Raw genomic sequence first — 72,089 nt, forward strand, 5'->3', positions numbered from 1 at the left:
CTGCAATTCTATTTCCAGTAGTCACTGTTTGTATTTTCAGTACATTTCGGTGTCTGTGCTGATGCTGATGACTGCGATGATGACGATACCGTTTGTAATGAAGGGAAGTGTACGTGTGACCTAAAGCACCAGTACTCTAGCGGCAACTGTATCCAAGGTGAGTTGTGAATCATGCATTGCCTCATTTACAATGTAGTACTGAGGTAGTGTTCTGCATTGTGTTCTTGTACATAATTCCCTAGCATCGGGTTTTCCTTCATTTGAAGTGACTTTGTAGTTCTTCTGGCATAAATTACTACATAATTGTTTTTGTCATTTACACAAATCTGATGACATTTCCATGGAACACCGTACCCGAGTTTGATTCCCCTCATGAGCACAATGTGTGAGACCAATTTCTGGTGTTCCCCCGCCGTGACATTGCTGAAATATTGCCAATAATTGCGTTAACTAAACTCACTCACTCTCAACAACATCCTTTTCAATCGTCAAGGAAAGGCATTCTTCTTGGTCAATCATAATTTTCTCTGCGGGGACATTCCCTTCTCTATATATATCCTTAGAATATTCAAAATAACAGACACCTTACCCCATTCCCACCCACCTCTCTCAAACAGCTGCATCCGCAAATGTGTTCTAGAGATGAGAGTACTTTATTTGTGATGCGAGTACTGATCCTTAATAGAAGCAACTCTCTGACAGACGAAGATACCATCGTGATGCTCTTGCAACCTGCTTCACACACCCCAAATGTTGTGTGAGTCATGTGCCGTTATGAAGACCACGAGTGATGTCACAGAAAGATTACGTTCATGCAAGATAACGTCCTCTCCGTAACAGATTTGTGATAGTTCTAGTAGACATCAGTTCCAAGGTAGTGTCAGATGAGACCATCTGGAATCGACTGCGGACCGCAGGTGACCGAGATGGACACTGGCGGGACCTATCCTGACGCAATTTCATCGTGGTCTATGTGTCCCCAGGCAGGTCAGTTTCAACCAAAGAAAGTAAGACAAGGTTGTCATCAGTGACGAGTCACACTTGCTGTTAGAGTTGAGTGATATACGTTCCATGTGCAGTTCTGACGCAGAACTTCTAACGTTAATTCTAATGATCTGAACCTCATCGAATACAGTTGTGATAAACTGGGACGATACGTTAGGAAGCAGGTGAAGCATCCCCAGAGCCCCCTAGGACTTAGGCCACCACGTGTAGCCCAATGGCGGCGATCCCCGATTAGAGTGTTCAGAAGTATACTCTTGTCCATGAGAACACTTAGTGTTGCTGTTCGTTAAAGAGTTGTGGAATATTTTACACCAGTTCACGATCCACTGTTCACGGTGTGTATTATTGACTGTATGATAGAGGTACGGTACAAGTCAATACAAGTACGTAAAGCACATAATTTACTTCCATTGCGGATTATAATAAAGTTTTTACCAGAATGCCAACACCGTGGACCTGTCAATATGCCTCTAAACCTTGAACAAAACGTTTCACAAACTGCGTATTTGTGAACAAAGCATTAATCAGTGAATGCAACTCACTGTACAATATTAACCATTGAAACATTAATGACCAACACAACATAATGAGGATATTTATAGACAGCAGTAAATGAAAGCAATAACACCCATTCGATAATGAGTGTTGTTACAATGATAGGTGAATTGGTTCAAGAGGTTCCATTCCCATTTTAATAGTACAGTATCAATTGGACTGTAAATTACATTGTGAAGAAATGGAGGAAATTCGATTAATGTACAGTTCGATAGTGGACTAGACCTAAACTGACATACAAAGGAAAGCAGACATTTGGTGCAATTTTAATACACAATGGAACATTAAAAAATAATTTCAACAGTGTTTTGGTTATGACGTACATGCAACAACCATTCTCCAAGCTTTGCCAAAATACCACCGACATCATACCCAATGCCGTCGCTTCATGTTCCTTCAGTAAAGACGATTCAATGGAGTTTGACTAGTTCATGACTTTACCTATAATCGTCCGGATGAGTGAGTGAGTGAGTGGATTAAGATTGACGAGAACGGTTTAATGAGGACGTAGAAACCTGCCATAGAAGGACAGTAAAATACTACTGTATCACAGATATCAATTTAAAACTACGCAGTCGTAAACTGTTATCAGTATAGCGTACATAATAGAAAAAAACGGGCTGTAGGTCAAGAACAATTCAAGATAGATCACCGTACTATGGTCCATGGAGACTTACAGTACTTTTGCTACCTGTATGGTCACAAGCTGGATTTACACCATCACTTCAACTGCTGGCGATTGTACTTTAGTTTTAGCTGGTCTTCTAGCACTGTCAGATATCAGACCAGTCTGGTTTACGCATTTCAGAAGTCTGATTATCGTGTGCCTAATAAGCCTAACGTTTTGGCAATATGGCTGGGCCAGTTCCACCTGCCAAATTTCAGTAGCTCGTTCTCGATCCGCTTCTGATCATCATGGCATGGCATTTTGATGTGAAGCTTTAACACCGTTGCCGCAAAACAGGCACGTGGAATTCAATTTACTATACCCATGATTTCCCATTCCAACAGGTAAAAGGATATATGTGGAGTAAACAACGTAAAATGTTAATAATCGCCAGAGACTGTGGTTTTGGAAGTATATAATTGCTGACTACCCATCCAGGTGTGGTACAGTTTCGTGACATTATTTCTTTTTCGACATAGAGCCTTGGGTCACGAATGTTTAGAGAAATGTCATCAGTGTACATTGGGTGTAGCATTTACTACTCAAGCCCAGGATCTTTCAGTACATAGTCTACTTACATGTAGTGCTTGATAAAACAAAATAATAGTAGGGATCGTCTCAACACGAAAACCGAGAGATAAAAGCATATTAGATAGTGGAATTCGGCAATTGAAAAGAAACAGCTGTTGATTTCTGGACTACTTTGACCATTGCCCTTTACGCTATGGGGTTCGAAAATGAGTTGGAGGTGGCGGTATCCACGCCGTTTTATATGCTATGTCAAACTATGTCTTTATCATTCGTGAATATAGCAAATGTTCTTGCTGGCTGACATATTGTTTCAAAGTCTGAACAGACTCAGGTCATTATCATGAATAAATGACTGGCTATATTTTCAAAGCCTGTTTGGAACATTAGCAATTGTCCAGTGGAAGCAACCTCAGTATAAATGTCACGGATAATGCCAGAATTACATCAGTCTGGAACACGTGCTGCAAGAACCTGATGTGACATGAAGGTGATAATGCAGGAATCGCTGACATCTTCCAGATTTGAATCAAGATTATTTGAAGCGCAGGTTCTACCCATGGAGAAAATTCGCCTTTTCAGATGTCGTGGAGGCACAACATGGACCCTTTCTACTGCATAGGTCACTTGTGACCCTTGGCTATTGGGTTTGTCCGAGACAGGATAACATAACATTCAAATTCAAACCATGACGTAGATACCAGTCTTGTTGCATCTGTGATAGTACTGGGTCCTGATCCACAAAACTTTCGCAGCGCTGCGAAGTTCGCAAGACTATGAAAAACTACACAGTTGCGACAGATCGTAAAGTTAGGAAATTTCTGTGCATCGGGATCAAGATTCACATACGTCATCACGAGCAAACACTTTACCCTCTAAACCACCCCATCGCCCTACCAATGAATAGGAAAATCGTGAATATAGCTAAGAAGCTGAAGGTACGAAGAAGAAAGCTGAAGGTACAAAGGGGGACCTGGTATTTTGTAGTGATCTATGTTTATACTCAACATAATTGTAACGAAATATCACATATAACGTACTAGCTTTGATCAACAACAATTGCTACACATGTAGGTTGATATGCCTATGAAGAACTATGACGAACTACCCAGCTAACAATCACGTAACTGGGCCATGGCCCAGAAAAGAGGGGCAATGTATAGCTTTCTGGAAATGAGCCTGTACTATTTTGCACCTTTGCATTGAACTGATCTAGTACAGGCAAAGTAGTATGGCCCAGTACACAGCCGTAAGGGTTGCAGATTGGCCGTTTACAGTTTGGCCAGCACTGGCCTTTTGAAGTATAATACAGTTTCTATTCTTTAAAACAAGCCGATACCAAAGAAACTCTGGAAAAGAAAACCTCAAGAGAACACGTTTATCCATGAGTTTAATTCATACAACAAGACGAAGACGTGATGTGTTATTCTTTGATCCTTCCGGGTGAGCGTGTTCAACACAAGTTTCAAAATTCAATTAACCTGATACAATTGTTTAGGTTCAAACTTTCATTTACTATTCAGTCTGTTGACGTTTCGTCCAGAATGCTAGGATTATCAAATATATTGAATGTATGTTCTTGAATGAGGCATGTCAAGAGGTTTTCCATGATCTAACAAGATGACACATACTGATTGTTTTAAATGCCCTTTACCTACCGAAATTCATGCTTCATGTTATTATACAAATGCAGTCTTTACGAGTGTTTGTCAAGAAATACCATTACGTTTTCGGTCACATTAAAGGTCAAATGCCACATAAAACACAACTTTGCAGATTCTGATACATTTCGGTATGCACTTACCGAAACAAATCTTCAAAAATACCAATTCAACCAATAAAGTTGAGAAAAACGCAATGCAAAATAACCCGCGAAATCGGTGTTCAAACTGTATGAATCCGCGTAGCGGATTCTTACTAAAGTTGGCACATTGGGTTTTAGTTTCATGCCACAATGCAACGAAAGAAATACACTGTCAATCCTTATAATTAAATTCAACAACAAATACTATAGGCTTTCAAAAATATTTTATTTTCACACAATCAAATTCATCGATACAGATATCTTTGTTACCACCGATTAACATTTTCGGTGTAAGAATTCGGTAATGGCGTGACATGACTCAGGTGACTCATTTACATAAAATGACACGCCTACCAAACCATTAGCCAATCAGCATAAAGCACCCCCAAGCAGCTCTCACTCAACCAAGGTAACATCGGGTGACGAATCAGAGCGGAACAACACAACGTGGCACGTTCCGGTAACGGCAAAGTTTGATGTTCAAACATTTGAATTATTACTAGCGAACTGAAAGACACAGTTTGAAAAGTGAGAATTGGAAATGATGGCCACTCATAAACATTATGTGACGAAGTTCAAAGCCAGCGTCACTCATGGCTTGGACTGCTGTGGCGCTAAGGCAATGAGCAGTGCATGGGCATAGCGACATATGTCAGACATGAAGCGAGTGACCTGGTATTTTTTGACTGGGCTTGATGCATACCAAATGTGTGTGTCTAGGGAACAAAGTACATCTTTATTACAGTGCGAAAAAAGTGATCCGGCATTTGGGTCACTTCAAGGAGCTGGCGAAGTGCATGGACGGGACATTTGTTTATATCATTCGTCGCGTACATTCGTTTGCCGCTTTGCGCTTCATGTTCATCGCTGCTGATACCACCCTGGATGTTCTTTTGTTTCGTTTCGTGGGACCGTCTGACATATTCAACATGGCTATCATCTACCGCAAATTCAAATGATGTGGGCGTAAGCTGCTGGTGAAATTCAAGACCACGACTTACGATGGCCAAGTCGTACCATACTTTGTACCGGAGGATAACAGGATTGGATGCCGAATGCAGATAAGTGCTAATTTTCATCAGATCACTTGTTTGAATGATTGATATATGTTGTGTGGGACGTGACAAGCCACGCTGTACATTGTATTTTAATTTAGCATCAAGCATATCATTTGCAGACTTAAACTGCTTATATCTTACAATGTCAATATCTCTCCCGATGTCATTTAAGTGTCTTTTCAGGGCAGAACGAACATTTTTAAAGTGTTCTTGTGATACTCGGCAGCATGTGCAGCCGGCATATTTTAACATCTTGTTTCCTGGATTTTGGGCTGTGCCTCAGTGTAGACAAATCTCAACTTTGTGTTAAGTTCCTCTGGTGTAATTGTTGAAAAGTCCACAGTCCTCCCCTCTCTGTCGAAGGGCCAATCTAAATATACAATACGAAAACAATATCTAGAAACCTGACTATGACAGACCCATCTATGTAAACTTTGAAATGGGTAACTTTATAACAAATAACCTTTCTCGGTTAGATCTACATAACTTTATCTCATTCTGATAATTGTTCCATTTTTAAAAATTCAACTTTGTGCTGATGAACTGTTTCGTTTTGGGAAAATATACGTAGGATGGAATTTGAAAATAGTATTCATATATATTGTATATATCTACCTTGGAATAGTTTAACACCCCATTCTGTGTTTCTCTGAGAGGATATTGATTGTCTGTAGTCGTCCATTAAAAGTAAATCATTGTTTGATAAACTTTTGAAACGATGTGTTTGGGATGGCGTATCATCGACTTGCATTGCACTCGTCATCTCGTGATTTGCCGATGTGTTTGTAGATCTGGTTGATGCTGTTATCTCTAACAAACTTTCATTTTCTTCCAGGTCTAAATCATCCGGAAAATCAATGTTATCCGTGCTAAGAGTTGCAACGTTTTCGGTATATTGATCTTCGAAAATCGACTCAAAATTCCCCAGATCAAAACTTCGGAACTTGGAATCGGCCATCTTGTTGGAATGTAAACAAGACAAGTTGCAGACGACGGTTCGCTGACTGCACGTCGTAACCACAGTAACCAGTCAAATAATGTATTATGACAAACTCTTTTTTTTATTAAATAAACACTTTATTATCGTTCACGAAAAATTTTGAGTTGTTGGTTTATGTTAACCACGATGTATCACTTCAATGTTTATCCAAAGTTCACTAAGGTAACCGAGTGCAAGGGAATTCCCTCGCTGTGTAATGGTATTCCCCGACATTCCTCAGGTCGAAAGTAGTCCGATTCGGTGGGCCTGGCTTATTTATTTAGATTCATTGGGAAATGAAATCAAAAGAAATGTTCCCAGTTAACCAGTCAGATTGCCAGAATTATAATGACCACAATAAAGATTTAATTATTTTCTAGTAAGTATGTGCGACTTTTTTGGTTGCATGTGACCTTTAAGTAAATTTACATTCAAAAATGAAGAAACTGTCACACTCTACCTTTTGGCGATTTATCCGGAGCAGACGACGCTCTTAGTGATAATACCCCACATTTTACCAGACAAGAAGTGAACTGTTTATACTGAGCCAGTACTGGTCGGTACACTATTGCGCTGCAACAAATAAGGTAACCGCCCATAGATGACCCAATACAGGTTTGCCTGTAACGGGCCACGGAAAAGAGACATTCTGGGTACAGGCCAGAATGATGCCAGTACCGGTCCAGTAATGTGATGTTATCAGGGTGTGCTTGTGAAGCTGAAGGTATAAAGGGAGACCTGGTATTTTTCATTTGTAGTGATCTACCTTTATAACCAACATGCCTCAAATGAATATCACATATGACGTACTGACTTTGGTCAAGAACACATGTCATTGATATATGCGTATGACGAACTGTGGTCATTACGACCCAAACTGCTTGGTAGCTCTCAGTTCGTTATTACCGTAGTTAACGGTAGCAGGTCCATGGTTGGTTTAATTCGACCCTCCATACTGGCAAACACATATAAGATGATCCATGACCTGACAAATGACCCCAATTTGCATACTTGGGAAGGCCCCACAGAACAATCCACTTGAAACAAGAGGGAGACAGGTTGTCTGATAAATATCGAGAAGTTCATTTTCCCCGTGCGTTTCACGCATGAATTGTTATAGCACACTCGATTTGGGAACAGGTACAATGAATTGAATCAACACAATATACTGAGCAAATATGCTTATGACCACCAATCCATTTTACGAAGCAAATGACATTTTCCTGGGGTTTTTTGTAACAAAATTGTTGAATATCTAAAATGCTTGTCAATGTGCCAATCATCTATTTGTCTTCGTCTTAACTAAAGGTTAGCGTGGAATATCAGTATCTTATGTCTGAAATTGCAGTCTTATCATTCGAAGGAATATGCGCTGTTGATTTCATATCACAGTTAGCATGTATTGCACGTGCATAATCGTCAAGCTACATGTAGCAGCCAAGTGTACTCGCCCAATTCGTTGTACCGCTTCTCTTGTCACAAATGCGTTTAGTGCGCAGGATCATCTAATATGTGTCTAGCAGTAGCTGCTTCTCACTTACAGCATCGTACACCTGTAGATGGGAGCGGTGAAGAATTCTAGCAGCATATATGATCTCCTCAGTAAACGTCAGATACGATTTCCTGGGATTTTTTACCAATTGTCCTGAATGTCTTAAGACGTAACTGCAGTTATGAATATCAAAGAATCCTGTGAATTACGGGTACTAATTGAGAAGCAATATTTTCTTTCAGGGTGTTCGACATTTGGACCGGATTTCACTCTGTTCAAAAATGTAGTCTTGAATGGGTACAACAACAGAATCATCAGTAAGGTAAATACGATAGAGGCATGTATGTCGTTATGTTTTACTGAAGAAGATTTCCTGTGCATTACAGCCGATTATTATCCTGCAACAACTACCTGCTACCTGAGTAAATCAGCTCTATATGCGGTTCCGGCAAACGTCGTTGTGAACTCTACAACATACCATCAAATTGTCCGTAATTGTGCCTAGGGCTTTCTTGTTAAAACAAGTATTAAACATGTCTATAAGATTTTAAGTTTGAAATACGTTGGGTTACTTAAAATATCAGGAATGTAAGTTTCATCTTGTTTATAGATCTTGTTTATAGATCTTGTTTATAGATCTTGTTTATAGATCTTGTTTATATCCCTCTTTCTATATTTCTTTAAGAAATGCTTAAAACAGAACCAAATATTAGCACAAATCTGGGATCGACTTGTCATCAACAACTGTCATGACTTTTCCTCATCTCTTCACTTATACCTTGTCGTTAGCTTGGAGCTGTTTATGGGTGCATGGTTTCAGTGCGGAAATCTATAACTGCATAAAAAAATATCAAATGATACTTGTGTATTACAAGACATAATTCCTAATATTTTCGATACTTGAGACCAACTGAAGTTCTTCATAATACTCAATTATTTTGATTGCAAAGTCCCCAAACAACATCCTTACAAAAATACGTCAGATACCTTTATTGAATTTGTTAGTTTACAATCTATTAGTTAGTTTGAAATTTATTTCTTGTATAGCTGTTATAGAATATTTGCTTGATAGCTTCGTCGTGTGTTTTACTTGTTAATGCTTGTCACAGATGATAAACCTTTGAGGACTCGGGTTAGAAGTGGTCCCCAGGGACCCTATTAGCGTTCTTAACACTACAACATAGATAGGCCATCGACATAGTTAGTTTCAGTCACTGGATTCATACTGCTATTAACAGGTAGATGCACATATACACATATCTGAGCCAACTGTTTTGTCACATTAAATATACAAATAAAAACAGGTCAAATATATAATTCTGTAATGACGCATTGTGATTAGTTCGTTTTTGACTGACGAGTGACGAAAATTTTGTTTGTCCAAAACATTCACTGTGTAAAGTGTCATTTTATCTACACGTGTTAATCAATTGTCAGTCACTGTTTGCGACATATACATGTTCCTTAAGGAAACTTCGACATGTATCGTTATGTAATTTTATCATGCCAAATTGTTTAAATGTGTTGCTCAATTATACTAAATTTCGTTAAATATTCCATGTCTATGTTATGTGTGAAATACGTATAGATACTCAGTATGTTTGGGTCAAAATGATACTGATGAATTACTTTAACTGTAAATCGGTTCATGAGCAAACATTCATTTGCACGCAGAATGCAAGGAACACATGACATCACCTCTGGAGAAGTTTCATAACGTTTGTCTCCTCTATAAAAAAGTTACTTAACTAAACATTTTCTGTGTGAAGTTTTACGAAGAGAAAGTAACCGAAGTGCTGTTGCAAGGGCAGCCTCCAGGTCGAGAAATCATGTGCAGTTGAGGATGTCACCCCTTAGGGCTTCTGTCAAAACAGATGTTTTAATATGTGTGGAAAAAAAACCCACTCCACTAAAGAGAACTATAACTGCCATAAAAGCATCAGATATAAATTAGACACGTGTCGAGCCAAGAAAGCACGTTGTTAAAATTAAATAACTGAAGCTATACATGTTGCAGCTAGGCCTAGCGACTGTACAGTGCTTAGGCGTCTTGTGTATGTTACAAGCCCTTCATCTGAGTCTGTTATCTGTCCATTAGTATGGGCTGATCATTTTAAGAACTTTCTAAATCCTCTACAACTTGATGATGGCGCTTTTGCAGAGGACAGTAAAGCATATCTAAACAACCATAGCTGTACTACATGTGCAAAATGTTGTTTTGAAGATGACATTCTTTCAACTGACTTGAAATTTAACAACAGGATGTTATTATGAATATAATATGAATTTAATAATGTAACAATTCTCCTTGTGATAATGGTATCCCTGCAGAATTTTCTAAAACGGCTGAAAGTGTCCTTGTGAGCCAGTTGGTGAATACCGAAGAGGCTTCAAAAAGGATGACTCTACTGGTGACAGTATTTTTGTTCCGCAGGTTATTTGTTAAAAAAAAACTCTGTAAAGGTGGTCAACCATACGTGGCTTTCACAAATGTCCTTTGATATGGGAAGCAGGTAGTTCATGCTACGTACTACTGTATGATAGCGTTCGCCAATGTCTTATTCAAAAGACATCCAGTGGGCACTATGTCTCTATTCAATGTCTCTATTCATCTTCAGATGTTAACATAATTAACAACTTTTTGAACTATTTGAAGTATATTTATTCTTCGTAACATTGTTAGCAAAATCATTGCTTCGACGTATACTATGTACTCATTTGGTAACTCAATTATACTGTGTATTATTTCATATAAACGTATGTTTACAATGTTTAGATCAGGATGTAATATACAAGGTATTCAGTTAATCATAAAAGGTTCAGATACAGTGAATGATAATGCTGCATTATGTAAGCATTGCAAACAGTTGAAGTTGAAAGTTCATGTTGTATACAACTGTGATAGTCTTTGTCAATGTCTTATTCCAAAGACATCATACCCGTGAAGGTCCGGGGTAGAATAGGCCATCAGCAACCCATGCTTGCCATAAAAGGCGACTATGCTTGTCGTAAGAGGCGACTAACGGGATCGGGTGGTCAGGCTTGCTGACTTGGTTGGCATATGTCATCGGTTCCCAATTGCGCAGATCGATGCTCATGTTGTTGATCACTGGATTGTCTGGTCCATACGCCATATAGCTGGAATATTGCTGAGTGCAGCGTAAAACTAACCTCACTCACTCACTCACCCAAAGACCTCAACTGAACACAATACCTTTAATCAAAGTCCCTGTACATCCGCGGATATTTAACATAATTAACTACATAGTGGAATATTTGAAATGTGTTTATTCTGCCAAACATTGTTAGCAGAATTGTTTCTTTGACGTACGCCATGTACACATTTGGCAACTGAACGATATTCGAACTCTCTTATATAAGCTCATGGTCATAGTGTTCAGATCCAGGTGTAATAGCGGTATTTGTGAAATATTTGAAATATGTTTTTTCTTTGAAACTTTGTTAGGAGAATCGTTTCTTCGATCCATGCTATGTGTACATTTGTATATTATGCGTTTTTCCTTTATAAATGTATTTTTATAATGTTTGCTCAGGTCATCAGAAAATGTCTGGATGTTTCATTATGTAAGCATTGTAAAACTGTCAAAGATAATCTTCATGTTATATACATCGGGTTTAATCTTTGCCAATGTTTTATTCCAAAGACATCAAGTGGGCACTATATCTCCGTTCAAGGTCCCTGCATTTGAAATATGTTTATCCTGTTAGTGTAAACATATTTTATTCACAATGAGATATTGATCTACCCGACAGATCGGTGTTGTTTTACTCCAAGTTATTACGTTACACAAAACGGGTTTTGTTGATGGAAACGGAAGTTCTTGTTTCATAGCCATGTTACAGTGTCACGTTTCATGTCGTTTTAAACTGAGTTTTAAACTCGTGTCTCATCCAAAAATACTGGTTTGAATTCTTAATGACGTCACAACTATGATGACATACCGCCAGGTGTTGGCAATCTATAGCCTGGTTTTATATGGTATTATCCAAGAATTGATATTACGTTTCCACGCTAGCTTTAATTCTAAATGTGATATTCTAGCTGTTTTACTGTCCTTCGTCGACAGGTTTATATGATATACATATATTCCATTTCAGAGTTAAATGTTCTCGTCACGATATGGCTGAAATTGGCCGATATGACATTAAATATTAATTCACTCACTCACTCCTTAAAGAGGTTTGCATTGCGTAATCAGCTTTTTTCACATAGCTCCTGCCTGTTTTCTTCGGTTATCTTTCGTAACGAAACAAAAATTTGTACAAACGTTTCGGTACCGAATATTTGGATATAGTATAGTAAATTACGAGTAAATTTACCAGACCTGGACATTTCACCTTCACCTTTAAAAAATTAGAAACTTTGCAAACACTGGACTTGATGAATTTTGCTGTCTCATGAGGTGAATTTCACTGTCCCATGTACCATGTCAATAAATCGATTGTGCGTGCTTTCTGACCTTGAGGCTGTTCCTGAAACAGTACTACTGGTACCTTTACCTTCGTAAAACATCGCTATGCGTTCAGTTCCAAGTAACATTTAGTCACATTCAACTCATGTGAGCGTGTCTCTGCTTCGTAAAACTTCGCTACGCGTTCAGTTCCAATTGAAATTTAGGCACCTTCAAGTCATCAAAGTCTCTGATTTTCAAACACACCAGGTTGATCTCCCAAATAATGGTAGGTTGTCAAGTAGCGTTTCTATTTTCCTAGACAAACGTTATGAAACTGTTTAAGTGGTGTACCATATGCCACCTCAGCATCATACTGGCGTCATTAAACATTGTTTAAAGGGTATTGTGATGTGTTTGTAATGTTTGTGGTTCTGAGTGCTAAGGTAGGGTGGACGTAGGCACGCCAGTGTGACAACGCTGAAAGTGTATACATCGACACCTTGGATTGTATGTATGTAACAAACCAGATATTGGTATCCATAGAACTGAACTAAATTATTGGCTGAAATACTACTGTGCTGATGTGAGGTTAAATGTTACCACATTCACGCACTGTTTTGTATGTGTTTAACTTACACTTCTTATACTTATGATAAAAATCAGATTTGGCTTTAAAATGCCTTTTATTGCTTCTGTTTATGTTTTTGTTACAAACGTCGCTTTTATAGGTTGTTCAGTTCGAGCTATCCAAGTGAATACTAATGCATTGCGTGACCGTGTCACAACTGGTTGGGTTTATTATTGTAAAGGGGTGCGTCTTTGTCAGGTGATTGTTACCATGGCCGAACATCCGAGACAAGGTCGGCGTTTGACATCTCAGTGTCGAGAAATCGTCAGCAATGTCCTAACTTTCTTTAAACAAAGGCATTTCTAAGTTGGCGTAGTAATACAGGACAAATTTTATGGATAGCAACTTCTTGAATTTATTTTCACGACGTTTCGGGGCTTATCCTAGCCCCCTCTTCAGGTCGAGCTGAACTCAAAAGCTCAACCTGATGAGGGGGCTAGGATAAGTACCGAAACGTCGTGAAAGTAAACTGAAGAAGTTGCTATCCATAAAATTTGTCTTGTATTTCTATAAACAGTTAGATGCAGATGGTTAATGTTTCCTATTCGGGCATTTAATGAAATCAACTCGACCAGCCGTTTGTACCGTTTGACCTCTCGGGTCATGCATATGTAGAGTAGATCAGGTCATGCTGAACAACCTGTAGTAAATCAGATGAACATATTTTCCAAGACGTTTCTGACCGAATGGGAAGAAAAGTGCACTTTAAAGTGACATTTTCATTACAATTGATAGTTTGATGACCTACGTAATGCCAAGATTTAGTATATCTTCACATATTATCTACGAATGTTATCAATGTAATATTTCTATAGTTTTACTATTCAATGCTCTGTGCTATGTAGACTGCACAGTTATGTCATTTCATATGGTCGTTGTATGTCTTACTAATAACCAGTTAAAACAGCTCCTGCTTACATTGCTAACATGATGGTCCGGATTAGAATTGATCTTCAGTAACCCATGCTTGTCGAAAGAGGCGACTAACGGGATAGGGTGGTCAGACTCGCCGATTTGGTCGACACATGTCATCGGTATCCAATTGCGCAGATCGATGATCACGCTGTTGATAACTGAATTACCCGGTTATTCATTGACCGCCGCCATATAGCTGGAATAAAACTAAAACTAAACTCACTCACTGCTTGTATTGCTCCGATTTCATTCACGATGTGTTTGTATTAATGTTATGTATTGTTTTCTACAGAGGTCATTCTCTACATTCGATTTGTTGACAGCCTTTCGCAAACTAAATTTAGTATTATGCATACATTTTGTTTTGTGAATAAAATCATTGTGTACAGGTACATGCATCGTATGAATTTTAATAGCTTAAAGTAACGTTTAACGGTACGTTTTGTTGCCCTGCCTGGCAGTTTACGTTATGGTTCGGCGTCAGTATAATGTGTGTGCGCTGTCACTGCTTACACGAGACATGGTACCTCAGCTGCAGTGGGCACGCAATATGAAATCTGGATATTAATGAGTTAGTTCAAGAAGTCACACACGCTCACACACGTGTGACATCAGGATGAAGAGGTGGAGGTTTGGACACATGACTACATCTTGCATGAACAATTGTGTTCTTTGCAGTACCACGATGTACCTTTACGATTCGCTGGCTAGAGTTGCCTTTTGTGAATCAGAATTCTGTGATCATGTGTTTGTAACTGATCAGTGCTCACCATCGAGGTAAACGTCTACAAACTGGAACATAGGAACCAGACACCGACTGGACAATCTTTCCTGAAAGCCGACAATTCTACATTAGGCAACATGGAACCAACAATACTTTCGTAGTTAATATGACAACTGAAATACCATGTGGGATGTCTCCCATTGAAGAGTAATTCTGATGTATTGAGTAAAGCAACAGCACCAGACCAGACCAAACCAGACCAGATCAGAGTTTCTTGTACTTTAGGACGCCGACCCTTATACAAGAGAGTTACATACAGCGTTGTGATACATGTTGTCGGAATATACATTAGGACATGATTAATTGTAAGTGCTCGACGAATAAATGCATACTTAACATATAGAGCTAGGTTACGTGTATTCATTGTTAGTTGTTAATATACCAGTAAAAGCTATAGATGATGGTTTCAATAGATAATATTTTGGGATATACTCGTAACGCAAATCTTCATAACAACAGACAGTAAAGGGTAAGATGTACTTCTCCTTCAATTGAAAAATTGCATAAAGGACAAGATCTTTCGGATTTGGGGACGGACAGTTTTCTGCATCTATTTACCATTAAATCCAAAAAACCCCATCCTGTATTTGGCATGTGTGTTTCTGGTTACAATTAAAAGTACGTTTAGATAGATAAATACAATTCAGGTTGTATTAGAGTTTTACATGTTGTGGATAATTCATAACTAGAGCCACTCCTAGAGTGAAATGCAATTCCTGATAGAACATATTTCCGCTTGATCACGAAATTCCTTTTAAAACACAAAGACATCGCCAACACTCATATTATACGATATTTTTGGAAGGCGGCCTTCGTGCATGACAAAACGTAGGAACTGACCAGGTATGCTACTCCTCTAAAGGTTCTCAAAGAATATAACAATACCAGGTTAAAACATACCGATGACACAAACGTATCCTCCTAAACAGCGTCACGCCAAACTCGAATAGACATTGGGCACCTTCTTAAAAGGCCTAGGAAGGAAAACAAACAACAATGGAAAATTACATCCGAACATACACAGAATCCTATCAAAGTATGATGATACGCATAAACTGAATAAGTTGACCAATCAGTTCACTAAACTGCACTTTACGGTAAACATGTTTTGATGAAATACATTTCGTAGTTTCATGTGCCAAGTGATTTGTTCGATCACTCGGGCAGGTGTGACTGCAGTATAAGCATACGTCTGTCTGTTGTTTTACGCCGTACTCACCAATATCCCAGATATATGGCGGCACTTTGTAAAAAAAATGTGTCTGCACCATACAATGCGACGATCCACAGCGTGAATAAGGACTTGCGCAACTGGGATACATGTCACATGTCAGCAAGGTCAACGGGCGTAACCATCCGATCTATTTACTCGCCTCTTAAAACAAACATGGATGGCTAAAAACCAGTTCTAAACTGGATCTTCTACGTGTCGTAAACGCCAATTGAACAGCCTAGAAAAGTAACACAGTTACCAGAAACTCAAAAGCGACCGACCATGATAACCGTGAACACTATTGCCCGCCATTCAAGAAAGGATTTGCTATTTTTGCTGATTGTTGCAAAATACCACAACCAACCACTAACCTAAATCCTTCCATCTTGATTACTTATCACAATTACGTACCGGAACTCTTACTCAGACAATTACATTATCCATGTCTTTAATGTATTCCTGCATTTTCTCATCTTCTCATTCATATCCTAAGGGATGCATATGTAAATCAACACACCACTCTAATCGAAGCGTACAACCAGAAAGGAATATCGAGGGCTTGCCCCTTTCTGCTTGGGGCCTTTATGATCGATGTCCATGCATTTTCAGCATCGTTCAAATCACATGGAAGCCGACAACGAAAGAAACAACACGCAGGCAGTTCTTCGAATAAATATCCGTGAAGATCAGGGTTAGAATTGGTCTTCAGCAACCCATGCTTGTTGCAAGAGGTGACTAACGGGATAGGGTGGTAAGATTCAGTGACTTGGTTGACACATGTCATCGTATCTCTGTTGCGTAGGTCGATGCTTATGCTATTGATGACTGGATTGGTGCGGACACGATTATTTATTCACCGTTGCCATATACCTGGTATATTGCTGCGCATGGCATTACACAACAACCAAGAAACCAGTTTTCATGTTATTCCGTGAAGATCTTCTTGGAGATGGATGTTCTTGGATGGGTGAAAGGAAGGATTTTTAAGAAGCTTCTTTCAGTACCTCTGATGGTTCAAGTTAAGCACAAGGCAGTAAAAGTACCCATGTTGGTCTGTGGCACTGTTGTGTCCGTTGTGTATTGGTACATGGATTACGTTTACTGGGAAAGAAAATCGAGTAAAAATACTAAAGGCACGAACTATTGATGTTTATCAATACCAAACTGCAAAATGCAAGGAATCGGTTTGTCAGATCGTAGTTTAACGTTGCATTCAGCAATGCGCCAGCTACAGACACGTGCAATAAGCATTCGAACATTTAACGTAATGTTCTTAGACTTGCATGTTAGTTTTGTGTTCGATTTTTTCCTATTTGTGTGGAATCATCTTACCTACAATCACATAATTTATGTTTAATTTTCCGTTCCTTATTTAAATATGCCAACAACTTAACCAACATGTGTATAGTTCCGCGAGTTCCTTTACAATGCGACCTATGGGATTGTGCATTGTGGAACCATTTGAAGTTAATAAATGTTATGTCTTTAGTTCCAAAACTGAAGTTATGTGAGCAGAGGAGAGATGATTTTACATTTTGATCCATGCAAAACTCACTTAATAAAAATTGTTCATGCTTCACTGAAATAATATGTAAGTCTTTGGAAATTACGTCCAATGTCCGAATACGCTTTGCAATGGTCTGTATATGGCGGTGATCTGTAAATAATCGACAGTCTGGGCCAGACAATCCGGTGATCAACTTAATGAGCACCGATCTACACAAATAGGATACGGTGACATGTATCAACCAATCAGAGAGCCTGACAAACCGAACTCGTTAGTCACCTCTGCAAGTAAAGGGAATACATTAGAGGATGCTCATACTGAGCTCAGACTTTACCCATTTGTGTGCCACGGGGACATATTTATTGAACCCTCTCTGTAAAGCCCAACAATATTCTAAATAAATGACGTACGCAAATATACGTTACCAACCCCATCCTCTCTCCACACACACACTTCCTTCCTTACTTTGGCCAGACGTCTCCCCACCCAACGTGGGAACATGGAACATTCCTCCAAAAGTATTAACCTCCAGCTCCAAAAAGCGAACAGCAACTGCGGCCTTCACGTGTCGACCGCTAGCTGGAAGCTGGTAATGGAGAATAGGGATCGGAGATAACACTTGAATATCTTTCAGAAGTTACCTTTGCTAATAAAATTACTCAAAATGCATCTGCACAAATAGGGGAATATGGGAAATTAACATCCAAATCGCTTTCTCGTGTAGTACATTGTCATCTTTTCTTACAAATTGTGAAACTAATAAAATGTATCCTGTCACACTGCGAACCTTGACTTATAGTTTGGTTCACGGTGTACAGAACAACGGGAATGTACCGTCTGTATCCACAACACATTCTCTCCTTGTGGGCTGAGTTACATTCTAGTGTTAAGCAAAGCGGAGTTATGAATCCTTATTTCTATACGTGTGTGACCTCTCTGTCGGCGTTTGACTTCATAGAAGAAAATCCATTATTGTGAGTTATTTTAAAAGTAAGCGTATAGCGTTATGTGAAAGCACATAAACCCATTTCATAATATTGGGCAGTATTTGTCAGTTGTTACTTCTCAAAGCCGACGAGATTGTTGCACGTATATCCATACCAATTTAATAATATACATTTCTATATAATTTTGTAGTTGTGCACAGAGCCAGGACCACTCAAGTGCTAATCTCGCACAACCTTCACTTTTCAATAATAAAATTAAAAAAAAAAATACAAAAATAAAAAGGCATCCAGGGCTACGCCTCGTTTGTGTCTATTGGCGTAGAGCGCTACGCCTGGTGTAACTGGAACTACGTCTTATATGCGCATACCGGTTTAATGCTACGTCCGGGCGTACGTTTTATTTACGCCCGGACTAGAATTTACGCCAGACGGAATTACGCCAGTATGCATACGGCCACTGACCTGTGTCATATCTGAGATGCCTTCATTGTAATTTCATTACAGTAATTTGGACCGGCTTGTAAGCAAATAGTTACATGAAACTGGTTTCTGTGTTATTTATTAGCTTTAGTTAGCACAGAAAGGCTGGAAGCATTCAGGCATCAGGTGTTACTGAGGGGTCTTATCACATACAGGACATATTTTACTTATAGCCAGATCGTCAACTCTATTCAGAGCGGGGTAGATGACAGTTGAACGGGTACGACAAAGGACTGTGTTCGATTTATGTACATAAACGCATTATATCACTTAGGTGTATTCGTCTTGGAAAGAATGGCAATTAGCGCTCTGACTGGTGTTATAGAGTCAGTGTGTTGTGGTGCGTGTCGTTTGTGTTTACGGTACAGTAATCAAGAAGTTCTAATTAGCAGTACACAAGCCTGATTTTTTTCTCGGAATTGGAAAATCCGTATTTTTCAGCTTCCGAAGACTCTTCCGCCAAAGTATGATCTGTGTGTGATTTTGTAGGTAAATCTATTGGCTTGAGTGAGTGAGTTTATATCTGCTGCATTCAGCCGGATGGTGTCTAAAAGTACTTGCAAAGTTACAATAAATACAATAAAACTATACAAACCTGGTGTCGGAGGATAGAAAAAGCAGACAGACTATCACCGAAAGCAGAATTAATACTAAAAATCGCTAGAAATGGAACAATACAATCTAAAAACGAACTGAGTATCACCAGCAAACGCCAGAGTGAGTGAGTGAGTTTAGTTTTAAGCCGCACTTAGAAATATTACAGCTATATGGCGGCGCTCTGTGAATAATCGAGTCTGGACCAGACAATCCAGTGATCAACAACATGAGCATCGATCTGCGCAATTGGGAACCGGTGACATGTGTCAACCAAGTCAGCAAGCCTGACCACCCGATCCCGTTAGTCGCCTCTTACGACAAGCATAGTCGCCTTTTATGGCAACACTCAAGCGTCGCATAGTTTGGAAATGAAGGCCTCTTCTTGTAGGCGCAAGTCTCACTACATATGTCAGCATATACAGACGATTGTAAGTGACTAGCCATTGCATGTGTTCGTGATGACACGGTCGGGATACGGTCACCTTTGTCGAACACCCGGTTTCATCCCTGAGTGGTGTTTACAATAGCGGTTCTGGACCACCCCATTACGATAGCACGTTATTATTTGTTCACTGGGTGCGAGGGGTGCATAGGCTGATGTACGCATGGGCACCGAGGGACCGAACTCTTCATTGTTAATTTTGAACTGTTTGAAGCATGGGTATCCAATCGTACACTTTGGCAAACCTGTGTGAATCAAACGATTCGAAACATGGATCTTGCTGTTTTTCCAGCAGGCATTGTCTTAGTAATGTCGCTTGGCTGCAATTCCCTTGTTAATATTCTCAGGGAGTGCACTTGAACGTTTTGTTAAAATGTATTTATTGGAATACGAGGCAAATCTTTTCGCAGCCATCGCTTGATTTTACAGACTAACTAAAGAAAATCAGACCTAGAGTTATCCCCCTTCCATCAATATGCATTCGACAAAACATCGGTTATTTCCCTGCATCACATCGGTAATTTCCGTGCATCAGGCGTGATTCAATTTTATTCGAGATGACGACGGCTTCACTGTGGGCGTGGTTCACCGTTATCATTTCCATAACATTTGCATCACGTTTCACTTAGCCTTCTATTTTAGACAAAAGCGTTGTTTGTCCTGTACCGACATTGTTTTATATTTCACCTACGTGTGTCCACCAATCAGTCGCGATCTACAATTTCTTGGTTAGTATTACCTTGTTAATAATTCACATTCAAAACGATTCCATTTCAGAGAAGCATGGGCGCCAAGGGACTTACACTTAAAAATATTGTTCAGCTTCATAAAGAAACCGTAAGCGTGAACTAATGCTTCTATCTTGTAATGACGTATATGTGGTCCCTGCAGGGAGCTACATCGACATGCCAACTTCGACTGATCAACTGGGTACTCTCTGATGCATGATAGTCTCCATGGAAGTAGAGAATATAACACACACTGTTTGTGGCTGATTAAAGATACATGTACATTGTTCTAATCTTACAGTCCCCGGCATCCGATATCGACAGACTAAGTTAGTCACATAATGTTTGTTGTCGTTTCGACCTCAGTTTTACACATATTGGTTTTACTAAAATGGAAGTGAGTGAGGTTTTACGCCGCTGTTAGCACTATTATACACCGTCACAGCGGGTAAGTAGGGTGGTGGGGATAGCCTAGTTGTTAAAGTGCTCGCTCGTTACACCGAAGACCCGAGTTCGATTCGCTATATGTGTACTGTCTGTGAATCCCATGTCTGGTGTCCCCCCGTGATATTCCTGGAATCTTGCTAAACGTACCGCAAAACTAAACTTAATCACAAAACTGGGATTTTGATGAAGGTTGGTTAGTCAGCAAAGTTTATCAGTGAAATATAAACATGCTGTAATACTTAGCCCCGTCGCACCAAAAGTACGTTTCGGGCTAATATTCGAGTAATAAATGTAAAAAGCAAGTAGTCGATAACATGAGCAACGACCCGACTGGTAGTGGTGCTCTGGATACCCTTACCATCCCAGTTTTAGTCTGCCTTGTAAACTATTGAATACTGCGAGTATGTGGGTACTATTCCAGAAAAACTATCACGGCAGAGGATACCAGACTTCACACAGTGCAACCACGTGGGGAATCGAACCTGGGTTTCGGTACGAAGATGGATCGCCTTAGTCACCCAGCCCTTTGGGAATTATTCTAGGTAACGCCTGATGTCATTCAACTAAACAATGTATAAAATACTGAGTGAACATAGCTATACGTGGTACTATAATTTAGTTTTGAAGACAGTTGTAATTGTATCAGATGCTGTTAAGATTAAGTGGAAGTCAATCAAACTGTGATTTGTTTATTAGGAGTGTATTTAACAACAACCAAACACATACAAGTGAGCGAGTTTAGGTTTACGCAGTGCTCAGCTATACGGTGGCGGTCTGTATATAAAGTCTGGACCGGATGGTCCAGTGATCATCTATTTACGCAACTGGGATACGATGACATATCTTAGCCAGGCCAGCAAAAATGACTACCCGATACCGTTAGTCGCCTCTCACGACAAGTTTGCGTTACTGAAGATCAGTTCTAGCGGGGATTTTCACGGGATAAGGACAAACAGCTGTAAACTAGCCCAGAATGTTATTGGACTTTCCACGGACGATTTAGACTAAATGAGTGATCGGGCCATACCGCAGTCAACTTACAGTAAAGTTAATCAAATCGGTCGTTTTGTCAAGATGATGTTTACTCTTAGATACCCAGACAAACCATTACGTTTGTCCTTGTGTTTCACCAGCTTCTAAAGGTGCCCCTCAAGAAACCAATGCAGGCCTATTTTATAAGTTTTATCACTATAGCTAGTAGGTGAATATTTTTATCTCGTACCTAATCGCAGTTACCACTGCTTTTGTGTTTTGACTCGGGAAGGCCCGGGTTAGACCAGTAATCCATGCTTGTCCTAAGATGCGATTAAGGGGATCGGGGTTCTCTCTCGCTTACTCGGTTGACATGTCTCATCGCTTCGGCATTGCGCTGATCGATGCTGTTGATCACTGGGTTGCCTGGGTCAGACTGCATTATTCATAAACCGCCGCCATATAGTTGGAATATTCCTGAGTGCGGCGTAAAACTACCCTCACTCACTTTTGTAATTTATACCACTAATGTAATTGTATTGAGGTTGTTATACATTGCAGTCATTTGAAACAGGTTGTATACTTAGGTGGGGCCATCACATTGTTTTCTTTGTTATTTGTTAGTATTGCTCTGTATCACAGAAACTGGCATCAAGGTATATATAGTCAATGACGGGGCCTTTCGGGACATATTTTATTTATAGCCATTCAGACCGCCGACTAGTTTCAGAGCGGGGTTGGTGATGGTCAAGGCGGTCAATGGCGGACGGGCACGACAAAGGAGTGTCTTCAAGTTATGTACGTAAACGCATAATGTGAGTTAGGTGTATGCGACTCGGAAAAAACGGCGATTTGTGTCGTTTGTGTTTACGATGCAATAAACAAGAAGTTCTACACAGCCAAAAAAAACCCCTTGAATTTTTGTTTTCGACATTGGAAAATCCAGATTTATCTAGCTTCTGAAGAATCTTTCTGCAAAACATGATCTGTCTCTTCTTGAAGGTACATCTTTACAAGAACTGTTAGATTCTAACACAGTCCCTCGAAGTACTCCCCTCCCCTCTCTATGCATAATTTGTGACGGTCTTGGCATGTCTCTGAGTTTCGAAATCGCTATTATTGGATACGAAGTCACAAAACTTGGTCAGCTGATTAGAAGTCATCTGAGGCGTTCCATAGATTCTAAATGTGCAGGGGTTATATTTGATGTACACATATGATAATGGTGTTGCTATTACTTGTTGAACATCCCTCGTATAGCGTCCTATGAATGTTTATTTATGTACATCGGGAACACAGTTTGCATGTCTGCAGACCATGAAACTATTTAAATTTATTTTGCATATTGTGGACACAGTTCCCATGTCACCACGCCATGCATGGTAAGCTTGATTAAGCGTTAATTGCGATTCGATATTCATAATTGTCAAGGGATTAGAAACTGACGAAGTGGGAGGACACCCGAGAATAGGCGTTGTGGCGGTCAATGTACATCTACATAACACAGTACTTTCACCGGGAAAAACGTTTTCAATAAAACATATGGCAGCGTGTATGTTAATAGAAAGGGCGTACATAAACATTCTCGTTCTTTCATAGTGGTATATACAGTGAGTTAGGTTAGATTAGGCCACGGCACAAGTAGACCTAACACTGACTTCATTTAAAAAATCAGAAACTAATGAATTACAATATAAACAAGAATATAATCAATTAAAAACTAATATAGCAATTACAAACCCTTATTTACAGATGGTTCCAAAGACGGTGGTGCAGTAGCTTGTGCCACTGTCATTGGATCGAGAACAATATCCTCTAGAATTCCAGATAACAGCTCTAGTTTTACTGCAGAAGCAAAAGCCATATTAACAGCTCTTAAATATATTCAAAGACACCCTAAACGTAAACAATATATAATCTATTCTGACTCTCTTTCTTGCCTTCAGGCTATTAAAATATTTCTTGTAAACATCCACTTTTAATTTAAGTTAATGAATTGTATAATGATCTTGCTGCAGGCCAATACGACATCGTCTTTTGTTGGTTACCTAGCCACGTAGGCATTTCTGGTAACACAGTGGCCGATCTTGCTGCTAAGGCAGCACTCAACAAATCTGTGACACCACTTCTTATTCCATACACTGATTACAAAGCTAACATTAGAACTTTCATCCGTGGTCTGATGCAGAAGAAGTGAGACACCCAAGTAGGTACAAGTAAATTACATGAAAAAAAACCGTATATTGGTTACAACTACTTGGGCTGTCAGTCCAGATTTGAAGAGGTCTTTTTACGACGATGTCATATTGGCCATATTAGATATACTCATTCATACCTTTTAAAAGGTGAGGATCCTCCGTTTTGTATCCGTTGTGATGAGAGATTCACGGTCAAGCATATTGTGCTTGACTGTGTTGAATTCTCCATCACAAGGGATAAGTATTTTACAGTTAAAACAATTAACAATTTTAACACAGTTTTCTAGGATCTTTTTACTAGCGTTAGGTCCCATTTAATTATTGTTATTTTCACGAAATTGATTTTTTGGTTGAATTTTGAGTAATATGTTGTGTAAATAGATTATTTTAATTATTGGAAGTTTGGACTATTAAGTTGAATTGTTGTTGGCTGTACCCTCAAATGGGGTTGAAGTATTGTAAAATTATTGTCCTCCTGAGAGGGTACGTAAGTCCAAAAACATTCAAGGTTAATTTAAACTTTCCACTGTTCTTAGTCGCAGCATGTGTGTATTTCTACAGCTGAGAGGATGATGTAAATCCAACTAGGGTCCATGCAGGTAGCAAAGGTACTGTAAGTCCCCATGGTCCCTAGTATGGTGTTCTACCTTCAGTTGTTGGCAATCTATAGCCTGATTTAATATTGTATTGTCAGAGTAGTGATATTAGTTTTAACTTTCCACCCTAGTTTCAATCCCATTTGTGATATTCTAGTTGTTTTACTGTCCTTCGTTGACAGGTTTTTATACTATACATATATTTCATTTCAGTATCACGTTGTGGCTGAGACATTGCCGATGTGACGTTAAATATTAACTCACTCACTCACTCGCTCCATATTCCAGCCTCGATACCTCGTCATGGAAGCTAAAGGCGAAAAAAGGTCTTAATGGGAAAAATGTTAAAACACTGCGTTCTGGGGCTCTTCGTATAGATGGAATGTGCACGATAAGCACGAGCTATAAATTTGATGACATCAACAAAGTTTGCAGATATCCTCGTCACATATTCGGCACATTAAACACTTAACTTCAGCAAAGGTAACATAAGAGACCCTGACCGCAGTCTTGCTGATGAATCCATTGAGGAAATTGTGTCAGAACCCCGAGGTCAAGGTGTGATTGAAGCTACACAATTTACGTACCGCAAAGATGGTCGTGAGTCAGTCACTAAGAAGAACTGTCAGCACGACATGTGTACACTGTCAAACGGATCTCACATGGACAAATGGTGAAACACCAAAACCAGTTTCTAATCCAGAAAACACAGTGCCGGTTAAAAAATCAAGATTAGTATCTGCCTCAACATCTGAAACCTCTGCGAAAGAAAACAATATAAAAAATGAAACTTCTAAAAAGTAAAACCAAACTGATCGAGTGTCAATGGCACTCAAAAACCCCATGCAACAGTACAACAAGTATGGGTTGCTCGAGGATATGGATACAGAGGTGTCCCCCACATGTGAACATTAATGATAATGCCAGTGGTCAGTCGCCCAAAAAGAAAGGAAGAGCACTGTCACCAGTTACTGCCCCTTAAATGAATAATACAACATTAATACAGTGGGATTGCACGGGACAAATGATTCACAGCTTGTAGTAGAAGATTTTACACCATCAGCTATGTGTTTACAGGTGACTTATTTAAAAGAAACTGTTACTTTTGGCTTGCATCAGTTCCATGCATGTCACACTTTTTCACTGTTGGGTGTGAGGGCAAATGGAGGATCTTCTATCCTTGTTAAACAGAATGTTATTCACTGCCCTTCACTAATCTTCAAGCTGTTGTAGTGCGACTTACGTTGTTTTTTCACAATATCCTCTCTATATATACCACCGTCTTCAACTCTTCAACTAGCTGATCTACAAGCTCTTTACAATGAACTTCCCAAACCCCGTATTATCATAGGTGATGAAAATGCCCAAAACAACAGCAAGAAAAGAAAAATATTAATTTCAGTTCAGATAATGGGGGAGATTGCAAAGAGATATTTTCTATTGATGAGCTCTGTACTGCTCTTGACCAGGTTGACGATACTGCTACCGGGGCTGACAATATACATTATCAGCTCCTGAAGCATTATTCTGAATCATGTCTAGAGACTCTCTTACATACTTTTGATGACATTTGGACATCTGGAATATTTCCTACTTCATGGCGTGACGCTATCATTGTCCCTATTCCTAAACCTGGACGTGATCATACAGATCCTTCCAATTATCGACCTATTTCTCTTACTAGCTGTGTTTGCAAAACCATTGAAGGCATGATAAATAATCGACTTGTTTGGTACGTGGACACAAATATACTTTATAACAGATATACAATGTGTTTTTTGTAAAAAACAGAGGTAGTGTCTGTCGATCACCATGTGCGTTTGGAATCATTTTATTAAAAATGCTTTAATTAATAGACTACATGCTATGTCTATCTTTTTTGATCTTGAAAGGCATATGACACTACGTGAAAATACGGCATTTAAAAAGAGTTACATACATAGCCTCGGACTGCGAGGCCATTTACAGCCAACGGGTTCGTGTGGGATATACCCTGTTTGATCATTGCAATCGGGATCAGGCTGTTCCACAAGGTAGTATTTTGTCTGTCACTCTATTTAGTATCAAGATGAACAGTATATCAAAGGTTCTAACCGATTCAATTATTTGTGGATGAATTTAACATTTCTTGTCGTGGGAAAAAATATGCATACTATTGAACGGCAGCTACACTTTTGTTTAAACAAAATAGATAAATGGTGTCTTGAAAACGGCTTTAATTATCCAAAATCAAAAGCCAATCATATTAAATCCCTTAAAGCAAAATGCCTGAAGGCATTTGAATTATTAAAGGTTGTGTACAACTCAAAGTGGGGAGGGAATCAAGTTACCCTGTTACACCTATATAGATCACTGGTCCGTTCAATACTTGATTATTGCTCCATCGTATATGGTGGAGCCTGCAAAAGCAACCTAAAACTATTAGATTCTGTCCATCAACAAGGTAAGACTTTGGATCTTTTAGAACTTCTTCTATTAACAGTATTTGCGTATAAGGTGATGAACCTTCTGTCCCTGTTGTGGTGATATACCTTCAGTTGTTGGCAGTCTAAAGCCTTTTAGATATTGTCCTCTATTTAGATAAATGGATATATCTCATATATAGTAGTGGTTTTACTGTTCTTCGTCAACAGGGTTTTGGTTTCTTATGTTCTTGATCTAAAATGGCATTATTACTTGTACTCGTCACGATATGACTGCAATATGTGACGATAAATATTAACCCACTCACTGGTTAGCCTTCTCTTAGCCAACGCCGTATAAAAATTCCTTGGAGTATATCTTTGCAGTATACCACTAAACTATATTCTAGTCTATCGAACCTACAATAAAAAACCTTCTCTTGTTCCGCATCTTGGGCTTAGAATTAAACCATTCATTTCTGCTGCTGGCATTGAGCTGGACAATATATCTCCTTCCCGACTTCTTTCTTCTCCCCCTTGGCAATTGGTTAGGCCCCTAGTTGACTTAACACTGGTCACATTTTAAAAAATCTGAAACTAATCAATTACACCATAAACAAGAAAATAATCAATCAAAAAGTAAATGTAGCAATTACAAATCCTTATTTACAGATCGATCTACGGTGGATTGTGCCATTGTCTTTTGATCCAGAACTGTAGCCATGAGCAACTCTAATTTGACAGCTGACGCTAACGCCATATTAACAGCTCTGAGAGATATTTAAAAATATCCTAAACATAAACAATACATAAAATTTTCTGACTCTCTTTCTTGCCTTCAGGCTATTAAAAACGCATCGTGTAAACATTCACTTTTAATAGAAATTATAGAACTATATAATGATCTTGCTACTGGCAATACGACATCGTCTTTTACTGATTACCCAGCCATGTTGGCATTTCTAGGAACACAGTGGCTGGTATTGCTGCCACAGCAGCACTCAACAAATCTGTGACACCACTTCTTATCCCATACTCTGATTACAAAGCACGCATTAGAACTTACATCCGTGATCTGATGCAGAACAAGTGGGACACCCAGGTAGGTGTCAATAAATTACATGAAATAAAGACCCTACATTGGTTACACCTACCTGGGTTGTCAGTCCAGATTTGAAGAAGTCATCATGCGACGATGTCGTATTGGCCATACTAGATATACTCTCAAATACTTGTTAAAAGGTGAGGATCCTCCGTTTTGTATCCCTTGTGATGAGAGAGTTACGGTCAAGCATATCCTGCTTGACTGTGTTGAATTTCTCCATCACAAAGGATAAATATGTTACTGTTGAAACAATTAAGGATCTTTTTAACACAGTTAGTTCTCATTTAATTATTGTTTATTTTGGGAAAGGAAATTTATTTAGTTGTTGAATTTTGAGTAATATGTTGTGTAGATAAATGTATTTTAACAATTGGTAGATTGGATTAGGAACTTGAACTAATAGTGGCTCTACCATCTAAGGAGGTTGAAGCATTGTAAGTCCCAAAACGTTCAAAGTCAATGTAAACATACCATGATTTATAAACGTAGCAATCCTGTTATTTTAATTTTTGTCTAACATTTCTTACAATTGCCAACGGCTAAAGGGATGTGTAAATCCAACTAGGGTGCAGGCAGGTAGCAAAGGTACTGTAAGTCCCCATGGTCCCTAGTGTGATGATCTACCGTCAGCTGTTGGCGATCTATAGCCTATTTGTATATTCTGTTGTCCCTTATAGCCAAAATGTTTTAGATTTCATTACTAGTTTTACAGGTATATCTGTGATATTCTAGTTATTTCACTATCCTTCGTTGACAGGATTGTATAATCTGTCTCATTCGTGTTAATCTATACATTGTTTTAGTCACGATATGGCTAAAATATTGCCAAAGTGACTTTAACTTTTAACTCACTCACCCAATTAGACATGAACTCAAAATCATTTTAACTATAACCTGGAATATGACTTTGGGCTGGGTGATAGTCCAATCGGCAACATTTCAGTCATGTCGAGGACAAATCTAACATTTGCAAAGACGATATATACATGATAAAACCGGTCGGCAATGGGCAGCAAAACAACTAGAGTAAGAGGAAACCTAGCAGTTAACGTTATAGCACGAATAGCACTATTCGGGAAATACTCAGTATAAAAATAAAGATCACTGAAGGCAGATAACTTTACCAGGGACTATGGGGAATTACAGTTCAGTTTGTGGATTTAAAACTAACATTCATCGGTTGGTGAATTCGACATATTTAGCCATGAATTACAGTAACAAATAGTCTTTGATAAACAAGAGTCATCAGAAGATAACATAACCAACCCCCCCCCCCCCCCCCCCCCCCCCGGCCCCCACATATTTGAAAAGACAAATCATCTGACAGTTACTTAATGTCTTTCTAGACTAAGTTTGAATTGTTTCCATCGACTTCATGCAAAATATAAATGCATTTATATCTGTAAACAGCAAGAGGCACCACTTCAAGATCTGCCTCATATATCTGCCAAGATCTGTTGAAAGATATGAAATGCTTTTCGAGTTGTGCTCCAGAAACGAAGCCCATCCGTCGGTTTTGAGACTAAGTCCGAATTGTTTCCATGGACCAGGAAAAATAAAAATACCAAACTTTATAAATAGCAAAAGGCAACACTTTGTAGTCTGCCTCAAATATCTGGCACGTTTTGCAGAAACATATTGAACGGGTTTTGAGTTCTGCTCCGGAAACGAAACACACCTCTTACTTTTGAGAATAAGGCCAAAACGTTTCCATGGAAACCGAGAAAATATGAAATCCTAAAAACCTGTACATAGCAAAAGGCACCACTTTGGGGTATGCCACACATATCTAGCACGTTTTAATAACAGATATTAAGACTTTTTTGAGTTCTGCTCCAGAAACGAAACACACCCCTTACTTTTGAGAATAAGTCCTAAACGTTTCCTTGGAAACCGAGAAAATATATCACGAAAACCTGTAAATACCAAAAGGCACCACTTTGGGGTCTGCCACACATATCTACCAGGTTTTAATAACAGATGTTTAGAAGTTTTTGAGTTCTGCTCCGGAAACGAAACACACCTCTTACTTTTGAGAATAAGTCCGAACCGTTTCCACGCACACCGAGAAAATAAGAAATCCCCATAACCTGTACATAGCAAAAGGCACCACTTGAGGTTCTGATTGAAGTTTTGCAGAAAAATATTGAACAGCTTATGAGCTCTGCACCGGAAAGGAAGCCCACCCCATGATTAGACTAACACCAAAATATGTTCCATGGAAAAACCAAAGCAATAATATAACGAAAATGCCAAACAACTGTAAATAGCAAAAGGCACAACCATAGGTTCAGATTCTTATATCTATCAATGTTGGTCTAAATTTATTGAACGGTATTAGAAATATGCTCCGGAAACAAAATGATTACGGACGGACGGGGCGTCGACTATAGGCCCCCGCATTATCTCCCAGCACACACACACCCCCCCCCCCCCCCCCCCCCCCAACAGTGATTAAGGACACTTTGAAAGACGAGGTGTACCCCTCTGCGGGGTGCAAAAATCAAATAATACGTTACCTAATTTCAATAAACAGACACGGGACGGGAACATAACACTGAAATGGAATATAGGTGTAGTATAAAAACTTTTCAACAAAGGGCAGTGAAACAACAAGAATATCACAGAACAGAATGTGAAACTAGTGAGTGAGTGAGTGAATCAATATTTAACGTCGCATTGACAATATTTCAGCAGAATATCACAATTATCATTAAGACTAGCGTGGAAAGTTAACATTAATATCACTATCTGGACAAAACAATATAAAAACAGGCTATAGATCTCCAACAACCGAAGGCAGATCACCATATAAGGGACCATATTGGTTGGATTTACATCATCCCTTCAACTGCTGGAGACTGTATGAAATGTTAGCCAAAATTAAAATAACATGAATACTACGTTTAAAAACCTGGTAGACTTAAATTGAAAATTTGGAACGCTTTCGTATTTCCAACATGTCAGTGTGCATTATGGACCAATATCCAATAAGCCATACTACGCTCATTCTCTTCCCACAGAGGTTACTTGTCATATCTTCCTACGTAACCTCTGTTCTAACACGACCCTTTCATGGTGCGAATGTTCAGGACTCTTGATTGGAGGCAATCAGATTTAGTAGTGCCATCAGCGACCTTGTTTCAAAAGTGATCGTTCGCAAGATCTCGGTAATTTCCGGATGCATCGTGAAAACTAGAACCACTTCCCGAGCGCGATACTCAAATGTTTCTTCTAGATAGAACTCAGTCATGTCATATTTGTTTCTCCACATTGCTTGCATTTGTCAAGTTGAATCTAGGTCGATGTAACACGTATTCTGATTGGACAGAAAAAGGGAGATAAATCTGCTGCCATTTTTTGCCGCTAGGGGATTTTATGAGAACTGCGAAATATGGCCGCATTAGAACAGAGGTTTGTAGGAAGATATGACAAGTAACCTCTGTTGGGAAGAGAATGTACTATGCTGTGTCTTTTAATGTTCATGTCCGTCAATACATATATTCATAAAGAATGCAAAATTCTCAAACGTAATGTGTTAATTTGTAGGTCTAAAAATCCGATTACAGAGTCACTTCTATTCATGTGCTCATGATTCATTCAAAGGCAGACTGTTTCAAAGATTATTATATCATTTGAAATGACAGCTTAAGTAATGTAATTATTTTGATGAAAATCAAGTTACGTGTGAATATATTTCTGTGTCAATGCTGGCTCATTAGTGAGAAATGATTCCACTTTAGTGCAGCTGACATCAGACATGGCCGAAGATCAAGTTTCTGTTCCCCATTTCTGGTGATATTACTGAAAACGTCAGCGTAAAACTAAGCTGTCATATCATGCATGGCGAAAGTGACAGATGGCTGAATACAGTGTATTCATCAGAGTGTCAGTTTCTGATTCCTGAATAATTAACAAGACCATGCGAATGTGTTAAACCGCTAGATGAACTAACCGTGGGTTCACGTAACCTGGTACAAACGGTTGACAGCAATCAGTCCTCACAACCTGTGGAACATCATTGTTAAAGGCTGCACAGAGTTTTCCAGCAGTATGGCTGTCTGTTGGTAATCGAGTCTTGACCAGCCGATGAATAGTGTGAGCATCGAGTGTTGCTCGGTGTGCTTTTTGTTGACTGTTGGAAGAGTGAATCCCGTTGTCTGTTGATGGACATTCAACACACATCACAAGAGATGTATCTGAAATTTGCATGAATAATGTGATTCCTTTCCTTTAGTAAAGACATGGATCACCCAACCATCGCCCTTTAAGGTTCCTCAAAGGGAATTTGAAACAAGCGTTTCGTCAGTACTAAATGGAACATTGTGGGGGACATTTCGAGACCCGTGAAGATCCGGGTTTGAATTGATCTTCAGTAAGTCAGTTTGTCCTGAGAGGCGACTAACGGGATAGGGTGTCAGATACGCCTTTGTTGACATGTTATCGTATCTCAGGTGCTTATATCAATGCTCATGCTATTGGTTACTGGATTGTTTGGTCTTGATTTGGGACGTAGTGTTAGTCACTTTTAAAACGAACCAACAAAACAAAACAAAACAAATAAAAATAGAAACAAAAAACAAAACAAAAAACAAACCAAAACAAATAAAACACGCACCTACAGAAAACCCACCCAAAACAAAACTAAAGAAAACAAACAAACAATAAGTTCAAAAATATGAATAAATTTAAAATTAGAACAAAAAAAGCGTTACAGGGAATGTACACACTAAACTGAAAATGAAATGCGCACATACTAACTTAATGGCATTATGAAGATTTATCAATGTGCTGTGAAGAACAAGAAAGGAAGAAGGCATTGCTAGATTCCATAATATTTATATCACCTCATGTTTATACCACCCATTTTCTGACAAGACAGAACTCATTATCGTTAGTTCCAGAAAAAAATGTTCATCACGATGTCAACACCACCTCTGCACATTGGAGAATGTGTCATCAGGACATGTGTCCAAGCCAGAAACGTAGGATTCATATTTCATTGCATCGCTAGGGGCTTAACATCATACATATGCAAAAATGAAACATAGAACGTTGTGGATGACACGGTCTAATATATTGCATAGAGCGATGTAGATTCTTACATCGTTATCAAACTAAAAGTGATAACTTTTAACTTGATAACATGGTAAGTTTGATAACGAAGTAAGAATCTACGAACGTTTTCTATGTAACAAATAAGAAGCTGTCATCTATAAAGTTCTGTTTCATTTCAAAGTCACCAACTACTAGAATGCTGCCATACAAATGCAGTACGTATGTTTACTTACTACCACCTACGGAATATTAGTCAAATCATGCGTATGTAGGAACTACGGCAATGATACCAGATGTCAATCTCAGAGAACGCTGCTGTCAGCTTTTCTTTAACAACTCAATGCCCTGAAAACAAGAACAACACTATACAGTGACAGGAGTTTTGCCAAAGCAGGCCTTGCAGTCTGAATGAAATTCCACCCAACATCCGAAAATCAATGACTGTGAGATATTTCAAAGCAAGCTGAAGGCCTTCTTGTTCAAACCAGCCTATGACCTGTGTCTTTGAGCACATTTTGGATTTAGGTGCAACACAAATATGAACTTTATTATTGCCATTACTTCAGGCTGAGGAACAACGGGGCGCATCTCTCGAAGTCTCATTCTCAAATCACTGTACGTTATTCACTGGTCATGAAAAGAACATGGGTTGATTTACCATCTACCCCCTTTGGTCTCAGGGAAGATATACAAACGCCAACCTATGACCCCAGAGACCCCAGTAAACAATATATGTATTTTACTGATTAATTTCGAACGGTTTGAAGGATGGCTGTTCAATCAAAATAGATTATAGGAAACAACCCAGAAACAAATACCATGAAGTATCACACGGTTTCCCATAGCTCCGTATTTCTAACTGGTAACACAGAAAATGTTACTCCCACTGTAATCGGAGTACACTGACTGGTTCATCAGAAGTCGATATTTATATATGAAATATGTTGATGTCAAAGATTAAGGAACGAGATGGCTCTTCTTTCATTCGCGTACATCCCCTGAAGTACACGACCTATCGTTAACATGTTATATGTGTGACATTTGACTGCTAAGTCATTTGTCCGCAACCGATCTACTGGCTCTTGATACATGAAATATAGACAGAAAGATACACAAGTAGATAGCCCTGTGCGTTTGGTAGTAAACACACTGTGAATGCATTTGTAGACTTGATGATGTATGTATAATTAAAAGTATAACAACAACTGATGATCTCTAGAGAGATCGTCACTTCACGGTAGATTTAACGATTTCGTGTTCATTTATATCATGTTCAGCCGTTTCCCAGTTCAAGTCACCAGCAGTAGGCCCCAAACCACAGCCGATCATGCATAAGATTCCATCTTATTGTTTGTCTTGTCCTTTTACTGCTTTGCCTCTTGGCACTATCCAGCTTTCTGAAACAGACAGGCAATCTCTGTGGGAACCCGCCTTTATTCAGCCATTCATTTATGGACATTCATCAGATAATACTGTATATGTCTGGGGAGTCAACACACAAATCGATGAACTATCCTGAAAGTGTCACCATAATTCCACACATATTGTCTTTAGAGCAAGAGTTGGGACGCAAGGAGTTCGTTTTCAGTCATGGCTATAAGAGATGTTATACTGATTTTGATACCTTGTGGCTTGGGTCTTGTTCAAAGTTCTACCATTGTTTGTGATGTCTGTGAGGTAGATCCTTTACCAGATTTTCAGAATATAAGAATAAATGGAAGTGTTCTCTGGACCAAGACAGATATGGCTAGTCGTGCCGAATGTGCAGCTCGCTGTTCCCTCTTTAGACCGATAAAGTCCTTTGGATACAAGGACGCCAGTAGAGAATGTGTGGCTTATACCGTACCTCTCACAACACCAGCAGCAATGACGTATTCTAGTGAGTCGGGGTTCAACATGTATTCAACTTGTGCACCAGGTAACGGAATCAGCTTTAACAATATTTCCAGATTTAAATGTCATGAAAGAAGGACATGATGAGTTTCTGATCATATTTTGAAGAAATAATTACGATGAAATGTAATTTTGATTAATGCTACTATGAACTGTAGTCCTTTCATGTTCCGGCATGTCGGCTTACATGGCTCACACCATTTTAACGTAACCCATGAGTTGGGTATGATGCCAGGAAACGTTCCATGCTGCGGGAATCGACACTACGATAACATTTTGTTCTGTTGTGCCACAAAACATAGACAAGTTGGTACGTACAGGGCCCACTTTGACCTTAAACATTTGGTTTCTAATTGACGCACAAAAAAGTATGCATACGAACATTTGGTATTTCATATAGAATCCTAAAATACGTTGGTGATAACATATATGCGTGACGAACACACATACAGATATATATGTGTGTATATATATACAGAGTCATTAATGAAAGGTCAAGTTGTTTTAAAATTTTGTAAAAGTTTTAAATATATAGAACTGATTGTTGTGGATGTTTTCAAACTTTCTTAACGGTATGGAATATAACAGTAGACCATTGAAATGTCATTATTACTATTTTTACGTCCGAAATATTCTGGTACAAGTGCCACATTGTTTGCGCATTTGGAAATACATCTGCCTCTTAATGACAATGATTTGCACGTGTAACTCGCTCTATCCATAGAAAGTGGCACTGATGCCTTTTGGTTATTCACGTTCAAGTACCTGAAATCGAAGCAACAGGGCGTCTGGAATCTGGTCAAAGTCAGTGGCACGTTGGTCGACTGTGATAGAGAATTCAATCCAACGAGGTCCGTCTATGCACGTCGCCCAGGTCGCTCCAGGCTCAGAACAGTTCGAGATTACGTAACAGACTCCTTAACGCAGCATATCTTGCAGTTCGTCCACCCACTAACACCATATCATAGACAGGAACGTTCTAGATAGACAAGGCATTATGGCCGTTGGAATCAACGTCATTGGCCGTGTATGAAATGAGTCAAACACCCAGCCAGACATCAGGGCTGATAACATCAAAATGTTACCAGCCCCAAATGGATTTAACCAGACCAGACACCAAGAATTTACTCAGATGTCTTAACTTTCCATCAGGTTATCGGGATGGCAAGCTGTAAATGTAAACGCTTTGTCATTAATCTAGCTTGTATTGGGTGGTTGGACAGGCCTTATTTCGTTCACTGTCAATGGTCTCATTTGCTCTTCACCGATGAGAATAGATTCAGTTTGTCCTTTCACAGATGCAGATGTTGCCACAAATAACTTATTTGGCGGGGGTAGGTCGTGGTTAGGGCAGGGAGAACTCCTCCTGGAAGTACTCCACTGCAAGTGGTAGACGGTAATATTAGTCGGCAACGTTATCCAGTTTGTGGCTCCTTTCACAGTAGCATTCCTGCAAGCTATGCGTTGCTTGCGTAGTCGGATCTTCTTTATTGGAAGATGACAACGCTTGTCCTCATAGTTCCTGGGTTGTCGCGGACTTCGGTAGGCAGCCGCTTCACCCAGCACCACTGGATCTCCCAGGACTCCACAGAGCTCCAGTAGACGAATGGAATGCGATTCCACAAGCGTCTTTAATGAACTTGATACGGAGTACTATGAGCAAGGTGCGCATGTATCTTGGGTGCGCTAGGAGGGAACACAAGATATTGTGCTCCATGTTTGTCATTTTTAGTTTGGGAGTTTGGTCTAAAACACTACTGACATTTGCTAGTGCAGTTTGAACTTTTCAGGATGGTGGACTAGAGACGGAGGGAAGACAAGAGTCAGTGGTAGCGATGACGACAGTGCAGCCATGTTTTATTATGGTTGGGGAATAATGGTTGAAATAGTACAGGTTGATTGTAAACCTGTGACAGAACGCACCTCGGGACTGAGTGGTCATGTGTTCCCGATGTGGAGACCTGCTCTGTCACTTGCACACATTCATAACTGTACTATTGTTGTATAGTATTCCCAGAAATTATTGAGAATCATGTTGCGTCATGTAACTCATTACGTTTATTAACTTCTGGCGTTTTACTTACATAAACATGTTAAAACATCATCCTTTTACAGTGTCAGTCTTGTTTTAGTACTTTGTTAGACCTCCTCGCTCAGCAATGCATGCCTGAATACGCCTAGGCACACTACCCATCAAAGTTTGTAGGTAATCGTGTGACAGGGTATCCCAATATTGGACCACCTCGGCCTTCATATCTTCAATATTTCTCAGTCCCTTTTGGTTTATTCTGTCCTTCATGACTCCCCACACATTCTCAATTGGGTTTAGGTCTGGGCTGTAACTGGGCCAGTCTAAAACTTGAACATTTTCGCCCGACAACCACTGTTTTGTGTAGCGCGCAGTGTGTTTTGGGTCATTATCATGCTGGAAAATCCAATCATCTTCATACAATGTTTGTGCTGTCGGAAGAAGGTGACCATTTAGAATGTCAACGTATCTTTCTTTTGTCAAGTTTCCCGTGAAAACACACAATGGCGTCACTCCGTGAGCCTATATGCCACCCCACATGTGAAACTTCGGGCTATGTTTTGGTCGCTGGTAGATAGGTTTGACAGTATCTTTGGTCCAAATGTTCACACAATTAGGGAAAAGCCAAACAGAACTTTCATCCGAAAAGAAAACATTATCCCAATCTTGATTTTCATGAGCCCGACACCAGTTTAAACGTTTTTCCTTTTGTGCATCTTTCATCAACGCCGAGGGAATTCCACGTTTTTTCACCCAATTAAGTCTCTGTAATTCCTGCCTAACTGTTTCATTGCATACCTGTAGACTTCCTCTGCTAATCATTTCATTTCTGATGTTCTCAACACTTTTCAATTTGCCCCTAATCTCAATCTGCCCAAGTCTTCGGCGATCCACAACACTGAATTTCCTAGGTCGACCTGCCCCTGCTTTGTGCTCTATCCCGGTTCCTGTTTGAATATTCTTCAAAGGTCTGTATACTGTAGACAGAGGAATACCATGTCTACAAGCTAACACTTTAGCATCAGCCTCACCCCTTTCAAAATCATCTAGAATGAGCTTTCTTTTCTCTCTTGCTGTAAATTCTGCCATGTCAACACAGGAAGCCGTCTGCTCAGACAAGGGAGATAACTCTTGACGTAATGAGCTGCCTTCTAAGCTTTCAAGAGTTGTCTCCCTTATTTAGTATGCATAGTGCATAGTGAAAGCCCTTTTTCCAATCTTAGCATCATTAGAAAAAAAACAAAGATTTTCTCAATAATTTATGGGAACACTGTAAGTGGGTGGACGACCTTGGCCGACACCCGACGAAATGCACAATCTGTCCACTTTGCTTGTTTCTTAAAACTTCAAATATTCAAATGAACTCTTTGTTTCATGTGTCCAAAGTGCATCAAAATTATATCCTTTTTATCTATGTAACGTATTCAGCAAACATTCAGAGTATTCCCCGTTATCATAACCCCCCTCCGGGCAGGACCCTTAATTCTGAACGCTATCAATAGATGTCAATTAAGACATTCCTACGTTGGTAGATCTTGCGTATGTACAAGTGCATGAACCAGTGACCTTGCAATGTGGCGTAGTAGCCCTGTGTATAAAAACCTGACCGCAGAACATCTGGCAGTATTGCCTATAAACAAGGTTAAACATAACAAAACACAATACGTGTCATGATAAGAATTGTTCTGCTTTTAGTAAAAAGGTATTTATTTACATAATATAACATGCATGGTATAGTATTGTTCTTAGCAGTAACTCAGCAATTGTATAAAAATAATTATTAGAAAAGGTTATTAACCAGTGATGGGAAAACTCATTTGAAACACCGAACGCAGAATATCTGATGAAAGTTCGGGGGAAGCTTCCAAAGAGTTGTATGGACAGAGAGGGCCAAATCATGCCATATTTTGGGGACCATTATTGTATCAATGGCATTTGATTTGAAGATTAGACAGTACATGAGTGTAATCTATGATAACATGTAAGTGACACTGATAACTCAGAGCTATGGATCAGTGGATTGACAATGTTAACTACGAGTTTGAAGAGATGACATTTGCAACTATCATCCCTCTAGCACTTACGAACATAGGCGCACCTGTAGGTTTATTATCAACGCCTAACAATTTACACTGAAACCAACTGCCTTAGACTATCAAAGTCGAGGGTAACCCTATCATTAGAGATTAGAAAAAATATCTGCGAGATCTTGTGTGCTTACGACTGGGTTCAGTCTGAGTTTTGTGCACGTGGAAGTCTCTGATAAGTCCGTGTCCTATGTTATGATGTGGTACCCATGTTGATGCAGGATATCCATCCCATTTGACAAAAAATGACATATGCCATTGATGTTTTTGTACAGCTGTACAAAAGTTTTTCAACATCATAGAATTGATCTTGTTGGTGATCGCTTGTTTGCTTGTGAGTGTTGTCTGATGGCACAGTTTAATCCGCTTTCTCCAGCTTTTCACTGGAGACTGTTGAGTCGAGTGGAGATTTGCCTTGTGTGAGGGTTGTATGATGATGTGAAGTGTTTCACCTCTAAGATTTCACAGATGGCGTTTTTGATTATTGATGTGAACTGACGTCTAATTAGTGATAAGAGGTACATTGAGAAGACTTCATTAAAGAGCTTTGTCGCTACGTCCGTGGTATCTTGGGTGTGCGATGGAAATGCTCCAATCCAGTATGGGTCCACAGCTACAAGAATGTACTTAGATGCCAAAGAATATCGAAATGTAGCCTAGAAAAGGTGTCTTCAATAGGCAATGGTGCCATTGAAACTGGGTTGGAATGGACCCAAAGTTTTGCTTTTTGACATTCGCCACATGATTTGATGTATGTTTCAACATACTGATACCAGCTTGGCCAATGGACTGACGGGTAGCATCACGACCAAAATGACATCCACAACCACATCCATGATCTTACTCCTGTGAGCGACCTTGGAGGTCTTTGACATGAGAATCAGTTTAATGTGAAGGAATCTCACCATTCTCTAGATAGTCAGTCAATGATTGACTTAAGATCTGGAGAATTGTGCTGTCTCTCTGCGAGATTGTTTTCAGGGATATCAGTGTCAATGGTGTGAACTGTTGGTTCTTCATGGAATATCCCCTTGATAGCAGGATTAACACGCAGATCGAATGATGCTTTTGAAGTAGAATCCACAGCTTTCTGATCAGTTGAATTAGGGTTCATAAGGTAATCGTCATTATCTGAAAAAGTAGGCTGACTGCAGTGCTGTGATGGATTTGTTTTCTGTGTAGTGCTGCTGTAGCCACTAAAGTATATGAGCGCTGGATCGGTACAGGATTATACTGAGCATTGCCTGTAGTGTAGTTCAAACGTGGGCAAGGTGGGAGAGGGAAATCATCAGTGACAGGTTCTGTGATCTGTGCAGGACATGGAATACGAGAAAGAGCATTAGCATTTGTATTATCTTTACCTGCTCTATGTTCAATCTCGAAGTCAAATTCCTTAAGCATGAGAGACCATATGGCAAGACGACATGTTTCCTGTGTGCTGTCCTTTGGCCATTTGAGAGTATGGTGATCTGTGTACACTTTGAAATTTTGTGATATGAGGTACACCCTGAAAGTTCTATTGCTAATGCCTTCTAATATGGCCAGTCATTCCCCATTTCTTTTCAGCAGCATCGACGGCTGCTGAAACCATAACCACAGGCAAACTGTAGGGCAATGGGGTTGCGCATCGTAGAGAATATGACCTGTCTTCATATATGCGCGCGAAGCAAGCAAAGGTTGGCAACGCACTTCCCTCGTTTCGGTTCACAAAATATTTTCCATGTCAAAATAAAATATCCCCACCATCAAAGGTACACTCCCATTTCCTCACTAGATTGTGTTCTCAGATTTCCAACCTTGTATTTAATAATTACTCACATGAAATATGTTTTACTCAACATTTTAAGACCCACTCGTGGTATTCAGATCGTTCTTCGCCTCCATTACCCCTGCCATCTTCCGGTTTGCGCTTTAGCATTTAAAAATTGTAAATTCATTTAAATTGTTCACCATAGAATGGCAACTGAAATGGTCAGCTTTCTTCAGTGCCTTCCTAGCCTGTTGGCACTCATCGGTGAACCATGGTATATGTGGAAATGCAGAAGATTTGGGAATACACTCATCAGCTTTATGACTTGGGGAACCGCTACAAAAAGTTCAGGTTTAAGTCTGTTACCACACAGAGTTCGATGTAAATTCCAGTTATTTTCTTTAAATCCGTCTCGAGGATAAGGTAGTATGAGATGGGTTCACAGGTTGTAATACCGTTAGAAAATGATAACTTCCACAGAGGTCATCATGGACTAACCATTCGAATTCACTCAGTAAGTCTGAATCTGTAAGTGATGAATTTGGAGCTTAATAAGTTCCCGTACCAGGATGTATGTGTTGGAACCGTCATTGTATATGCATAAATCATTCTCTGAACAGTACTCTTCCTTCCAGTAGGTTACCTCTAGCATTAGTAGTTGTACCACCCCAGAGTGCGTTGTGACCGTTCAAATCTCCCATAATAACACACGGTTTGGGGAATTGGTCATAATGAAGAATTGAAGACTGTGAGACATACCATGAACATAATGTGAGTGTAACATGTAAAGTGAAACGTATGACAACTGCTTGAAGATAGTGCACGTGTAATTGAGCAAGCATTCTAAGATTGAAGATCCTCCAGTGGTCTTTGCACCCGGAGGTGAGAAATAATGATAAGTATTGAAATAATGAAGGTCCAAAGGATCTATCTCCTGCGGACATGATGCTGATGGCGTACGATCCTGGACTAACAACTGTAACTCGTTGTAACTATATGTCTTATGGGTGACAAACCGTATGTCCTAGACCGGACGTTTTCGGAAACGTTCATATCCTCAAGAGTTCCATAATTGTTGAACAACTGAATTTTATTTTCTGATCCTCTAGGGGCTCTACCACTGAGCTTTTTCGAGGAATCTGGCTTTTTACCATTGGTTTCAGGGATTTGTCAAGACTTCACTGTTGACTGAGAGGATGGCTCATGATCAGATGATGTCTCTGATTGGATTTGGGATGTTGTATGAAGTGGTTCTGATGTTTTAATAGTTATGGCAGGTGAGATAAGTTGCGGAGTATCTGTTGTACCATTTTAAGTTGATCAGATAACTTGAAGATAATTGACTGTAGAGGTTGCTGCTAACGTTCTGGCAATGGAAGCATAGCTTTGTGTTTGTTCTGAGCTGTATGCCAGTTTCTTTGCATCTCCAAAACTAATATTTTGTGTAAATGTATTCTCTTGATAGCCGTCTGCTCTTTCCAAACAGGACAGTCTTCAGAGAATGATGGGTGTTCCCTTTTGCAGTTAGTGCACTTTGCGACATTACTGACATTACTGTACTCACTACAGTGAAAAGACACACACAACAGACAATGTGCAAGTATTTACACCATGCCATTTGAAACACCTAGGAGGGTTATGAATGTATGTCTCCACATTGAAGTTGCAGTAACCTTCCGCCAGTGGTTTTGGTGCATTAGATGGAAAAAGGAAAACAAATACGTGTTGACTTTAATGGTTGTGTCATGTTTACGGGTTGAGACACGTTTAACATAGATCCTTCATCTCGGAGATGATAATTATTTCTGACATGCCACCAAGCAATTGCTCACAGTCTCTAACATTTCCCTTGCTCGTGTTGAGGGTCTTGTGAGCCGAGACCACAACAGAAATGCCAACAAAAGTTCTGGTGTACGGCACACTCAATCAACAGCGCACCAGAATGCAATCTTTTAATGGTCTTCACATCGCCGACAATGCCTTGGATACCCCAAATGGGTTCGGATTTAATGATGTCAAATCATTTCTCTCCATGACAACAAATTGTGGCCACTAATCAATGGCCAATAAAATAAAACTTTTCAAAACCACGGATACTCGGATGATATACTCCAGCGGAAGAAATGTAAATAATTAATCGACCAGATTGGCCACCACCTTCTGGGCAAACTACTCTAAGCAAGACCATGAAAGTGTGTATCTGAAATTCTGAAGATCTAAACATTCGCCAAGAACTTACAATTATCAAGGTACAATTTTCATAATTTTGAGCAAGATTACTTAATGTAATACTCAGCACTTGGTGGTTGAACCGGGCCCATTCAACCACCCGTCTAGGTGAATTCAGGGCCAAAGCTGTGTATTGGGCAACGGAATGCGTTTCCAGGCCCCTATTGCCCTCAACCATCAGGATCCCTTCCTCCACCTTCCTGGACCTTAATATGGCCCCGGGTCCACATGGGGATTGGGGAACTCTTAGCCTTACCCAGCACCCACCACGAGGAGGCGTCTCATCATGGGTGCCACAGACGATAGAAGTGGTGGCTAACAGGACGGGTATGCTCTGTCTCAATCTTACACTGATGCAGATATGTTTTGCCTAGTTCTGACCAGTTTTGTGCAAAAACGGATCATTGAGACAGAAGGAGGCATGCAAGCAGATGCTGTTGGGTTTCCCTGGTATCTAAAACACTCAGGTCAAGAGACAGTTTGGAGTTCAGATTTGAGGAACTGGAAGAAATTGCTGTGTTGACGGAGGATGATGACCTTTGTTTGGTTCGGATTCCAGTGTATGGATAGATGATGGGTCAGATGTGGAGGCTGTGGCTACTACCTGTTGACGATGAAGCGAAGCAGATTTATCAGCTGTTTTGAGAAACCTCATGGATGGTCTACCTTTGTCACTTTGGATGAGACATTTGGCTCCTTGAAGTTGGAGTGCCTGTAGGCCAGTAAATATTTCCAGTAGATATACTCTGTTGTTCTCTCAGCTGGAGATTTAACAGGAATATCAGAATGAGAATGCGGAAGGAGTTTCAACTGTCTTTCATGGTCTCACAAACCCTGCATTGGCATCCATCCGCCAAGCTTCGGATATTAATCCATCGTGATCATGATGCAAGGAAGTGGAGACATGGAAATCTTGTGAAAATACAGTATGGCCAATTTTAAGTTTTAGTGAGACTAAACCTAACACTGGGTGACGGTCTACACCAATGATTTATGTCAGATGACATTTCTGAAGGTGAACTCAGTGAGTCCTATTTATTTATTGAAAGTCCGGTGTCGTTTGCCAAACCTTAACCTGAATTGGTGTTTTTACATAGAGGGGCCACAACAGATACTTCATGTTGACAAGGACTGGGTGAAGATGGGATAGTACTATGATCGGCAGTAGAGTTATATGGCTTGGGCGGTTTACTTGGATGCCTAATTCTAAGTGGATCCTTTGAATCAGGCACGCGCCCCTATGCGTTATTTACGTTGGACAGAAGAACCTGATAACATACAGATGTATTATGACTCTTCCTGCAAAAATAGCAAATTGAGTGCAGGTGGGGACAGTAATTGCGCTGAGAACAAAAATAACCGAATCGTCAGCATCTTTCTCTGTTGTTTCTGATAGACAAGCAGTGATCTTCTCGTCTGAAATCACATGCCCTGTGCTGCAACTGTTGACCAAGATAAGATGACTGACGACAATACCTTGAGCTGAAGACATTTTGTCGAGGTCGTGAGTTGTACGTGACTCTTTGCTGACCGTCATCTTAGAGTGTCTCCTGCTGTGCAGACATCGCAGCTCCCTCGGGTCTCTGCTGGTTCTTCATCAGTGACATCACTAGTGCTGACAGCTTAGTGATTTACTCCTAACTTGATCTGGCTGCTGGACACAGAGATAGAACTTGGCTGCAAGTTCCACCTGCGGGCGCACTAGTTTCAAAGACTTGGACACTTTATTGTAGATCCATTGACTGACAGAAGGGTTCAGTCCATTCACTCCAACTAAGAAGTCCATTTGATTGACTTCCTAGAAGTCGCCTGTTCTAATCTAGTGATGTAATCAGACACTGACTCAGCACGTTGCTGATTTATGGCTAGCGCTGATAAATCAAATTGTCCCGAGGGTTGAAATGTAGACATGAAAGGTTGATTGCGACTGTTCCAGTGTAACTTGATATCGTCACTTAAGGCAAGATGCCACTGTTTTGCTGATCCTTCTAAGGGAAGATTTTAAAACAAACAAGCTCTGTTTTCATCTGTTCCTTGGAGTTTTATCCAAGTCACTTGATCAGACCAGCAGTTTATTGCATCTTGCATACCTGGGTATTTAGGAAGCTGAATATGTGACATATGGGAACGTTTGTAGATGGAGTAATTAATACACTTGAACTTCTTCTTCTTGGCGTTTATGGTGTTGACGTTGATATCATAGTTGATATCGATGATGATGCAGGTGGTGTTGATATTCCAGCTGTTGGCGTTGATGATGCTGTATTTGGAACTTTTGTCGATGATGTTGCCGAGTCCTTTCAGTCTTTATTCGTAGCTGAATGAAGTGTCTGCTAATGTCCTCAGTATATACAGGGAGTCATGACTTCTGTGCGATTTCCGAGGTACCTAATACAGTGGCTGTAACCGCACATCTGGTGTATCTATTGCAATTGTGTTTGTTTCGTGCAGTGCATTGACCACTTAAAATCATTCACATCACTACGCACAGCATGATATGGCCTGGGGCATAACCCTAGCAGAGAAAGCTTGACTGAGTTGCATAATTCACTTACGTGGTCCGCAAGTCAATAACCTTGATGTAAAGAATATCTGAATGCTTTCTGATTGTTGAGTAAAATATTGATGTAAATGCGGAAGTTGTTATTGACATACAATCAGCATAATTATGGATTAATAATAGCGATATTTGGACTATGACATCGGATCTTTGCTTAGACATGAACGTCTATTATTTCACCTATCACAAACTCATGGAAAGGCATATCAGATTTTAACCTGAAAAAATAACACACACAGAGGAATATCTGGTGCAAGTCTTTATGAGGAATATAATCAGACGAAGGTGTTAATGACGGATGGGCCCCGTTCCTACAATAAAAAATGTCGTCCCTTCTGTTATGCAGTCTTGTTGAGGTCTGGCCTGAAAACTTCAGTAAACTTTTGTAACTTTCCTTTTATTTTTGTTATTTTCTCCTGAGACTTTTTGAAACTATCTGTAACTATGGAAAACGTGAACTCGTGTTTCCTGTGGTACAAATATGTTAAGTAGATGGTAGTATTTATTGGTAAAGCCCATCCACAAAGGTCTTCGGCAACCCATGCTTATCATAAAAGGCAACTGACGGGGTCGGGTTGTCAGGCTCGTGGTTGACATGTCATCATATCCCAAATGCCCATCGATTGATGCTTCTGATGCCAATCACTGGATTGTCTGGGACATATTCGATTATTAGTATTCTTGAGTGCGGCGTAAAAAATACAAACTATAAAATGCATCATAAATTCACAAACAGTACCTACTTTGTGCCTGTAGAAGCTGTTAAATAGCAGGCATGCCTCCATGATAACATTAACGTTATGCCTTTGATTTGCCCTTAGTTGACGGCGGTGTCAGCGCTTGGGGCCAGTGGACAGGACCAGCCTGCTCTCAGACCTGTGGGCCCTCGCACACCATAATGAAAACCCGGACTAGAACTTGTACCAACCCGGCTCCGGATAAAGGCGGAGCTGACTGCACACAGAGTCTCTCAGAAACTGGCAACATCAACTGTGATCTACCTGAATGCCCGAGTCAGTATAAATTAGTCATTTTTTCTGTTATAGGATTTGGATATTGATATTTTGAAAGTAACCTTGTTGCTAGTATTTAATTGAGATAATGGGATAATTAATTTGGACTTTAAGTTACCCCTTAAATTACGTAACTATCACGTACGCGAAATTGTTCTGCCGCGAAATCCCATTCCTAAAAGAAAATCGTGTTCGCTTAGAACATATATCAGGAACCGACCAAACCGATGGTTTGAGCGGCCATCAGTTAATGTCATCTGTGTTTACGAAAGATTCACATTTTCTAATGCTGAAAAATAAAGTCTAACCCGGATCTAGGTCAGGCTTTAGTAGGGCAGGACACGCTTACGACTTTCGCCAAAGCCCTGTGCCATTACTGATTTTCACTGATCCGTTCATAGCAAGTTGACATATATTTTCCACTTTACTATCAGTCGAATCTCATTCTGGTGGTAGTTAACTTAGCTGTTCTTTTAAAGTGATAGTAGTATCTATGTCGTCATCATACGTATGACATTAAAGTTAGTGAAAATAGCGGGAGACGTAACACGCAGCCTTAGGTGACAGTAAGGTTACACATCAGACGTTATTATATTTTTGACGTCGTAGTTAGTAACAATAGTTGTGCGTTTCAGTTTTTGCATTACAGTTTGTATTATATCTGACGATCCGTTCAACCTCAAAAATTTTTTGATGATAAAGTTTTGGCAAGAAAAAATATTTCATCTTCATAAATAGCTATTGACAGTGTTCTGACGCCTGCAATTAGCATCAAAGCAAAACTTTCCTCCATTTGAAGGTCCCTGGGTAGAATAGGCCTTCTTCTTGTCGTAAGAGTCGACTAATGTGATCGGGTGGTCAGGCTCGCTGACTTGGTTGACACATGTCATCGGTTCCCAATTGCGCAGATCGATGCTCATGATGTTGATCACAGGATTGCCTGGTCCAGACTCGATTATTTGCAGACCGCCGCCATATAGATGGAATATTGCCGAGTGTGGCGTAAAACTAAACTCACTCACTCACTCACGAGATAGTAATCATGGAAACACAGTCCAAGATAACCAACAATGTAACCGAATGCGAAATTTATGAGGTTTTGACACATTTTTTTTTACCAAAATCAGGACGTACTTAACGTTTCACTTTTTTATCTCTGATAAAATACTAACTGTAAACCAAAAGTCATCCTGTTCTGTAATCTATTTGGTTGAATAACATGACCGAAAGGTATTCGATTCTCGGAAATTGCAAGACTGTTCTCTGCGTTTTGTCACTTAAAAACATTGCACAGAATTAATGTGTTGCGTCATCAGCAGTGGTGACATCATTTAAATCATATTCCGATGTAAAGTCGGAATGACGTCACACAGGAGCAGTTCGAGATGCTACCATGAGAATCAGCCGAAACGGCCTTGTAAATGAGTGCAGACAGCAAAACCCAGTAAAGGACTCTTCAGTTTAGTTTACGTTTGTGTTTGTAATGTTCATAATCATCACGTGTTTGCCACTTTTTGGGTGTTTGGTGCATATGAAGCAATTCATTTTGAACCGACGGCTTCAGCCAGAGGTTTCAAATTAAATATTCCCGTGCTTCAGATACTCAATAATACCCGGAAATAGGCCAACGCATTAAGTTTATCTCTTAATTTGAATGTGATTCTTGATCGATATGCCTGCTGTTGACTGAAAACCCGGATTTCATAATAATCTCTGTTAACAGTAAAGACTGGTTGATTCGTGTTTGTTTAGCAATATTCCAGCTATATGGTGGTGGTCTGCAAATAATCGAGCCCGGACCAGACAATCCAGTGATCAGCATTATGAACATCAACGTACATAACTGTACTACGATGACATGTGTCAACCAAATCAGCCCGTCTGACCACCCGATACCGTTAGTCGCATCTTGTGTCAAACATGGGTTACTGAAAACCAATTCTAACCCGGATCTGCTTGGTTCAACAACAGAGGGAATGTTCAGATGACGTCGTTAACCTGAATGTGTGTGGAAGAAAGACATAAACTAATATATATATTTCAGTTACAACAAACATCCACAAAATCTAGTTCACAACGGTTCAGGATTATTTCCCAGGTATCAAAATACTGTGGAAGCTGTCAAAGCCGGCAGGTGACCAATCCGGAAATGTTGAACACCAGCATAAAATGGCAGTCCAATCCGTGGCTTCTAATTCCACAAATCCGGTAGTTGCCAGTTACGAATCTCAGCGAGACATGAGCTGCCCGGTTATGTTTTAAAGTGACGAGGAGTGGGCCAAACGCGTATTGTCACCAATTAATCCTGCGTTGAAACTACAAAGTTGCCCACAAAGACAATTCAGTCTTAGCTATTAGAGGTATGCTTGTACATGTAATTAGGGAGTTGAGTCAAAATGTGCAGTAACTGAGCGAACTATGTCATACAACAACTTATATAAGAGTCACAAAACCGGTTTAGTTTAAGTGGCACGTAACTTTGTTGGGAGTGGAATCCGGCACGCTGTCCAAACAGGATTATTCTTCAGCACCTGATGAGTGCCGGTTTAGACAGCGTCCACGTGCACTTTAAATATTTTTTATAGTGTTTGGTTGAGAGTCACAAAAATCGTGTATGTGTTTCCGACATTTTTTTCAAAATGTAAACATAGCAAATACGAAAGCAGTACACATCTCTCAAGCTTAGGACAGCCTTAGGCATACGACTGCATCAGCAAACATCATTGTTCTGTCATGTGGTGTGTTGTCCTGCATATAGAGCAGGTCACACATTTGAAATTATGCAACTATGGTCGTAGAGGATTCTTGGTTGTGTGACCGACTTCGGCAGCTTGGGCTCCTGAGAGTTTCTACCATTTCTGTCTTGCCACACAGCGATGCACGTGTGACATATGTGGTTTCAACTTGGGTTAGTGAGTCGGTTAAAAAAATTGCCTCTTCACCCAGCATAAACGGCTACTCATTATCATAATCACTCACGGGCAGCATGGGTTATTCCGAGTAATAATGGTACGATTGTGACATAGATATATGCTCGGTACAAATATGCTGTTGTTAATATTTATACAGATGGATGGCTACAAATAGTTCGTGGGATTTTTAAGAAGAGAGCTCGACTTTGTCAGAAACTTATAGAGCATGATAGCATCTTACACCTAAATGAGTGAGTGAGCTTAGTTTGACGCCGCTTTAAGTAATATTCCAGCAACATTACGGTGGCGAATACAAGAATTGGGTGAGTGAGTGAGTGAGTGAGTGAGTTAATATTTAACGTCACATCGGCAATATCTCAGCCATATCGTGTCGAGAACATTTAACATTTCAATGGAGTGTATGCATATATTAAAAGGACATACGAAGGACAGTAAAATAACTAGAATATCACAGATATACATGTAAAACAAGTACTTATATAAAAAAAACCAAACATTTTATTTAGAAGGGACAACACAATATAAAAATAGGTTATAGATCGCCAACAGCTGAAGGTTGGTCACCACACTAGGGACCATGGGCACTTACAGTGCCTTTGCTACCTGCATGGACCCTAGCTGGATTTACACCATCCCTTCAGTCGCTGACGATTGTAGGAAATCTTAGCCAAAATTAAAATAACAAAAATACTACATTTAAAACTCCTGGTAGGCTTAAATTTACTCTGAATGTTTCTGGACTTACGTACCCTCTCAGGAGGACAGTAATATTACAATACTTCAAACCCCTTTGAGGGTACAGCCACTAACAATCTCAGTTACTCATCTAAACTACCAATCATAAAATATGTAATTATTTACAAGTCACTTAACAGATCCAATTCTTTTAAAAACGCAGTAATTAAATGATAGCTGATATTATTAAAAAGATCCTTCATAGATTGGGATTTGAAATATGTATCTATTGTGATGGAATACTCCACACAGTCAAGCAAGACATGCTGGACCGCGATTCTTTCATCACAATAGATGCAAAAAGGAAGATCCTTACCTTTAAGCAGATATTCATGTGTATATCTTGTACTTTCATGTAATTTATTGATACCTACTTGAGTGTCCCATTCTTCTGCATAGGATCACGGATATAAGCTTTAATGCAAGCTTTGTAATCTGAATATGAAATAAGAAGTGGTGTCAAAGATTTGTTGAGTGCTGCTTTTGCAGCAACATCGGCCATCATATCCAGAAATACCAACGTGGCTGGGTAACCAACAAAAGCATTGGCCAGCAAGATCATTATACAGTTCAATAATTTCAATTAAAACAAGAATTGGGCTTAATATATCGTACCCATGTGGGGAATCGAATCCGGATTTTATGCGTGACGAGCGGCGGCATTTACTCAATGGGCTACCTCACCCCCCAAGATAACAATTTCGTTTGAGTTCTGAAGATCCTGGATCAAAATTTGAGGAAAAGGTTCGTTTTACCTGGATCTGCCACACCTCTATATACATGGCATTATATGACCAAGAAATAATGAATTCCCCACGTACAATGTACGTTTCCATATAATACATGCAACCTACAGGGAATAATACCACGAAGTATGTTTGTGTAGCTACGGATGGATGAATATTGCTGACACTAACGATTCATAAATATTTCAAACCTGATGATGGCCTTTTCCTTTGAGATGTTCCTCGGACACCATTCGAGTTACTTATCGTAGATTTGGATGTAAAATTGGCTGTGGGACAACCATTATTCATTGCAAAATTGAAGAAAGCTTGTTCCCTTAAACACAGACTGGACATATCACACTGACTTATTCAACAATCATTCTCCTACATCAGGGCTTGAGGGGTGGTAAATACCCTCTCACATGGATTCAATTGTTAGATGATCAAATCATGTCGGGATTTTTCTGACAAATTCTTACAAAAAGTTCTACACTGCTCACGTGCTAAACCGGTCTGTATTAAATGGATACATTGACAACGACATTCATTTCAGTTTTAAATGTATTTCCGTAAATGTATTCTAGTCAGTAACATCAGATCGTCTTGCGACTATGCTATCATGCATATATATCGGGCCAAACACTTGAAAATGAACCTTTTGACAGTAACAAATGTGGAAAAGAAGGAGAAAATATAAATTACAAAATAATATTGGTATTTCTTCACTTTTCTTGAATACCAATACAGAAGTCATTGGCCAGTTTGGCGTAACGATTGTAGTATCCACTGACAAGCCTGTGCAAAACATGGTGTCACTAAGTGCATGACAGAGAAACCACTGATGGGAAATATACAGATAATTAGTTGATTGTATTATAGGATATTTATACAGCATACATATCCATGCAATTTATGCTTGCTCAAGGCGCTGGTATCTGTTTCCCTCTGTCATTGGATGTCAATCTCAACCACACATCGTATTATCAATCTCAACTGCCTTGAGAGCATTACACTCTTGCTGCCCCTAGGCGCACCGAGTTTATTGTGACTTTAAGATGTTGAATAACAGTGTTAAAATTCCACACTCTCAGGATCAAAACAATGAATGGTCTTTTTCACTATGTTAATTATCATTTACTATTGTGTATTTAAAGGGAAACTGAATTATTAGAAATGTGAAAAATGTGTTATGTAAATAGATAAATTGTGGTTATTTATAAATAGAAATGTAAATTAGCGAAAACGATTGTTGGTGTTGGTATCCTCAAGGGAGGTTAAAGTACCGTAAATACTCCCTAGACAGTACAAAAGACCATGTCTTCCAAAGTGTATTCACTTCTACAACATTCGTAAAATGTGACGTCATGTTATTGTTTTGCTAAATCTGAAAGGACGAAGTAGATATAACATGGGTCTGTGGAAGTAGCAACAGTACTGTAAGTCCTCATGGTTTCTTCACCTATTGCCGACCTATAGTCTGTGATTGTATTCATTTTGTCTTCAGTAGTGGAATTGTTTTAGATTTATATGTTATATTTATAAACCATCTGTGATACTCTACAATAACTTGATCAGTATATTTTTTACTTGTATGTATCTTGTGTGCTCAAGTTTTCTCGTTACTACATGGCTGAAATATTGCTGAGTTGACGTCACAACTAAACTCGATCACTTAATGTTTCACATGGGATACGCCACGAGTGCTTAGTTTAATCTAATAGGAAAATCAAACGAATTAATTCATACTACATACCTGCTAAACAAAACACGTTTCTTGGAAACAACTTTTACATTTGTACATCCGGGATATAACATACCTTCAAGTCATTATTCGTTTGGTAAACAAGTATATTAGTGAGTGAGTTTAGTTTTACGTCGCACTCAGCAACATTTCCGCTATTTGGCTGCGGTCTGCAAATGGTTGAGTCTGGACCAGACAATCCAGTGATCAACAACATGAGCATCGATCTAAGCAATTAGGAACCGATGACATGTGTCAGCCAAGTCAGCGAACCTGACCACCCGATCACGTTAGTCGCCTCTTATGACTATCTAGTCGCCGTTTATGGCAAACATGGGTTGCTGAAGGTCTATTCTATCTAACCTTCACAATTCAGTAAGGTGTACATACATTTAAATATGTTTTATGTTATATGATTTTTTTCCGTGACACTATACGTCGTCTCTGATGTTTTCCAGTTGACGGAGGCGTTACCGCTTGGGGGTCGTGGGGCACGTTAGTATGTTCACAGACATGCGGCACCTCGGCCACAGGAACCAGGACTCGAACCCGAACCTGCACCAACCCTGCCCCAGCTCACGGTGGAGCGGACTGTTCTGAGGCCCTCACTACCACCACCAGTGAGAACTGTGGTTTCTCACCGTGTCCAGGTGAGGTAGTACACAGACCTATGGTAATTATCTAATGGCATGGTCGGAATGACGCATGGTAATTTTGTTAGGGTTAATTGTCTGTGATCTACTGAAAGCCTGTTGTGAAAACATAAACATAGTATATAATAATATGATATAATGCAATACATTTAAGATATTCGTAACAGTTTTTATTGAGCACTTTTGCACATTTATATATATGCTGGTTCTCTGGTTGTACATGGCAAGACTCGAGGTGAAAGCAAGACATTCCATCACTGTTTAAAGCCTGCTTAAGCTGTTTGATTGAATCTCAAAGTTGATGTTTCCCCGTGCTCCTCTGACAGCTTTTTTTTAACTTGCATATGTTTCACTGTTGAATTGTATATACAGGTATTCCTGAACTGTTTAAAAGTATTAGTATGCGGTATGATGATGGTATGCCATTGAGATCTATTTAAGAGATGTTGCAAGGGCTTTTGTAAGATACTCTTTGCTGATTGGTCAGAGAACTTCTAACAATGACGATAAAGAGTGTCAGCATTCAGATCGATCACGGGTGACCAGTCTCGGGAGAGACACAGTTCTGCTTAAAATGCCTTTTCCATCGGCTTTTGTCCAACGGAACGGTCCCCAAACGGCCTAAATCGTATAGTACAGATAAGATAATAGATCGAGTCGATCTAACAGACATCCGTTGTTATCTCTAGAGTATAAACGGAACGGTCCCCAAACGGCCTAAATCGTATAGTACAAATAAGATAATAGATCGAGTCGATCTAACAGACATCCGTTGTTATCTCTAGAGTATAAACTCATAAAGAGTATTTTGTGTGTGTGTGTGTGTGTGTGTGTGTGTGTATCTATATGTGTTTGTGTTTGTGTGTATGGGTGGTGGCATAGCGTTTTATACTTTAAGCAAGGATTAATAGACAATGTTACAGATATTTTTTCATTGATTTACCAGTACGTTCGACAACAGTTTCTCTTAAGTATTTCATTTAGCCTAATATATGGTTTTACCTTTAGTAAACGGTGGAGTCAGCAGTTGGAGCTCTTGGAGTGGCTCCTGTGCACAAACCTGTGGCACATCTCATACTGTTTCCAAAACCCGGACTAGAACCTGCACGAATCCAGCTCCAGCTCATGGTGGATCTGACTGTACGGAGACTCTTTCAGAAACGTCGGTCTTCAACTGTGGCCTGCCTGCATGTACAGGTAGACATTTACATTCAAATTCGTTTGTACGTCATGCAAGCAAAAGCACAAATTTACTGCAACATACATTCCTTGATAGTTTACTCCGAAAAACATAATAAAACCAAACGTTCCATATAACAGCGTCTAGAAATAGTAGCATTTCGGGGTAGCCTTGTGGGTTAATCGGGTTCGTTTCCCCAAATGGATACTATTCATGAAGCCCATATCGATGTAATATCGATGCAGTGTTGCTAAAAGCGGCGTAAAACCAGCCATTCACTCATTCACATAAACATAATTTAGAAACAAGGGAACAAATAATGTTATTTCTGATATCATTTTTCTTCGTCTTATTCGATGAAAAAAGACGTTGTGGCACCGTTCGAAATTAGGTTATCCAATAGACTGATCCCGATGAAATGAATGAAATAGGCGAAATATAAAATGTCTTCGAATTTCGGTAAAACCGATTATTATCGTGTTTTATAGCAGCACCACCAAACTTTGGCACCTGCAGCTCCTCCTGTTCTGGGACTAACCTTGTCTGCAATAACGGATATTGTGTGTGTGACATCATGTACATCAAACGTGGCAGCAGTTGTGTCCAGGGTAAGTATTTGGAACAACTAACCTTAAGTGGTGTAACAAATGGTCCACCGAAGGTGCGTCAATAGAAACCATAGACGTAAGTCTGGCTATCCATATAGATCACTAAGACCGGTAATACTTACCACAATATCGATCGAATATCGATAAGTATGCGAAACGTATGACCTTTTGTATGACTTAGTAATACGCCTGTGTCCTGAACAAAAGTCAGAATCAGACCGTGGATAAAGTCGGAAATGTGCATATAGTGTGAGAAATCTATCACAAGCGTTACATACATTTTTTATATCGATACTCACTAATATCTCTGCATATTTCAGATTATTTATCATTTTAGCCAGCGCTAGGTTCAGACCAAAGCAGATGCACTTCGCATTATTGTCGCTAGAGCCCTCCTTAGTCATAAATGTCAAAGACTGTGTACAGGTGCAATCATAGAAGAAATATAGTTGTGTTCGGTCTTGATCAGATTTGTTCAGGTATGATGTAATGCTGGTTGAAAAAAATTAGATGTGCACGCAGACTGAGAACGATGTCCTTTATCAAACCTTTCTAAAGGTGTGAAGCCCGCTTTCTCGACAAGAACTGGTTAAACTTCAGTCTCATCAAATTATTTGCTTCACATTTTAGGTTGCGGTTCAGCTGGATATGGATCAGGGTTCACCCTCTTTCATGACAAAGTCCTTAATGGTGACAACGACAGGGTTGTCGACTCAATTCAAACAGCAGAGGCTTGCATGAGTCTGTGCCTGTCAGAATCAGGCTTCACTTGTGTGACTGCTGACTATCAGCATCAAACGAAAACATGCTACCTCAGTAAAACACCTTGGTATAATGCACCTTCCGGCTCCACTGTCAGTAGTACCGTCTATCACCAGATTATCCGCAACTGTGCTTAACAAACATCACATGAAAAGTCACCGCTACCTGGTGCGTAAAACTGTAACTGTGTGACTGTTTCTTATGATGAAAGAGCACCACATCAAACGTTATTATATTTTAGGTTTAATTCTTGCCGTCAGATTTCATCAGATTCCTTCTGATGATGTGTTAGTAATTATCATCTGAATGAGGCTTATGATTGTTCTTCGTGCACGGTGCTATTGTTACTGGGTTAGTCCCACCTGTCCGGTTTGTTTGATATGCCGATAGATAAGCCCGCACGGGGGATTACCGTCTTGTGTTTGATGTACCGACTATATATAGCCTGTATTGGAAAGTCGAAGACTGGACAATGGGAGCAATATAAAATTATGTCTTTTTAAGGGATAAAAGGTTAAGAGGGTAAGTTTTAAAACATTTTAATACTGCATTCATAACAAGATATATACACATATACAAAAAAAATAACATTATTTTACAAAATGGTAAGCCATATGGTTCCTGTCTGTCCCTGTGATCTTTGCTCCAGGGAATGTTTCTCATAACAGTAACTACAATCTGAGGAATAATGAAAATTATCAGACTGTATCTACTGATTATGCCAAATCGTTTTTGTCCGACACAATTTAACTGTGGCATGAACTACCTATAAATGCGAAAAATGCTTCCTCTGTTGGACAGTTTAAGAATCTGATCAAACGATAAGTTAATACCAACATAATATTCGATCTTAATTTGGGTACTTGATTCTGTCAAATAATTTACTACCGCCTACCCATAAATGTAGGTCATAGTAGTCTGACGACACCAACAAGCATGGTTGAGATATTGTATATTTTTACGTATTTTATTGCTCGTCCAAAAAGGATAGTTCATACTTGGACGCCGTTACCAACAAGGAGACACACAACTTCTTCTTTGCAACAATCATTTTACATTTCTGACATCATAGCAACCACCGAGTTTCAAAACAATAACTCTTGAGAAGTGTGTTGAAATCATCATGACAGTTTTTTATCAGAACGTTGGAACACAATACTCACGGCATTTGTTTGTGGAAACATCTAATTAGCCTCGGTATATTAAGAAGTTGTTCGAACACGTCTCTCGTGTTTAAGTTATATGTCTTTAGTGTTATCACTCTCGGTGATTTCCCTTGACAACTATGTTACCCTGTAATGTTAAGTATGAAAAAGCATATTGCTGTATGCACTGCTGTTTCGAACATTTCAGTATTGCCATGAAGCGTGTTGTAAATGTGTACCTCTATACATTGTCTCTGAATCAATCATGCAGCAGATTATACAAACTGCTTACTCGTGTATTTCCCTCTGTATTATACAATGTCATTCCTATTGACATAATGGTGTCTGCTGTCGAAACACATTGTGACTGTACACGCAAGGTAAGAATAAATGGTATTAACAGCAACGAATCATCATTTTCCCTACATTATGAATCAAGCCTAAGTAAACTGAGTGGGTTCACTGTATCTTCACCCACAAGAATCTTTCTGGCATGAAACGCACATTCTGACATGTCTGAAAAGGGTGGGCTGCATGCTTATTTCAACTCTGTTTTTCGTTTGTTTCCAAATTTACATTCCAGTGTTTAAAAAGTATTATATTTTTGTTCAAATTTACGATTCAGTTAATGATAACACCCTACAGAAGTATGAATATACTAAGTTGATAGACTTAAATGCACGAGCAATCAAATGGCTTTTTCAGCAATAAAGTCTCATTCAAACACTGAAATATTTCACGTGTAATTCAATCGAACAAGTATATTGTACTTACATTGAAACTAGGACACACACATACACATGTACATTCAATCTCGTAATATATATGGAAACTGAATGGGCAAAAATTATGGGTGGTGGATGCTGTGATGGTTGTTGTGTCAATCAGTGGATTGTGATGGATTGTTTACAATGTGTTCAGAAAGGCCTGACTTTAGGTGTGATTTCAGCACTGAGGTATTGTGCTCTTTGGCGACGACGACGACTTAGGAAAGCTTGATTTATAAGATGTCAACTTCTTTATTGTGAATAGCACGGCATTTCGGAGCGTATGCTGTTAATTCATCAGGTGAATGGTGGATAGTGCCAAGGTGGTATATGTATACATACATGAGGCACTCCGAAAAAACATGTTTAACAACGTTGAGAAATGAATATGTAACACAAACATGAGGCCAGTAATTCACTAACACAACATGCTAATAGACTTGATGGGATATAATACAAATACGAAGAGGTCAGCGATCCACTAAAACAACATGGCAACGATGGGCTAAAGAATACGATGATACTTTATAAACAGAGGAAGGAAGGACAGTGTACAAAGGAAACAAGTGGTCCTTGGACTGTGAGGTGACGACAGGCATGGACGAAGGACATAGGATGAGAAGTGTGTATTTATATGAGTGAGTCCCAAGCACTTGACCAGGATACCTTGATAACGGTTGATAACTGGCTGACTCCGTGTATCTCCATAGAAGTTGATATCTATAAATCTTGCATTTATACATTTTCCCAACTAAATGCCCTTCTAAGAATTGACTTCCGGATTAATCAACACCAAAAGATGCCACAGAAGAATACAGATCAAAGGGTTGAACTACCTAATTCATTAGACTCATACGGCTTCACCAATCACCTGTTAATTTACTGTAACAACATCATGCTTGCCTTTTGTAAGCCATCCCTGCTTTTGTATATCAATTAGACCATCATCCACCCTTAGGTACATCAGTTAAGCTCATTAGCTTCTGTCGCTTACCCATTGTAACGAGACAATATCAGCTTTAGTATCATTTCATGATCGCCTGTATTTTGTACGTACATGCGCACATTGACTCTGGTTTCATGTACATTACAGATATGTTAGAAAACAATGAAAGAAAAGGCCGGGCACTCTGTGTATACAATAAAGAAGTTCTCATCCATAATATTTTGTCTTATACTATGCCTCTCTAGAACCACACTATGGTTCAATCACAGTGTCAAAGACTCTACACACTTCATAAAGATTTTGATAGAGAAAGAGATTTTAAATATTAGGGATATATGAGATGAAAACACATGTATTTCACTTGTCAATCGCGAGCAGAAAATTCGGAGTCAATACCTCCCCACTGTCAATATGAAGACCGTCAATAGTTCATCTGAAACTAATCTCACTAATAATGAAGTCTATGACAACTTAATGAATGTTAACATTACGAAAGCAACCGGCCCTGTCGGAATTGGAAATAAAATTCTGAAAGTAATCACTGTCAGTGTTGCACACATTTTAACTAGACTTTTAAATCTATCATTTTAAAAAAACCGCATTCCCGGCAGTCATACCGATTCATAAAAAGGGAAGCGTTAATGACTATACAAATCACAGACCAGTAGCCTTAACTAGTCGTGTTAACTAGCAAACTGGGCAAAAATCTGGAAAGTCGATTTCAACTAAAACAGTTTTATTCAGTAGGAAATCAAATCATCATCCAAACTTCGAACCATAAACATTTAGGTATAACTCTTCAAAATGAATGCACATGGGATATTCATATAAACGATCGTTAAGAGAATCTGCTTAGGAGCCTTAAATATCGACCAACGAGAAACACCCTGAATCGTATGTATACATCGTTTATACTTTCGATCGTTGATTACTGTAGCCATATTTATGACAGTTGTACCAATACACAGGCAACAACTTTGGAAAATCTACGCTGAAACATCCCCAGCTTCACTCTGCGAAGGCATCCGTGGCGAACCACTTCCTCGAGGTGGGTGCTGGGTAACGCGAAGAGCTCGCCGACACCCCCGTTGTGGACCCGGGGGATTTTTGGTCCACCAACCCGTTTGCCGTGGGTTGCGGCCCTGTGTCGGTGGAGGACGGGAGTCTGGGGGTTGAGAGCACAGGGGGCCTGTGACCGCGTTCCCTTTGCTCAACACACCCCTTCGACCCTTACTTCACCTAGACGGGAGGTTGAATAGGCCCGGTTCAACCAATCGGCTGGTCATGCCAAGCCCTGTGTATGGACTGTTTATATGTCAATGCACAAATCTTATTTGGAATTGTTTCATTTTCTGACTTGGACTTATTATTACAGTGCAATGATTTTTAATTTGAAATATGTTAATATGTATTTGAACTTTGCCTAGAGTCTTATGTCAGAAGGCGGTGGCTCATGGGCCAGTCTGGTGGATTAGTTATTTAATTCTTCCGATAGAGTATATCATCTGAGTATCCTTGGTGCTGCAAGTCGGAGGCCCACTTGTTTTTAGCGTTGTCCTTGTGATACTCCGTGGTGGGTGGGGAGCTCGGATGATGAACCATACTACATTACCCATGGCTTACACAACCCCCTAAAAAGAAACAAACGTCACCTTGACTATGATGATGATGATGAACCTCGACCGTCCAGCTCAATCGAATAGTGGCCACGATTTCTCGTTATGGAAACTCTTGACAAATCACCTATTAAATTAAATCCTTTTGCAGTATCAAAAGGTATACAAGGAATTGCGGGTGAGGTCAGAAATGTCAGAAATCAGAAATGCGATTACGTTCAGGCTCTCTCCATATAGAGTGTAATCGGAAACAACAATCCACCAACCTGATGTCTACCGAGTTGTTCGTTGAAGTTCCGGTCTCAATTTCCCCTCACAGGACTCTGAATACGAGCAATGGGATTGTCAGAGACAGAGATCGACTGTTTTCTGATATGTCAGAACTTGATATCGCGGCAGAAATGAAAGAGCAAGGAGTGATTTTTGTCAAAAGATTTACAACACGAATAAATTCTGAAACAAAACCTACCAATACTTATCTTTTCCATTTTTCTTCATCAACCAATCAGTTAGAGCAGGATATTGCAATCTGAGTGTTGATACCTATATTCCCAATCCACTGAGATGTTTCAAATGTCAAAAGTATGGACACGGTGTCACTACCTGTAATAACTCAGTAACATGCGCTCATTGCAGTGAGAAAACTCATGTTACTGAGGATTGCAATAACTACATTAAAAATGTGCAAACTGCTCTGGGACACATTCATCTTGCTCTAAACAATGTCCCATCTGGATTCAACAAATGGAAATAAACAAAATCAAATTCACGCAAATATTAGTTTTGCTGATGCCAAGAAACTTGTTCTTTCCCTAACAGACCAGACCACTTCTTATGCCTCAGTTACGAGAATACCCTCTGCCGTCAGTCACAAAGCAACTGTATCCACTTCATCAGTGGAGTGCCAAACCGATCTGACATGGGTGGATACAGAGAAACCTGAAATATACACACCCAACCAGTCGACCCAAACCGCTAAATCACTTCCAAAAACACTTGCTCCATTTCAAACACGGTCATCTTCTCAAGAACAATTGTCCTCATCATCACAGCCCATACCTAAACGTCAGTCACAAAATAATGGGAAAGATATTACCAAAAAAAAAAAATCAAAACAAAAAATGACATACCAAAATGTCAAAGTAGCAGAACCTCTAAAGGTTCAAATGACACCATCACACTTTTTAATAAGTTTGGATGCTTAGAGGACATGGATGTGTCCGAACACATCCAAAGTAGGGCGCATAGTTTGTCGCCCTCAAGGAAATCAAGGGGTAGATCCCCAATAAATCCCCCAAAGAAATAGTTTCTTCATATATTATTCAGTGGAATTGAAGGGGCCTAACGACTAATCTTAATGAGCTTCACCTATTAGTCCAAGATTTTACACCATCAGCATTCTGCTTGCAAGAAACGTATCTAAAGCAGACAAATACTTTTAACTTACGTCTATATAATGCGTATCATCACTTTTCCCTACTTGGTGATAGAGCCACTGGAGGATCTTCAATCCTTGTAAGACATGATGTTATTCACAGTCCTGTAAAACTCAAAACTAATCTTCAAGCGGTTGCAGTGCGAATGACTTTGAACATTAGGCCTACTTTATGTTCATTGTACATTCCACCTTCATTAACTCTTATGCAGGCTGATCTACAAACTCTCTACGATCAATTACCCAAACCATGTATAGTCATGGGTGATTTAAATGGGCACAACCCACGTTGGGGTGGTGTAACCAAGAACACAAAAGGTCACCTTCTGGAGGATTTCATTTCGAATAATAATTTATGTATATATAATGATGGTACATATACATATTTACATCCTGGCACAGGAACATGTACATATCTTGATTTGTCATTAACTGACTCCAACTTACTAAGTGAATTCGAAAGGTCAGTCCACAATGACCTCTGTGGAAGTGATCATTTTCCTACTATACTGAAATCTGTAACACCATCTGATGTCCCTCCATCATCAAGATGGAATTTTAAAAAGGCTAACTGGTCTTTATATGAAACTTTGTGTGCTGCCAGGCTTCAACCTGAAGATTTTATTGACGTTCCTGACGCTATCAAAAGGTTTTCTGATGAACTAAAATCTATAGCTCATGAATGTACACCAAAGTCCTCTGCAGTTCCACCTATACGAAAACCGTGGTTCAACGGTGAGTGCAAACAAGCTAGGAAGGCAAGGAAAAAAGCAGAACGTTATTTCCGTCATGGTGTATAATTTAAATAAATTTAAAATTTTAAATGCTAAGGCGCGGCGTACTTTTAAACAGAATAAACGCCAGTCTTGGCAAAATTATGTATCCAAAATACATTCTCGGACACCCATGTCCAAGGTATGGAACATGGTTCAGAAAATCAAAGGTAAAGGTACTAAATCTAGTGTCCATTATCTGAAACATGGGGATCAATTACTTACTGATAAATCAGATATTGCTAACAAACTGGGTGAACCCTCTCTATACATTCTTCCTCTTCTAATTATGTGCCAAAATTCCAACAATATCAAAAACAAGAAGAAAAGAAAACTATTCATTTCAACTCAGATATGAGGGAAGATTATAATGAAACATTTTCTATTCATGAACTCCATACTGCTCTTGATCAAGCTCATGACACTGCTACAGGAGCTAATAACATACATTATCAACTCCTGGAGTACTTACCAGAATCCTGCCTAGAGACGCTCTTATATACTTTTTATGATATTTGGACTTTTGGGAAGTTTCCTTCTTCATGGCGTGACGCCATAGTAGTACCAATACCTAAACCTGGACGTGATCATACGGATCCATCCAATTATCGTCCGATTTCATTAACTAGCTGTGTTTGCAAGACCATGGAACCCATGATAAATAATCGACTTGTTTGGTACTTGGAAACAAATAATCTCATAACAGATATACAGTGTGGTTTCCATAAAAACAGGAGCCCAGTCGACCACTTAGTGCGTTTGGAATCATTTGTTAAAAACGCACTTATTAATAAACAACATGCTGTGTCTATCTTTTAGGAGCTAGAAAAAGCATATGACACTACCTGGAAATAAGGCTTTTTAAGAGATTTACATGATTTCGGTTTGGGAGGTCGTTTGCCTCAGTTCACAGTCAGCTTTTTTAATAACAGACAATTTCAAGTCCGCGTGGGTTCTACCCTGTCTGATCATTACAATCAGGATCAGGGTGTTCCATAAGGCAGTATTTTGTCTCTCACACTTTTTAGTATAAAGATCAACAGTTTATCCAAAGTTTTAAACGATTCAATTGATGGATCGTTATTTGTGGATGATTTTAATATTTCTTGTCGTGGTAAAAATATGCATATCATTGAACGGCAACTGCAGATGTGTTGAAACAAGATTAATAAATGGTGTCTTGAAAAAACGGTTTTAAATTTTCTAAATCGAAAACTAACTGCATACATTTTTGTCGTGAATATAAACCACATAAAGACCCTGAACTATCTCTAGAAGGCACACCAATTAAAGTTGTGAAGGAAGCTAAGTTCTTGGGACCATTTTTGACTCACAGTTAACGTTTTTACCGCATATTGAGTCACTTAAAACTAAATGCCTGAAAGCACTTGACTTCTTGAAAGTGGTTTCAAGTTCGAAATAGGGAGGGGATCAAGCTACCCTTCTCCATGTATATCGATCTATCGTGCGTTCTAAACTTGATTATGGCTCCATCGTATATGGTGGAGCCTGCAAAAGCAACTTAAAACTATTAGATTCAGTCCATCACCAAGGTCTAAGACTATGTCTTGGCTCCTTTAGAACTTCACCTGTTTACAGTCTCTATGTCGAGGCTGATGAACCATCTCTTGAGGAGCGACGTTTAAAATTAGCTTTACAGTATGTAACAAAACTATATTCAAATGAGTCAAACCCTGCATATAACTGTGTTTTCAATCCTCTGTATGAGGATTTATACAATAAGAAATCTTCTCTTGTTCCGCCTCTTGGTTTAAGAATAAAACCACTTATTTTTGCTGCCAGCATTGAGCTGGAAAACATAGCTCCTTCCCGTCTTCTTTCTTCTCCTCCTTGGCAGTTGGTTAGGCTACAAGTGGACCTAACATTAACGACATTTCAAAAATCAGAAACGAATGAATTACAGTAGAAACAAGAAAATCATCAATTGAAACATAAATATAGCAATTATAAATCCTTATTTACAGATGGGTTCAAGGATGGTGGCGCTGTGGCTTGTGCCACTGTCACTGGATCCGGAACAATATCTTCTAGATTACCAGATAATAGTTCTATTTTTTACAGCGGAAGCTAACGCCATATTAACAGCTCTTAAATATATTCAAAGACACCCTAAACGTAAACAATATATAATCTATTCCGACTCTCTTTCTTGTCTTCAGGCTATTAAAAATATCTCTTGTAAACATCCAGTTTTAATTGAAATTATTGAATTGTATAATAATCTTGCCACTGGCCAATACGACATCGTCTTTTGTTGATTACCTAGCCACGTAGGTATTTCCGGTAGCGCAATGGCCGATCTTGTTGCCAAGGCAGCACTCAACAAACCTGTGACACCAGTTCTTATTCCATACTCTGATTATAAAGCTAGCATTAGAACTTACATCCGTGATCTGATGCAGAGTGAGTGGGACACCCAAGTAGGTATAAATAAATTACATGAAATAAAACCGTATATTGGATACACCTACTTGGGCTGTCAGTCCAGATTTGAAGACGTTATTTTACGACGATGTCGTATTGGGCATACTAGATATACTCATGTGCACCTGTTAAAAGTTGAGGATCCCCCGTTTTGTATCCCTTGTGATGAGAGAGTCACGGTCAAGCATATTGTGCTTGACTGTGTTGAATTCTCCACCACAAGGGATAAGTATTTTAAGTTAAAACAATGAAGGATCTTTTTACTAGCGTTAATTCTCATTTAATTATTGGTTTTTTAAAAGAAATTGATTTTTTGAATAGAATGTTCTGTAAATAGATGTATTTTAATGATTGGTAGTTTGGATTAGTAACTTGAATTGTTGGTGGCTGTACCCTCAAAGGGGGTTGAAGTATTGTAAAATTATTGTCCTCCTGAGAGGGTACGTAAGTCCAGAAACATTCACAGTAAATTTAAGTCTACCAGGATTTTAATCGTAGTATTTATGGGATTTTAATTTCGGCTACCTTTTCGTACAATCGCCAACAGCTGAAGGGATGGTGTAAATCCAACTTGGGTCCATGCAGGTAGCAAAGGAACTGTAAGTCCCCATGGTCCCTAGTATGGTGATCTACCTTCAGTTGTTGGCGACCTATAGCCTGTTTTTATATTGTATTGTCTAAATAGTAATTTTAGTTTTAACTTTCCATGCTAGTTTTAATTGAAATTGTGATGCTGTAGTTGTTTTACTGTCCTTTGTCGACAGGTTTTATAACACACATATATTCCTTTTCAGTGTTGTTCCCGTCACGATATGGCTGAAGTATTGCCGATGTGATGTTAAATATTAACTCACTCACTCACTCACCCATGTCTTTACAAATGGAAAGGAATCACATTATTCATGCAAATTTCTGATACATCCCTTGTGATGTGTGTTGAATGTCCATCAAGAAACAACCGGAGAGGTATTGTTCTGTGTCATAGAAGAATAAATTCACTCTTCCATCAGTCAACAAAAAGCACACCGTGCAACACTCGATGCTCACACTATTCATCGGCTGGTCAAGACTCGATTACCAACAGACAGCCATACTGCTGGAAAACTCTGTGCAGTCTTTAACAATGATGTTCCACAGGTTGTGAGGACTGATTGCTGCCAACCGTTTGTAACAGGTTACTTGAACCCACGTTTGGTTCATCTATTGTTTTAACACACTCGCATGGTCTTGTTAATTATTCAGGAATCAGAATTTGACCCCCTAATGAATATACTGTATTCAGCCATCTGTCACTTTCGCCATGCATGATATGACAGCTTAGTTGTTGGCGATCTATAGTCTGTTTTTATATTGTATTGTCTAAATAGTGCTATTAGTTTTAACTTTCCGTGCTAGTTTTAATTGAAATTGTGATATTCTAGTTGTTTTACTGTCCTTCGTTGACAGGTTTTTATGATGTATATATGCTGTTTTTCACTGTTGAATGTTCTCGTCACGATATGGCTGAGATATTGCCGATGTGACGTTAAATATTAACTCACTCACTCACTCTGCGAAAGAAGAATAGCTAAACTAGTCACTTTTTTCAAATTGGATCATAACAGGTTACCCCACTATTTACATGAACTCGTCCCTCCCTTTGTCTCTCAAGTCAGTACCACATCTGCAAACTATTGCTTGCCGTACTGCTCTATATCACAATTCATTATGGAACGCTTTACCGCAAAATATTAAATCTCTACCAGATGTCAGTGAATTCAAATCTGTCTTAAGGCCCAGAGCAGAAGTTATTCATTTCGATCCAATCATAGTCCTCCACTGTCGCTTAAAGTTAGGATGTAGCGATCTCAATGCCGACAAATACAACAGACATATATCAGAGACAGCAGATTGTCAGTGTGGCAACCCTACTGAAGATGCACATCATTATTTCTTTGAATGTCCCAGATTTGTTACTAAGAGAACAAAAACATTTCATTATATTAATGGCTTTTCATTAGAAACAATCTTATACGGAACGACCTCCTGTCCTTGTATCCAAAAACTGAAGCAAATATATTAAAACCAATCCAATTAAAACCAATTTCAATTTTTAATTGAAACTATAGTTATGAGAAGCCTTAGTGCCAAGAATCCCGACTGCAAGCGACACAAATGTATAAAACCATCGTTTGTAATTTTCTGAGTACATGATGTAATATCAATTTTCATTCGACATCATCTTTACACACACACACACACACAGACTGGAACGGTCTTGACATAAGTTTTCTTGAGCTTGTTGACCATTCCAGTTCATGAAAATTACGTCTTTGCATTTTCATGAACTAATTGTTTAAACCATGTCATGAAGAGTATACTCAAGAAAGTCTTTGAAAACAAAATGCGTCAAAGGCGCCGAACACATTACTTGAATCCCGGAAACGTACTTTTAAGTGCTGCCATTCTATCCCAGTCAGGAATTTGAATCTTAATCTGTGTCAGATATATTTAGTAAAAGCATCAAAAGGCTGCAGGATTTTTTATAATAACATTATTTGCAATGACAAAGATCCAAACATTTGTAATAAATGGCAGTTTTTATTTCCTGGCTTCGATTAGCAAACAAAACAAAACAATTATATGTTTACAGTATATAGACAGGGATTACAAGACAGAGCTTACAGATTTTCAATGGAGATTATTGCAAATTAATATTTATACAAAAAGGGAATTGATCAAATTTAAAACAAAAAACCGTGATATCAGTGTGTGATGTTTTTGCACTGATGTAAATGATAGTGTGTGTCGTGAATACTGGGAAAGTCAGGAGAGATACAAAAATTTTACAAACCCCTAGAAATTTGGGTTCACACACACACACACACACACACACACACACACACACACACACACACACACACACACACTCCCAAATAATCTTTCTGGCAAATCATACACAGCCTTCCCTTCACAATACTCTGGTGATTCCATACTGTCTCAATTTGTACGGCTCCTGATATCATCTATACCTTTAATGATATAGGCATGCTTTTGAATATCTGAGTGTATTCAAACTCAAACGTTTGTATTCGACACAAATCAATACAATGAACATAAGAATTACTTTAAATATGTATGCCAATACATTTCATAAAATGTACAAATCATTTTCATTAATATTATCAGTTTTACTTATAAGTTGGAATTAAATCGCTGTTTGTTAACCTGTTCACATGAAACTGCAATATTTATCCCAACGTTTTGAATATTGTACATCAAAGCTAACTAAAGCACATGTTGCAGTGATGGCTACGTGTGATCTTCCAGCACTTGTGTAGAGGCTTAAAATCTGGTATAATCACTTACTGAGTCAATTTCTCATGTACATATTATTCAAAGAATGAAAACCTCTCAAAGATTATAAATGCATACCTTATATCTACATATGATATGGTGTTGAACATGGATATATGTAGATACTGAAATCAGTTTCATGAAAATAATATGTGAACGATACGCAAAATATACATCACAATACTGAAAGAGCAATCGGAATGGTATGGCCATTGTGTTCAACCGATCACATTGTGTACTCTTGTTCAACCGATCTTCACCTCAAAGAAATTGCCTAATAGTAAGTGGGTGAGTTGTAATTTAATGTCACATCGGCAATATTTCAACCATATCGTGACGAGAACAATCACGAGTATAAAGAATATGCATATGTATATATTATAAAACCCGTCGTAAAGTACGGTAAAATAACAAGAGTATCACAATTCGAATTTAAAACTAGCATGTGAAGTTAAAACTAACATCATTTGGACTATACATAATATAAAATAGGCTATAGCTCACCTACTAATGAAGGTACATCACCATACTAGGGACCAAGGGGATCTATATTACTTTTGCTACCTGCATGGACTCAAGCTAGACCTAAACCATTATCCCCTCAGCCGCAGGCGATTGTAGGAAAATGTAAGCAAAATTAAAAATGACAAAAACATTACGTTTAAAATAATGGTAAGTTTATTGTTCAATTTTAAAGTTTTGGGACTTGCGTACCCTCTCATGGGGACAATAATTTTACGTTGCTTTAACTCCCTTGGAAATACAGCCACTAACAATCGCAGTTGACAATAATTATTCATACCACCATGGTTAAAACGTCAGCTTTCTATTTACAAAACATATTATTCTAAATTTATCTAAAAAATTTATTTCCTTTAAAAATTCAATGATTAAATGATAATTAACATTACAAAGACCCTTCGTTTTTTTGACATTAAAATAGTTATCCTTGTGATGGCAATTGCCTTATACATGCAACAATGTTGACGTGTGACGTCACTACCGATGAGCGATTTCTTTCAAAATGGCGGCTTCGCTGACAAGGGTAAACGGTTTTTGTGAGGGCTCCTTCCTTGATTCAGGGACCATTTGTACATAAATGTGAGATGTAAGTAATCAGAATTATTCTGACTATCTGTGTATTGTTATATGTTTTTTATCGTTTGCATTGCAAATGACGGAAGAAGCCAGAAATGCAAGCAAGTACCGTTGTCGTTCTGCGTGATTTTGCGTCAGTCATGGCGTCACGCTGCACTAAAAGGTTGACAGTTTCTTGTGTGTTATCAAATGACTGCATTGTGTCTATTTTTTATTTACTTTTTCTTGCTACGGCATTCTTCCCGTGAATATTCTAAGAGTATTGAGCGACTGTAAGCAATGATTACATGGATGGATGTTGGAAAATTTCCGAAAATGCTACGCAGCGTAAAATCGGAATTTTTCTTTCTTTACATTTCAAACAAGTGCTGTCTTTCGAACACAGCGTTCGTTTAAAATTTCATACCAAGTGTATTTCGTTTCGTTTTATCTCGACAGTTGGTATTGGTGACAAAAGACCACTTGCAGTTTGCTTCTAAGATGATTGGGGAATTCAGTGATGCATTTGTCGCAGCTGACCATGAAATATGCATGATGTAATAGGCGTCTCAATACCGGCCTTCTCGAAACGTGATTTTGTAAACACTATCCAAAAGAGCACTTCGGCGTTCGTGTAAGTGAATTTTTCGAAAACATCCCAACCGATTCTGGATTCATCGGCGACGTTTCAGAATTATCATTATTGGTTACATGAAAACTTGATGTCAGTGATCATTTATAAGCTATTTTTGAAATTCAATACTCCCAGTAATTATCCCAAATACACTAGCTGGGGTATGTGAAATTTGCATAAAACGGGTTTTTTTTTTGACAAAGCGAAAGAATAATTATCGAGAGTCATGTCACACTTTCATATCTTTACAAATCTAATGCTTGTGGGATGGATATATATGGGATTTTACTAGAAATAACACCGATGCCAAACTATGTTCAACTGACAGCCACTGACAAATCATGGTACATTTAGGTGTTATGTCATAAGGAAATTTTATTTATGTGTTATCTTTTAATTTCATGACTATTAGGTCAATAACTCAAGACCCAATCTGTTAATGTATTTGTTTGTATTTCAATATTTGCATAAAACATGATATTTCTGTGGTTGCAGTACTACATGTTTAGTTCATTAAAAATTAGAATGTAGAAAAATTAGAAAATAACCCCTCAGGTACGAGTGATCATACATGTTACCTTCTACGTTATCGCTACTTTCTTCAACGTTATTATTTCCTTCAAACATTTGTGGGTTGGGGTTGTTTGGGTTTTTTTTGTTTCTTTTTTTTGTTTTGTTTTGTTGTCATGAAAAATCTGTAAGGTGCGATTAAAGAAGGAATGTCATTTGTGTGCAGTAACCCGTACCACGCTGTATTTGCGCTGCATGCTATGCGCACTTGAAGACAACTGTAGACAGGAGTCGAGTATAGAAATTTCTACGTCCAACGTTGAAGGGTTCGATCTTAGTTAAAATCGCGATCTTAAATCCATGCTGTCTTAAGAGGATTAGGGCAATTGTATGGTGGTTGTAAACTTGATTGTAAGATTGATTGTAACTAAGATTGCTATGTGCAAGCTGGCCCTGGACGTCATGGCGTGGGTCACGTCACCTCACATACAGCATTGTTATTTGTTAAAGAAGCAGGTTTTAGTAAAGAATCCCTCGGAATATTTCGGTGTCAGTAAGCAAACACCCAAAAAACCAGTACACATTACGTCAGTAGGGAAACTTTATGTCTGACGGTCAGATAGCCGAGCTGATGTTTGTCAACATGAGATGTCACCTGCTGACAACATTTACTGTGTTCAGACGTGTTTTTCGTGTACAAAGATTATGACGTCATGCCCGGAAGACCAACATGGTGGTGAGATGGTGATAAGAGCTAGTGACGTTTCCTTTTTGACGGAATCGTACGCTTCGGATTGGGTGTTGACATCCAGTCGCCTATGTTGTTATAATGTTTCATAGACATAACTTCCCTAGTATGGCGATCTACCTTTTGTTGCTGGCGATCTATAGCCTGTTTTTTTATTGTATTGTCTAAATACTGATAGAGCGGTGTCGGGTATTACCGAACAGCCAACAGACTTGACAGCCATTGATCAATACA

At 39.1% G+C, this 72,089-nt stretch overlaps 2 protein-coding genes and 1 pseudogene across 2 annotated transcripts in view; 2 read left to right on the forward strand and 1 right to left on the reverse strand.

Moving 5' to 3' along the window:
- The window catches only part of LOC137261980 (thrombospondin-2-like), a 15,112-nt gene extending 6,519 nt beyond the window's left edge, over window positions 1-8,593 (forward strand). The window contains exons 5-6 of the mRNA XM_067799783.1: window positions 41-157; window positions 8,331-8,593. Coding sequence (XP_067655884.1) covers window positions 41-157; window positions 8,331-8,593 — 380 coding nt within the window. The remainder of the gene's footprint in view (window positions 1-40; window positions 158-8,330) is intronic.
- LOC137261934 (uncharacterized) lies at window positions 5,059-5,859 on the reverse strand (annotated as a pseudogene).
- A 26,475-nt stretch (window positions 8,594-35,068) lies between the features above and the next one.
- Window positions 35,069-59,496, forward strand: LOC137261979 (thrombospondin-2-like). The gene is made up of 6 exons (XM_067799782.1): window positions 35,069-35,440; window positions 46,892-47,083; window positions 53,679-53,870; window positions 54,882-55,070; window positions 55,542-55,661; window positions 56,292-59,496. Exons 1-6 carry the CDS (start codon window positions 35,113-35,115, stop codon window positions 56,558-56,560), a joined length of 1,290 nt encoding a protein of 429 aa, XP_067655883.1. The 5' UTR covers window positions 35,069-35,112; the 3' UTR covers window positions 56,561-59,496.
- Window positions 59,497-72,089: the final 12,593 nt, after the last annotated feature.

The sequence above is a fragment of the Haliotis asinina genome, chromosome 14 (genome assembly GCF_037392515.1).
Source record: "Haliotis asinina isolate JCU_RB_2024 chromosome 14, JCU_Hal_asi_v2, whole genome shotgun sequence".
Taxonomy (NCBI): domain Eukaryota; kingdom Metazoa; phylum Mollusca; class Gastropoda; order Lepetellida; family Haliotidae; genus Haliotis; species Haliotis asinina.

Coding starts and splice junctions, on each gene's coding strand:
- LOC137261979 (XM_067799782.1), top strand. CDS start 35,113: ATGGCTATAAGAGATGTTATACTGATTTTGATACCTTGTGGCTTGGGT. Junction 35,441..46,891: donor GTATTCAACTTGTGCACCAG/GTAACGGAATCA, acceptor ATTTGCCCTTAG/TTGACGGCGGTGTCAGCGCT. Junction 53,871..54,881: donor TGGTTTCTCACCGTGTCCAG/GTGAGGTAGTAC, acceptor TTTTACCTTTAG/TAAACGGTGGAGTCAGCAGT.